Source organism: Lytechinus pictus, chromosome 11 (genome assembly GCF_037042905.1).
Source record: "Lytechinus pictus isolate F3 Inbred chromosome 11, Lp3.0, whole genome shotgun sequence".
NCBI classification, from domain to species: domain Eukaryota; kingdom Metazoa; phylum Echinodermata; class Echinoidea; order Temnopleuroida; family Toxopneustidae; genus Lytechinus; species Lytechinus pictus.
Window position 1 is genome coordinate 20,536,144 of NC_087255.1, and position 69,121 is coordinate 20,605,264.

Genomic DNA, 69,121 nt, shown 5'->3' on the forward strand with positions numbered 1-69,121 from the left:
TGATGTTGACATATGCCTATGGTGATGATGATAATGATGACGGTGATGATGATGATGATGATATAATTGTCAGGAAAATGTTTGGACGCCAACAAGGTAATGACCGAATCAAATAGATTAAGTTTCGACTCCGTTCATTATTAGAGTGATCATGACTAAATGGGTAAACCCATTTTCAAATTACATTTGATATCCACAAAAGATCACATAGCAAGATATCGCGGTATATATATAAAACATGGACACGCTGGTTTGACATCAAAAGGGGTGGCGTAAAGACACTAGCATATGGAACTTCGTCAAACATCTTAGAAAACCCGATCGACCATAATGTGAATGAGAGCAGAAGCAAGATCAGAAAATGAAGCAGGGACAGAAGCAAAGTCCACACTGGAATCAGAAACAGAGGCAACAACAAAACTGGAACCAGAGACAGAGTCATCAAACCTGGAATCAAAGAAAGAGTTCCGAATATAATTTGAACCGTAGGCAAGGAGTTGGTCACAAATGGAGCGAGACGAGGAGTGACCTTAGGAGTCAGAAGAGTCCGGACCAGAATCAGAGGTGGCCTAAACAGAACTGGCACATTATCCAAAGTGACGATCAGAATTCGAACCAGATGATGAGTGACCTGAGCCAGAGGTGAGTGATGAGTCCGGACCGGAATCAGATATGTCCTGAACAGAACTGGCACGATATCCAAAGTGATGATCAGAACTGGGACCAGATAAGGGGCCTGTTGCATAAAACTTTTTACCCGAGAAAACTATGGTTAAAACTGAAAACTATAGTTAGTCTGATTTCTGCCATTGACTTTAACACAGGGCAAAAACTCCGGTAAAAACAACCTGAGTTTTTTCAGGTAAAAAGTTTTATGCAACGGGCCCAAGGAGTGACTTGACCCAGAGGCGAGTGATGAGTCCGGACCGGAATCAGATATGGCCTGAACAGAACTGGCACACTATCCAAAGTGACGATCAGAACTGGAACCAGATGAGGTAGTCGGGTAGATATGATCAAAATTATTGCATGACTGTCAAGTTGGGTATGACTGCAATTTTTTTGCTGGAAGTCGTAGAATGGGGTGTCTAATTCAAGAATCCGACGGGTGCCACCTGGGCACCCTTGGGCATTTTTTTTTTTGACGTCATAGGCCACGCCCACTTTTTCATATACATCTTAAATATGAATTTCATATTTTAAGGAATAAACATGTCATGTTTGGTGTCAAATTAAAGCTAATGAAAAATCAAATGTAAATTTATGGATCGCTGGACATTTAAATCACGCATATATAGGTCAGTTAAAAGTCATTTAAGGTCATAGAAACTCAAATTGACTTGCAAATGTAAGACATACATATAATGTGGAACATATCATGTTTTAAATACAAACAAGTGGGATATTATGTGAATTTATTGGCAAAGGTTAAGCTGAGGATGTGCATATCATGAATCCGACCGGTTCTACTTTGGCATCTTGAGGAATTTCATTTTTGTGACGTCATAAACCACACCAGCTTTCTTACATTCCTCTTAAATATTTAGCGGAATAAACATATCATGTTTGATATCGAATTAAATCAAATTCAAAATAAGATCCACACAATATGACTCACTAGGCATTTAAAACCTTTCCAGGACAATTAAAGGTCATTTTAAGGTTATAAAAGGTTAAACTGGACCACAAATGTATTTAATGCAACATATAATGAGGAATATCTCAAGTTTGGTTAAGGGTGTGTATATTAAGGATGTGACGGGTTATACCTCCTCACCCTTTGGCAATTTCTATTTTCTGACGTCACGAACCACGCCCATTTTTCACATATATATGGCCTATAAGTATGACAGAATGTGACACTTTATAGAATAAACCTATCGTGTTTGGTAACTAATTTAAGCTTGTGGCAAGTAAAATGCGATTATAAAAGTTGTAACAAGACTTTAATCAAAACATAAGCTTGGTATCATATCACCCATTTTCCCACATGAAATATAAGTGCACAGTGTTTTTTTTTTCTTTTAGTTTAGTTTTCTGTAAAAACTTTTAAAAAATATATAAACTATAATCAAGGATAGAGTCATACACAGTAAATAATGTATTACACACAATTTCAGGTTTAATATCAATCATGTTGGAGCCACCTAAGAAAATGCTTTCTACAACACAAGACAAGTATCCAATTAGACAAATTTGACATTTTACATCGTCCTAACTCCACTACATTTTGTTCTCTCATTCATCTTCCAGACTGATTTAGCCCTCTTTAGTCTCAACTGCATGTTCAGTTTTCCTTGTATTTAGAATGACACAATGTTATTTACATACAATACACGATAAGTGGCAAATGCTTAAATCCTAGAGCGTGGTGGCCTCGATTTTAATCCACATGGAACAAGTTCTGATAATTATTCCTTGGGAGTAACTAATATGCTATGAACAGGTACAATACTTCCCATCCATACATGGGAGGCAAGTTGCAGGGGAGTCATTTTGATCAGTTGCTCTCCAGATCAAGCTCCTGAGGAAGAGCACCTTTGATAATCATGCTCTTTTGCTGACTTGTTAGTTGGGGTAGGCTCATGATATTTGAAGAAGTTGTCTTCTTGCTAAATAATGTGAAGTACACTGTAGTACTAAGTAATTTTAGAGAGACCATTATATTGGTTATATTAGTTAAGAAAGATGAAAAATATAAATAGTACAACTTTAATTGATCCAGTCCACTTCTTCAGCACCGGACTCTATATATTACGATCTTATTCGAAGCTACCATTTTTCTTTCAACTTCAATGCCATACCTTTAATGTCAATTACTTTTCCATTAGTATGCAAAGGACTTGTAAACCCAAAATGAGAACACTGGTAGTACAGAAATGTTAGTGTCGTCAGAGAAAAAAATAAACATTCATCTACTGCCATTACATCTTCAGAAGATAGCTGATAGTATATGGAACAGGACATTGGGCATACCCGTACTAGTTCATGACACAGTGGTTGTTCCCAAGGAATTAAAAGAACTTCCTTGTCGATACAAGTCAGCGTCACCCTGTTCTATAACGTTTAAGGATTAATGCAGTTGCTGGTTAATACTGCAAGTGTGAATCGACTGAAGTAACACGGATCTGGCAGAGGCATGTAGTTGAGATTGCTGGTGAAGGGGAATCCTATGAGCATCTGGTCGAAGAGGTATGGTATAGAGGGTAGTTGTGAGAGGAATGTAACATGACATGGTGTAAAATTAAAAATTAAATTGGTGTAGATTATTTGGAATCCCATGAAATGATTTCATACAAAATGATTAAACGTTTTATATAAAATCCTGCGAAACTCGAGTGATCATCAACCTTTCATGCGTGTAAATGACCTAAAGGTCAGCTTTGCATGTGCTTCATTTTTTTCTAACCTTTAAATGTACATTCCATTTTTTCATAAGCTTTAATTTGATACCAAACATGATAAATTTATTTTGTACACTAGATAAGTCATAATTAAGAGGTTGACCAGGTGTGGCTTATAAGATCAGACAAGTGGAGCTCCTCTGGCAGTCTCACCTGCATCACACGATTTAATATAGCAGCAGTGCTGACATTGAAAACTACTGTAAAATAATTATTCACAAAAAAAACATTCATTATTATAATGATACAATACTATGTTCATTGACAATAAATGACATTTGACCTTTATAATGCGACCTACGACTTGTCGGTGATACTTGATTACCCCTATATCAAATTTTTTATAAACTATATCTATAAACTTTGAAAGTAATGACATCAATCTAATAATTACCTCCAAAATGGCAAAAGTTCATTGACCTTAAATGACTTTTGACTTTGGTCATGTGACCTGAAACTCGCATGAGATGTTCAGTGATACTTGATTACTCTATGTTCAAGTTTTATGAACTAGCTCCATACACTTTCAGAGATATGATAGTTATTCAACAACAAAAAACCAACATGGCCAAAGTTTATTGACCTTTGACCTTGGTCATGTGACCTGAAACTCGCACAGAATTTTCAGTGATATAATGTGCACATCCTCGACATAACTTTCAGCCAAAATAGACCTACATAAATAATGCCCAACTTGTTTGTATTCCAAACAGGATATATTCCAAATTATTTGTTGCATTACTTACATTTGTGACAAAATTTGACCTTTTATGACCTTAAATGACCTTTAATTGCCCTGGACGCGTTTTAAATGCGTAGCGATTCATATTATGTGGATTTTATTTTGCATTTTATTTAATGTGATTTCAAACATGATATGTGTATTCCGCTTAATAGAAAAGTCATATTTAAGAGGCATGTGAAAAAGTGGGCTAGGCCTATGACGTCAATAAAAAAATGCCCAAGGGTGCCTAGGTGGCACTTGTCGGATTCTTGGAGTAGACACCCTATACTACAACTTCCAGCAAAAAATTGCAGTCATACCCAACTTGACGGTTATGTTGTGGTTCTACTTGACTAAGGAGTGACCTGAGTCAGCCAGAGGCGTGTGAAGAGACGGACCGGGTTCAGATGTGGCCTGAACAGAACTGGATCTACATCCAAAGTCAAAGTGACGACCAGAACTGGGACCAGAGAGAGAATGATGATCAATCACGAATCCGAGGCAGGGGTCGTGACTATAAGAACTGGTGCCGGAGCCGGGGTCAGGATCAGGAATGGAGAAAGGAACAAATGCAACATTTTTGTATGAATCGCATCCAAACACCCAAAGACAGAAAGTGAACTTAATAAAATTTAGGACGTAGATACCATGCATGAGTCACTTTTGCAATATTGAGGGCTTCAAAATCTTCCAGTTGTATATTCAGAGTCTAAGACATAAACTAGATCTTTTGAAAATGTTTCTATCTGGGGAAAAAAGATCAATATAATTTCGATAACGGAAACATGGTTGCATAAAGATACTAGAGACACGGAAATAGTCATTCCTGGGTATTCTCTCACTCGTATGGACCGACCTGGACTAAAAAGCCATGGCGGTACAGCTTTATACTTTATTAATAATATCTCATTCAAGAATATTCGCAATGTCACAACAAAAACTTTTGAATCGTGCCGGGTTGAAATAGACATACATAGTGAGTTAATCTAATAGAGTAAAAACAACAATGACAGTTGTACGTTTTAGACGAACAACTGAAGATAAAACATAAAGTATATGAATGGGATGTGAGGGAGTAACAAAAAGCCATTGGCCTTTCTAGGCTTCTCCCTTTTTACATTCATTACTGATAATAAAACAAAACAGTATATTCCAATCAACTTTTGAGATTGGAAAACAAAGATCTCAAGATCAAACCTATTCAGTAGACTGGTAGAACAAAAGAACAGCAATTAATAGCAAAAAAATAAAGAAATCAAAATCAAAACAAAGACAAAAAAAAAACATAGAACATAACTGACAAGCTTATTCAATGAGTAGTACAGTTATTTAACAGGTAAGATTTACATTTTCTTTTGAACGAGTTTAAAGAAGGACATTGTTTCATTTCAGGGGGCAACTTAATTGTTCCATACGATCGGTCCGCTATAACTTATGACTGTTCTTAAGAAATTATTACGGTAAAAAGGAATATATAGTTTATCAGATATTCTTGTATTATATTTATTTATACTTCGGTTCGTTGTGAAATCTATGTCAAAAAGTTAGAACTTTACCGATACAACATAATGATAATTTTTTGGCAGATGAGTTACTTTGGTCATATTGGAAAGAAACTTGCGGCCGGATTTAACGATGACGAAATCGATCATTCGATATTTGATGACGATCCTGAAAATCTAGGGGATAATTTTACTTTTGAACCAGTAAGCATGGCGTTTGTGCAAAAAGGAAATAAAAGCTATGAAATCTGATAAAGCCACAGGAATCGATGGAATATCTCCCATGCTTCCATAATTAAGAAACGTGATATGGATCATTTTATATGCAGATGACTCCCAGTTACATACGATGTTCCTTGGTTCAATTATCCCTAAAATAGAGTCGTGTGTAGATGGAACTGTATGAAACGGTTAATTTGGAATAGTTTGAAGTTAAATTCTGAGAAAACTGAAACTTTGCATATGACAACTCGTCACAGAAACTCAGATAATGTTTCAAATCTAAATGCTGCTTGATCATTCAGCCAGTCCCATGCAGGGACGAAATCTAATTGTTGAGAATGAATTAAGAATGAAGTCCCACGTTAAAGGTCAAATCCACCCAAGCAAAATGTTGATTTGAATAAATAGAGAAAAATCAAACTGAAAATCACTGAAAATTTTATCAAAATCGGATGTAAAATAAGAAAGTTATGGCATTTTAAAGTTTTGCTTATTTTTCACAAAACAGTGATATGCACAACTCAGTGACATGCAGTCGGTGATGTCCATCACTCACTATTTGTTTTGTTTTTTATTGTTTGAATTAAACAAGATTGTATTTTTTACAGATTTGACCATAGGGACCGACTTGAATGAATCATGTAGTATTAAACAATGCTAATTTCACATGTTCAGGGAGGAATTAATCACTGTTTCACTTGATAATGAGGAGAAAATTAGAATATTTCATATTTCATATAATAAAATACAAAAGAAATAGTGAGTGGATGACGTCATCAGTCTCCTCATTTGCATACCAACCAGGATGTGCATATAACTGTTTTGTGAAATTAAGCGAAACTTTAAAATGTCATAACTTTCTTATTTTACATCCGATTTTGATGAAATTTTCAGTGTTATGCTTGTTGGATTTTTCTCTTTTTATTCAAATCAATTTTTTTGGGGGTGGACTTGTCCTTTAACAATATTTGTAGGGCCGCAGCAATAGGCTTTCACAAAATTTGAAGAAAAAAAAAGAGGGAAAAAAATTGATAGGAAAACAACAGAAAAGTTGGTACATGCCTTCATATTAATTCAATTAGATAATAATAATAGTTTGCTATTCGGAATCCAGGAATCGCTTCTCTATTGATTACTATTAACATATCCAAAATTCTGCTGCAAGACTTATAAATCAAAAGGAAAGTTTGAACACATCACCTCTATCTTATCTGACCTTCACTGGCTACCCATTCGATCTAGGATCAAATATAAACTTCTCACATTAACATTCAAATGTATAAAGTGGTGCTAAAAAGTTAGTGAACCCCACCACAAAACGCACTCCTTCATGCTGGGTGTTGAACGTAGACGACTAAAGTTACAATATCCGACGAGCCCCAAAAAGAAACTATATTGAATGTAATAAATTATCACCTGACTAACCTGACTTCACAATTAAATATCTTGAAGATGGCAATTAAATATCTTAAAGATGGCAGAATTTGAACACTTTTAAATACATGTATGTTCATTTTCTATCTGGTGGGGTTCACTAATTTTTTAGCACCACTGTACATGGTATTGCCCCTGCTTATCTTCAAGAACTTGTCCAAATTCATAAACCCAAGCCTGATCTCCGTTCTGGTTCACAAATTTTTCTCTCTGAAATTACTGTCAAGACCAAATTATAATTATGGGGATCCGGCTTTCCAGAAAGCTCCTCCAGCACAATGGAATTCTCTCCCACCGACTTTACGAAATATTATCCAGCTTAAGAAATTCAAAGTACAATTAAAAACCCACTTCTTTCAGAATATTTAACTATAAGTTTTAATCTATGTTTTAATCTTCATTGATGTTTATGATGTATATTTAATATTTGATTTTTAATTTTTAATTCTACAATTCTAACTATTTTCCCGCTTTCCTCACGCATAGGACCTTTATGTATTGTCAGTCTATTAAGAACTGTACTAGATAATTTATACCAAACCACCTGCAGTGGCTCCGATTTTCTGTTTGATTGTTTGTTTCATTTCAATATATACGGTTAAAAAAACTGGCTATCAGCCGACAAGGCTGTTTGTCAGCAAGTCTGTAAAAACAAACGTTACAAGATAAAAAAAAAACAGATTTATACATTTTTAATAATAGCATTAACAAAAATAATCATTCATTACACGCACATATATACATAAACACACACACACACCCTTTCTGTGACAAAGGATATTCTTGTTTTTTCTGATATTAACACAAGGGAGCCTAATGAATAATCAAACATAAAGACACCTATATTATTATCATTTTACTGTTCTAACCAGCTCAGAGGCTAAGGTGATTGGATGGGAGCTAATTAGCCTTAACAAGCGTTGATAAGCCTCTTTGTCAAGAAGGGTCAGCCAGATATTGTTATTATGTTTTTGTTCAATAACGCTGTTTGAAAATTATTTTGCTTGTGGGATGATAATTGCTCAGTAACGACTGGAATCTTGTTCGTGTAAATATACCGATCGCACATTTTCATTATGATTATTTGCATTTTTTCCCCTGAAGATGATACTGTACTTAAATTGTAACACAGTGACTACAGGTTACTCATAACTTTGTAGATTTTCATGGCGGAAACCGCAAATTTCCCGCCAATTTGTTTCGTGGGATGATCCTGGTTGAGTAATGATTAGGTTTTGATCGCATGTTTTCACTGAAATTAAGAAAAAACAGTTTTAAAAGATTCTGCTTATTTTAGCAGTCATGGATTACAACGTTACTTCTTTGACTTCTGTAGATTTGACACCGGTCCATCCTGCTTGGTATATTACCGCTGCGTCATTTCTAATCTTGATAGTAGTTACTGGCCTGGTGGGGAATAGCTTGACAGTCATCTCGGTATTCCTGTCGACTAAACTAAGAACTAAAACCAATGTCTTCGTGGTAAACTTGGCATTTTGTGACGTGTTGACCTGCTTGGTTATTCCTATCCAAGTTGAAGCACTATTGTCACCAAGTGAACCGTCACTATCAAATACTTATGTAATTTTGTTAGGATATTATGTCCAATCTGTTACACTCTATGCCACAATGTGGAACTTGGTTATGATCGCGTGTATACGTTGTATCAAGATCACACAACCGTCGGCTACCTTCAACAAACTTTTCTCCATGGCCAAACTAACACTCTACATTTTTGGTTCATGGGCCTTCTCCGTTTTACTTAACATGTTCGTTTGGTTCACGTTCGTAAAAGGATCCACGTACCCAAAATTTGATGCAACGGTGAAGTTTTATGTATACAATCTCCCGAACAGTATTCAGATTTATTATTACATAATCGATGGAACATTCGTCGTCGCCTCGAATTTAATAATTTTAATTTCCTATATCAAGATAATTCTGTACGTTAGAGGAAGCTCGAAAAGGTTAGCTGCAGCTGCTGTAGGAGATGTAGTTCCACCAATTCAAGCACGAGAGCGAGATGAGCCCCCACCAATCCGCCAACAAGCAGAGAACCAGGCTGTTCTCACTCAGTTCCTTAAACTAGTTTAGTGGAAACTAGTTTAGTGGAAACTAGTTTAACGCTAAGTGAGAACGGTCGAAGCGCTCTTGGAAGCGCTCTTCCAAACCAGTTTGGAAGACCACCTCGCGATGTAGTTTTCAAGATCGCTTCGCATCGGAAAAGTGGTTTTAGCGTAAGTGAGGACACAACCGTTCTTCGGGAAGCGATCTTCGCACATTTTGAGCGCGCTATTCCACACGACAGGTGTAGAATGCCTATGCTGCGGTTTCGAATTTCGCGCGAAACGTGTCTCCCCACTGAGAGCGTTTCCATAGCAACAAGAGCGCTATACGTGAAGTGATTTTGAAAACCACTTTCGTGTGATCAAGTGAGAACGCTAGCAAAGCGATCTTCCAAACTGGCTTTCTGAACCGGTTCCCAGTAAACTAGTTTTAGGAACGTAGTGAGAACAGCCTCAAGTAGGCCTACCACCTCATCAAATTGCAAACAACCGATTCCGGGCTCGTGAAATAAAGGTCACAGCGAATCTGGCTCTGGTAACCATTGCATTTGCTCTCTGTTTTCTTCCCTTGCCCATCTTGATTAACAGTTCAAACCCGTTTCATCTCGCCGTTGGATTGTGTGTTATGTGGAGCAACTCTGCAATGAACCCTATTATCTTCAGCTTCAAAAACCCCGATTTCCGAAAGGTGTTCCTCTGCATACTAACCTGGTCTTTTAATAAGATCCCATTCCCATCCCGACAATTGCGAGCAATGTTACAAGATCAGTGATCGGACTCAGGATCGGACCAAAGATGCTGTGAAGTTTTTCGAAGGTTATAAGCAAATGTCAATGTCAATTTGCAGGAAGGGGGAGTCATTAAAAAAATGAAACCAAAAGAAAGGAAACGATGGTTTGTTGTTTGTTGTATTTTTAAGGCATGGGGTAAAATAAAATTAAGGTCGAGGGTGACAGAATATTCAGTTAAATTGAATTGAAGAGCTTACAAAGTAAACAAATTCATATGAAGGAGCCAAGACCTCCGGAAAAGGAAGGCTGTGCTTATATTTGAGGCCCTAAATAATACTTAAGAAATACAATAAAATGCAAAAAAATATCAACATTAAATTAACTTTGTTTAAAAACATTAGCATTAGCTAAGCGCCTACACACCATACGTATAAAAACCACATACCCGCAATCACACATTGCAACAAAAAAATAAGGAAAGTGATAGAAAAAGAAAATCAGATAAGGGAGGAATGATAGAATCATAGTGAGAGTGAGAGCGAGAACAGAAAATGAAATGAAGAAAAAAAAATGAAAAAGAGGAGTGTATACTCAGCGGCCAAGGATGACAGTTTTTCGAAAATTAATCGTTTCAAATAAAATGATGGAAAACGTTATCACTCATGCGTCTTTTTCCACCCTTTGTGTTTTATAATGCGTCGATCATTTCTCAGAATTGTCCATTATGCCTTTCCTAAAAACGAAATTGGCTGTACATAATGTAAAAGTGTGATTTTATAATTCCTAGCGTTCCACATTGTCTGTAGGTTACTCAACTAGGCTACTCGATCGATGTAGAAATGGCAGAGGTATTGAAAGAGTGGGATCGAGTCTGTTCAAATACAGACTTGCCAATCACTTCAAGTGAAATGTACAAAGACTAACTTTTATAATTGATCACATCATGGAGATTCTAATCTCCAGGACCAAAGCAATTATGGCGTCAATTAATAACACACTGCAATATTTCCCGGATCTTTGCCATTTTATAGGACTTAAAACAACAACCTAAAATAATATTTATCAACATTACAATCTAAGTTTGTTTTTTTAACGCACTTGTCTTGAAAATGATGAATGTTGCATAATATCTGTATTTTTACAAATAAATATTCAAAATGTTTCATTTCTGCATTTTTTCTGCTAGTTCCATGATTTGGGAAGTTTATATAGATTTCTGTGATGCCCTAATGCACCCTTATTCATATAGTTATTATGACTCTGGCACTCTTTTCTCATATCTAACCCATGAGGAATAAGTTTTCACTGAACAAGTCTTGACTGATTAATCCTCATTTGCTCGTTTCAATTTTTTTTCTTCTGATCCTTCATATGGCTACTTTTATGCGCACATTCCTTGAAACGACACTCGATCGCTCGCAATATTAGACTAATTAATATTTGAAGGTTTTCTATTCCTCACGTAATAACACACCCCATGAAGAGGGTTTTCTAAGACACCAATCATTACTGGTGTACAGTGCAAGTTCATCCCAGTAAAAAGTGTTTTGAATGAAAAGAGAAAAATCCAACACTTATATAACACTATAAATTTCATCAAAATCAGAAATGTATAATAAGGAAGTGGTGAAATTTCAAAGCTGCGCTTAATGTCACAAAACAGTTATATTCACATCCATGCAAACATGGCAAATGAAGGAACTGATGCGATCACCCACTCACTGTTTTCTTTTTTATAGTCTTGAGGCTAGGATGAGTTGTGTTTCACATGTAAAGCCATTTTGAGTGCTTATATATTTTTAGAATTATCTACTTGGCAAATGGTATACAAGTATTTGCTTGATGTGATAAAATAGATATTGAAGGTATTTAAAGTATAGGTTTGGACCGACCTATCTAACTAGTGATTGGAATGTTAGTATTTATGAATGTATATTTTCAGAACTGTCTTATTAATTGGTATATGAATATTTGCTTGACGTAATATAGAAGATGTTGAAGATATAATTATGAGTGTATATTTTCAGATTATCTAATTGGCAATTTACTTGGTGTAATAAGGTAGATCGAATAATCGTGTGAAAGTATATTTTTAGACTTGTCTAACTTGATTGGGAACGTAAATACTTGCAAGTATTTGCTCGAGTTGTACGAGTGAATATTTTCAAAATCGTCTAATTGGTAAGTGGTAAGTACTTGCTTGATGTAATGTAGAAGATATCAAAGATATAATTCATGAGTGTTTATTTTTAGAATCGTCTATTCGGTAATTGTATATAACAAGTAGTTGCTTAATGTAATAAAATAGATTATGAAAGGATTATTTTATATCATGTGTAAATTTAAGGTCTATCTGGCAATTGGAATTTGAGCATTCAATATGAGTGTATATTTTTGGACTTGTCTGATAAATGGAATTTTCATCGATGATATAAAGTAGATATCGAATTTGTCTTAAGAGTGTATATTTTTGAGCTTGTCTAACTGGGAATTGGAATGCAACTATTTGCTTGTTGTAATGACGTAGATTTTGAAACGATAATAACATACAAATTTGTGATGAACTGGAAGGTTAAGAAATTATCTAATAGGTATTTGGAATAATGTAAGAATATATCTATGTATAAATATATATATATATATATATATATCATTATATATATATATATAATGGTGTCAGGGTATGTGTGTGCGTTGAAGGTATAAGTAATATGAGTGTATAATTTTAGACTTGTCTAAATAGTCATTAGGATATTATATTAGTTGATGTTGTAATGTAGAAATTGAATTTATTATAAAATTATTCATATGGGTGTAAAATTTCAACTTTTCTAACTCGTATTTGTAATGTAAGCATCTTCTTGATGTGATAAAATAATAGATAATAATATATGATTGTACAGCGCACGTATCCACTTTGCTGGGTGCTCAAGGCGCTCCTACATTACCCCGGCTGAGTCGGCCGATTCCAGTGCTCACAGCTTTTGAGGAGTTACTTCCTGCTGGTACCCTTTCACCTCACCTGGGTTGAGTGCAGCTCAATGTGGTTAATTTCTTGCTGAAGGAAAACACGACATGGCTGGGAAGCGAACCTACGTCCCTCAGATTGAAAGACGAGTGTCTTAACCACTAGACCACGACGCCCCACAAAGTTGATGTTCAATGTATAAGTGATATACAGAGGTGCTAAGAAGTTAGTGAACCCCACCAGAACATGCACTCCTTCACACTGAATGTTAAACGTAGACAACAATGCTACAATGTCCGGTGAGCCCACAGAAAAACTAAATTGAATGTGATAACCTTTCACTTGACTTCACAATTAAATATCTAAAAGATGGTAGAATTTGAACACTTTTAAATGTGTTAATTTTTTTGGTGGGGTTCACTAACTTTTTAGCACCACTGTAAGTGTATAGTTTCAGACTAGTCTAACTGGTAATTGGAATGAAAGTATTTTGCTTCGTGTGATTAAATGTACAAGTAATATGAGTGTATATTTCGAGACTTGTCTAACACGGAACTGTCATATGACATATAAGTATTTGCCTGATGTAATAGACTAGATGTTAAATGTATACGTAATATGAATGTACAGCTTTAGACTTGTCTAACTGGTTATTTGAATGTAAGTAGTTTGCTTGATATAATAAAGTAAGCCTAGATGTTAAATGTACAAGTAACATGAGTGTATATGTTCATACTTGTCTAACTAGTAATTGGAATATAAGCAATGCTTGATGTAATATGTTTAATGTATAAGTAATATGAATGTATAGTTTCAAGCTTGTCTAACTGGTTAATGTAATGTATTTTGCTTGATATAATAAAGTAGGCCTAGATGTTAAATGTACAAGTCATATGAGCGTATAATTTTCGACTTTTGTAACTGGTTATTGGAATATAAGTACATACTTGATGTAATATGTTTAATGTATATATGAACTGGTTATTTGAATGTAAGTATTTTGCTTGATATAATAAAGTAAGCCTAGATGTTACATGTACAAGTAATATGAGTGTATATTTTCATACTTGTCTAACTAGTAATTGGAATATAAGCATATGCTTGATGTAATATGTTTATTGTATAAGTACTATGAATTTATAGTTTTAAGCTTGTCTAACTAGTTAATAGAATGTATTTTGCTTGATATAATAAAGTAGGCCTAGATTCTAAATGTATATGTCATATGAGTGTATAGTTTTCGACTTCTGTAACTGGTAATTTGAATGTATCTTCTTGATGTAATAAAATAGATGTTAAATTTATAAGTCATGAGTTTATAGTTTAAGTCTTGTCTAACTGATAAATGGAACACAAGTATATACTTGAGGTAAGGATGTGGATGTTGAATATTTGACAAAGAAGTCTACACTGAATATTTCATAATTATTGGGAGTAAAAAAAAATCATTTACAAAAATTAAAATAAGGTATTTTCAAGTTAAACTTATTTTCACAAAATGGTTCGGTGGCAAGATTGGTGACAGGCGAATATTACAGAACCAATAATCTGACACACACACACACACTATTCTTTATTAGTTTTTAGAAAATATTGAATGTTTCAGCATTTGGATTTAATATAAGGAAGTTCTTGATCGAATAAGAATGGTTTACGTCATTGTTACTATCACATTTTTAATGTGATATGAATAATGGGAAATGAAACCATGTATCACTCCATGATAAAATGCTGAAATATTTCGTATTTCAAAAAATAAAATACAAAAACAAATAGTGAATGACATCTCTTGTTTGCTTACTACTGGGGTTGTACAACTAAATTGTGAATTTAACTTTGAAATGTCATACCTTTCTTACTTTACATCCGATTGTAATGAAATACCACTGTTTTGCTTGCTTGATCTTTCTCCATATATCAATTTGTTTCGGTCGACTTAATCATAAATAATATGATAAAAGTAATAATTTGCTTGAAGCTGAAAGTTAATATAAATAATTACTTCTGATACAATACTCAATCTAAATGGGTGATTAAGTATAGATTCTGTTGCGGGCAATATATCGTCGGCCTTGTGCCAAATGGTCCCTTGCCGTTTTTTGCCCTTCCAAGATAAAGGTCTTTAAGTTTTTCTCTTTCTTGTAAGTTTGTGTCCATTTCTGCATTTTTTTTAAATTCAATGTTGACACATAAATTTAATGACTGTTTCACATCGAATATTTTGATGAAAGTTCAGAATATTAATTTTAATGATGCATATTTCCGCCAAAAAAGGCCATAACCGGAGCGCATTTATGGCGAAATTTCCATGACCGAAGCATATTTATGGTATGCAAAGCGAATTGCCTCATACCAAAAGAGCCATTACACAGTGTGTGCACAAAAGCGACCTTTGGGCATAAAGAAGTATGTAGAAGGCGCCATGAATATTATTGTGACAAAAGGTCGGTTGTAATGCATAAATGTATTGTAGTTGACGATACTACGCTTTGGCATAACGCCACTCCATTTTAGGCCCTTTAGCAGATGGAAAATCAGAGAAACATGTTAGGGGCATTTGGAATTCATATTTATCTTAATGAATTAGCTTGTTTTGACAAATAAAGGAACTCATTTTAAAGAGAATGTCGATATATACATGATGATTTTTAAAAAATCAGAACCCTCAAAATTTTGGTTAAGGCCCTTTTTGATGTTTGATGTTCCTCTAAAGGCCAATATGATACAAATATTTAATATGAATCAATAATTCAGATAAAACCACATAACACTACTAATATGGAATAGGAATTTATTGCAAAATATACATGAACATGCAAATTATCACAATGAAAAAAAAAGAAAAAGAAAAAAGTCCATTAAATGGACTGAGAACTTTATTCACACTATGCTTATAATTAGTAAAATGAAACTTGTTTTTTACTTCTTTTTCGTCAGGAAATAAGCTTGGGCATAATCTTAAAATGAACATCAATAAATAGATTCACCAAGACATTAAATTTGATAATTTTATTATTAATGTGTAGTACCTTTCAATAAAGCTCCTAAGGATTTCCACAGGCAATATTTTATTCTCCATACACTATCACCTGCTTCTCTGCCAGAGAAGCATTCACTAATCTAATCTGATAAATTGATTTCTATCTTTCTATTAATGACCGACAACTCAGAGCTAAGTTGGTCCTTTAAATATTCAAGTAGAGAGTGTAAAGTTGCTAGGATATCAATTCATACAGCTCATTTGTGTTTAATATCTAAAGGCTATGTCACGTCATTCCGTGCAAGCCTTGCGGGTAAGTTGCAGGTGATTGCCCGCAACTCACCCGCAAAAATATTTTGCGCATGTTCAAAACTTTTCTGCGTGCAAATCAGACTTGCATGCGCTTCTGCCGGCAACTGCGTGTGAGATACGTGAGAGATACTCTCAATGCAGGCGACCTGCGGGTGACAAAAATAGTTACCTGCAAGTCATACGCAAGGCTTGCACAAAACAATGTGACATATATATAAATGGAAAATGTGACCAGTCAAAAAGGGACAATATAATCGGTTGTCTCTTTGCAATTAAAATCCATCACAGCATGCATCAATATCATTCCAATCTTGAACTTGGGTTCTTGGGCTAATTTCATTTCAAGAGAAACTAGCAAGTATCTTATTATTCATTGTGTAATATCTAAGGGATGTACGTAAATATATCACATGTTTACAAAATTTTCATGCTTGTCAATACTTTGTGCAGGGCTGGATCATAATTGGAATCAACATCATACCGCCTCATTCAAAGTCTATCTTCAGTTTTGGTAAATCCCCCAAAAGTGGAATGAGAGACGGGAGAGAAAAGAAAGAAGGATCATGAAGGATGATGATGATGATGCACAGCATTTGTATAGCACCATATATCTGTCAAAGACATTCAAAGGTGCTTTTTTGGAGCCAGGCAATCTGGGTCGCCTAGAAGGGCGCGCACACAGAACTGTGACCCGAAGGTCTCTCCTTCCGATATAACTGTTTGGGGGAATGCAGGTGGACCACTACACCGGGGTTTCCCCCTACACTTATTCGAATAGTGCAGTGGGTTCTTAACGTGCAAAGGTGGCGACTCTCCTCTCCATGGGGCCTCCATTAACGTCCTATCCGAGGGACGGAGTGTTTTCCACTGTAACATAGCCTGCATCTACAAAACAGGGGAGAGACGTTTACACACAACGTACTGGCTTCAGTCATCCGCCCGGGGTGGACTCGAACCCACGATCTCTGGTTCGAAAGGCAGACACTTTACCGACTGAGCCAACTTCGCTCTCTGAAGGGAGGGGCATTCCATTCCATGAGATTATATGCACCCCAAAACAGGAGTGGTGTGAAGGATATAAACTTAAAGTGTTTTCATGGATACATTTACCAATTTTACATCAAATTTTCATTTTATCAGAGCAGGTGCTGGAAGGCAGCACAAGCTAAAGCCCAGTTAAAATAATGATAAATAATGCCCTTCAGAATAGATTATTTCTAGATAGATGGCGCTATACAAATGCTTATTACTATTATTATTACGGCTATGTAAAGCTGTTTGTAATTCAAGCACAATTTTAAGAAGAATTCTTAATCAACAACCAGCTGTATCTAAAGTTCACAATTCAAAATTTCATAAGGGTAACAGGAACTCACTCCCACTACAAAATGGGTATCTCATCTAGCACAAGAATTGGTCAACACTTGTGCATAAAGTCGAGTGTAACTTGCAGTTAAAATACCATCCACCTATTGCAAGAAAAAATTAGCCCACTTAGAGGCGGATGCACAATATGCTTAACTGGTTGGAGACTGGAGATTTTCCGTACACACAAATTTGCATATATATGTACAGGCTCAGGCTGTAACGGGCTAATTCTTTATTATCTAAATTTAATAGAAAAAAGTTTGCTGAGGAAAACTACTCATAATAATAATAATCTGCTTTTATAGAACGCTTAGTACATCACGGTAGGATTATAAGGCGAGTCAGAGCCACCATAACACTCCTAAATACTGGCATCATCACCTTTCATTATGATAGTTGAAAATATATCTAAATAAATAAGAGTAAATTCACCAAGCAAAATCCTGAAAATTTCATCAAAATCTGATAACGAATCACAAAGTTATTGAATTTTAAAGTTTAGCAATATTTTGTGAAAACAGACATATGCACGTCATCATGAATATTCATTAGATAGGCTGCTGATATCACATCCCCACTTTCCTTTTTCTTTGATGTTATTACATGAAATCATAATTATTTCATTTTTTCCTGCATGTGTGAAGGATTTGTCTCTTATGATAAAATGAGTTGCAGCAATGAATACCTAATCCAGTAAATCAGTTGTAAATCCAGTTATTGGAGGAAAAAAATTGAAAAAACATAATTTCATGTAATAAAATACCCAAGAACAAGACGAGATATGACATCAGTTTGCTCATTGAATATTCATGAAGACATGCATAGAACTGTTTCATCCGAATAATGCAAATCTTTAAAATGTCAACTTTAATTATTCTTTGTCCGATTTTTATCAAATTTTCATTGTTTTGATTGTCTGATTTTTCTTTATCTGATCAAATAATTACTTTCAGCCTGGAGTATCCCTTTAAAGCTGTTTTGATGAATTCAAAGTTTCAACTACTCATGTCTTTACAAATTACTGTCATACGAAGTGATAAATGGAGTACACCAAGTTATAACCTGGGGGCCGTTTCATAAAGATGTTCGTAAGTGAAGAGCGACTTTAAGAACGACTGGTTAACCTTTCTTACATGCTAAACCATAGCCAATGAAAATACAATTTACCAATAGATAGGATCACCAGTCGTTCTTAAAGTCGCTCTTAAGTTACGAACAGCTTTATGAAACACCCATCTGGAATATCGAGACTTACTGGTCAAGGAAATTTGATATTGAAGATTCAAATTCCTGGCTTTCCCCAAGCAAATATCATGGTATACTTGATAAAATAGGTCTGACTTAATTTTCAGATCGAGTATACATTTCCTTATTCTGACTCATTTTTCAGATCGAGTATAAAATCTTTTTTTACTGGGTGCAGGACATATATCTTCAAGTTCTAACCTGTCAACTATAAAACATATTCACTAGTTCCCATGAGCTTTATACAGGGAGCATCATACAGCAGTAAACACTCGATTAATTACAGTGTCAATCAAGCTGAGCCAAAATAACTTTCAATTAAGGAGGAATATTCCAAATTTAAGACACTTTGCAACTTTGTCCAGGAGGGTGTTTCACAATCGTTAAGTGTGACTAACTACAGCGTATTAATCATTAAGATTGCCTGTTGAATATCAAGTACTGTTCGTATTTAAGTATGACTCTAAATAAGTCACACATATCCCTGTGTGAAACACCCCCCGAGATCCCACATCAAAGTCACCATTCCAGCTACTGTTGTAATTGCATCCTTTAAGGTCACAGAAGAAATGCCTCAATTTTACACTGCCGTACTTTGGCAAAAGGAAGCGAGTTACAAAAGTAACATTTGTTGTAAATGAGCAATGTGTGTTCGTCATTTACCTAGGTGTCAATGCAATTTAACAGCATTTTTTCTTCAATATCTTTCCATAGAACGATCATTTCTTCCCCAAATGTTGCCTGAACGTGCAACATACAAAGGGTGTTTCAGAAACAACAATAACTCAAATTTGACTGATGTGTCACTTGCTTCCTTTTTCCAATGTTGGGGCGTACAGACTAAGCAGTCAATTATATATCAAATATATAACAAAGGTATCCATATAAAGTTCATGTAAGAACAAGGTACAAACATACCAATATGACAGGCATAATGTATGTGTGTGGCAGGTCAGCTGCTCCAGGGCCCCGTCTTACAGAGAGTTACAAATGATCCAATCAATCTCAACTTTATGGAAATCCATCTATACCATAATTTTTTTAATAGGAAATTTGCGCAATCTCCATAGTAAACAAAGAGAATCACACTGAATCTTCAAGGAACGATAAATGTATGAATATACATAATATCTAGAAAATATTTTGAACAAAAATGCATTTTAGATGCTGACATTGCTGGCCGTCCATGGTTGTGGTTGATCAGATCAATCGCAACTCTTTGTAAGACGGGGCCCTGACGTGCATCGATTCGGCCCGGTTGAATGCTCTCGGGGACATTACATGGCAAACCTCAATCATTTGTCATTTTTTTACCTTTAGAAAAACAATGACTTATAATTTGTCTGAAACTGTCAGATTTTTTACACAAGATATAGTTAAACCCTTGCTTTGCAGCAAGCGAATTTCTTCTCAGTCAATCTTCATATTTCAACTTTTGCAAATGCGTTCAATACGGAATAAAGGACCCTATCTGGAGCGCTACCAGCATTGTTGAATGATTTGTATTTGAGAAAGTGAAACTTCAGAATGACAAAAGTTTCAGAGAAATCAGAAAACTTGTGGCTGTTTTAGATAGCTAAGACTACATCATACTGGCAATTTTGGTTAGTAGGGACAAATCTTACATTTGATATTATTATACATTATTCCATCTTTAACATTTATAGTAATTCTTTTTTATATAATCGCTATCATTTGAAATTACACAATAGATAGCGCATTGTAACATTTCCTCCAAAAAAAATGTACAATTACTTGATAAAACCTATAAAAAAGATTTTTTAATCTACTTGTGTATTGGAGCTATACAGAGAAATGATCTCTACATCATATTCAGTGACATTACAAATTAGATATGAATCCCCATAGGATGAGTAATGAAATAAAATACAAATTTTTGAATTTTTTTTTTTTTTATGTTTGTTCAAACTTGTATGCACTTGCTTCTCTGCTGTATCTTTTCAACTGGATTCCCCTTTACAGGCATAATAATATAGGTTATTTGTATAGCGCACATATAGGTGCTCAAGGCGCTCCTATATTATCGCGACTAAGCCTGGCTACCGATGCCGCTGCTCACAGCTTTTTGAGGAACTACTTCCTGCTGGCAACCATAAACCTCACCTGGGTTGAGTGTGGCGCATTGTGGATTAATTTCTTGCCGAAAGAAATAACGCCGTGGCTGGGATTCGAACCCACGACCGTCTCAGGGTCCGGAGACTCATCCACTTAGCCACAGCGTTCCGCGTGCATTGCATAAGCTTAGAAAGAATCCTATGAAACGGCCCCAGCTATAATCAAAGGTTCATGTCAGTGATGGAAAAGAAAATAGTATATATTTACCTGGATAATTCAAAAACAAAAAATCAGATATTGGATTGAGAGCAAAAAAAATATTGCGGGATGCACAGTTCAAAGAATTTAAAGGTACACATCACTGCAGTAATTGTTTGATGAGTCTGGCACAATCACCAACCTTCTGAGGATCTGAGATACCTAATAGTCCTTTAACTGTGACAGATGCGTCCAAAGAATTAGCTATCGCTTGTGAGTTCTCATCACCTGCCAGCAATGTCCCAAGGCACACCAGGAGCCGGAACTGCGCTTCCGGTTCCTTCTCCTGACCTAGCTGCGTGATTGCCATGGCAACGCACTGTGATTTGGCTTCCACGTCGTTCCCACCATGCAAGAGGACAGCATAGTTCAGCACGAGGGTCGCAACGGCGATGCGTAGGTTCTTGTTTGCTATGGTCAAGCTCCCCATGGCAGAGGCACCTACAGTTTCCTGCTGAGCTACGAGAAGGGATTTCCCCTCCGACTGGGAGAAGCAATTGCATAAAGTTCTGTAAAGAAGCATATGATTGGCTGGAGGGCTGGAGTTCACCGCAAGGCTGAAGAGGTGGGATAAGAAACCAGGACCATCCTTGGGGTTGCAGAAATGCTGGTTGACGGCTGGGTTACGGATGGCCAGTCGGAGCAGGTCTAAACCAGGAAACACTTGATCTTTACAAATAAAACAACATGAAAATGCCATTTAGGTAATTTCAATATTATTCATATTGTAATTTTACATCTTTAAGCCCATATATGGATAAAAAGTTCATCAGTAGAAATAAAACTTACATTCTTGATATAATCAAATTGATACCTGAGCAACTACCAGGGGCCTGTAACACAAAGCTTTAGCAATCATCGTGAACTTTTTTACAATTGATTACATTGAATACAGTGTACAATTAATTATGAAAATCAAGCGTAAGATTAATTGCTAACCGTTGTGCAACAGGACCCAGATCTGTAAATTATTGTTATGCTCAACATAACTTCCAACATTTTCAAATACTGCATTAATGTCCAAATGCAATTCTTAAAAGTGGGAAGGGGCCTTTAGGGGCTGAAATTCCCCCCTCCCAAAGAAAAAAAAACAAGCCTCCTTGAAATATTTGATGACAATGTGCAATTTATATTGGTTTATAATGCGCATTACAATTCAATTCAATTAAATTTCATTTTATTGTCCACTCTGTGGAAATTCGATTAGCTCACAGTTTACAATAAACATTTTTGTACATCGACTTCCCAAAAATTAGATAATAGAGTATGTGTATATACTGTACGTCATCATACAGAATGACGTATACAGACAGTGATAAAAGAAATTCTACAGGATCCCGCTTACAACAAATATAAAAATACAGTGGTCTCAACTGTCACATATAAATTTCAAGTATTAAGAAATTATTGCAATCTTTGTTCATCAATAGCAGTCACATTGTCTCACTCTCAAGTTGTTCTCAGTATTCAATTTTCTGGGTCCATATTCGATTATCTGCATATAATTTTCTTTTGAACTGACCACACGAAACATACCTTGCGGCCATTGAAGTAAAGACCACATGGCGGCCAGTTGCTGACCAGTTGGAGTGGTTCCCTGCCCATTGGACACACACGCTGTGAGGCTTTCTAGATGTGACAGAGCTGTATCATCTAGACGACATGACTCATCTACGGTCGAGTTCAGCTGGGTGATTTTACCTGCGCACACAAGATACAAAGGGAGAATTTTCTGGGAATGACAGCTGTGATCGATTCTTTGAAATGAAAGATCAGAAAAGAATTCAGACCTGCCAACCTCTGGGAATGAAAAACTGTATTCTGTGATAAAAAAAACTGTATTTTCCCCAAAAAAGTGTATATCATAATAAAATGCTTGGCGCACTCGCTCATCGCGGCGCTCAAGCTGCATGCAAGCTAAAATGCGCACTGCTCTTGCAGATGAAAAAAAAACATTAAAACATGTGCATATCTTCACCCTGGTTTTAACAAAATGATTGAAAAAAAAAGTTACATGAAATTACATTGATCTAATAACCATATTAGTGTACGTTTTATGAAATAGAGACATATAGAGATTATTTTTCTCAATAAATTACGATTTAGTATAAAAAAAACGTACTGCCGTATTTTGGTTGCAAAAACGTACTAAATACGGCTAAAACGTACTGGTTGGCAGGTCTGAGAATTGCATCCATATCCATTCAATTGTAAAAATCCTGGTATTTCATCATAATCGCTTCATGAATGGGCGCGTCGTGGTCTAGTGGTTCTGACTCGCCTTTCAAACAGAGGGTCCTGGGTTCGAATCCTAGCCGTGGCATATTTTCCTTCAGCAAGAAATTTATCCACACTGTGCTGCACTCAACCCAGGTGAGGTAAATGGGTACCGGCAGGAAATAATTCCTCAAAAAGATGTGTGCGCCTGAATCGGTAGCCTAGCTTAGCTGGGTAATAATAATAGCAGGGCCAGCTGGGAGAACAGTTTTCGGAACTGAAGTGGCAACCCTGGGTAAATATACCGTTATTATTATTATTATTATGAATAACATTGCGCCATTTACACGAAGGGAACACCTTTCAAAGATTAGGATGTTTATTCCACTGAAATATGGCAAGCTACTAAGAGGGACTATCTTTCAAGATGATAGCAGATAGTGGCTACAACTCAATAAAACATTTTAAACTATTTTGATTTGCTGAAACACCCCTCCATCCCTCTCCAAAAAATAAATTTGATCCAATCCAGTACTTTATTGTCCGAAATGAAATCTTAAATAAACTACTCTGAAAATTCTTTTTGCCCAATTGCTCTATCCCTTGAATTGTTGAAAGCCAAGCAGGGTAGCAGCAACTCCCATCTATTAACGTATTTTGGTCTGACGCGGCCAGGGCTTGAACTCCCGACCTCCCGGTTTGTGAGATGGACGCTCTACCAACTGAGCCAACAAACCAGTTGACTTTGTAATATCAATGGCCAACAAGAGTTAAGTTATGTGTTTGTCAGTATTATTCCTTACATCCCCCCCTCCCTGTGTTGGAGGAAAACATGTTGAATCATTAATCTTTTAAATTGAAAACAAATTCCCATTATGGTAACAACCATCAAATAAGTTAGAACAAAATTTATCCAAAAAAAACACACCCCAGTGTTTGTATGTGCTTGAATAAGTTCCAAAATATATACATCAAATGATTCCAGTTGGAAAAATTTGTACTTGCTGAGAAATAGGCCAAAAAATATCTTGGGTGGATAGATCTTCTTCCAAGCAAATGATAATACACAGTGCCCATGTGTGTTGGATCTCCATATTGAAATTTATCAGCTCTTTCATATCATAACTAAAAAATATACAACTTTAAAAATGGACTAACCAACCCATTTTTTCCATTCATTACAGCAAACACATTCTGTTAAGCCTTACCTAAGATGGCCTGTGTGTTGGCAGAGTCAAAGGTGACATAATCTTTCTTGGGGAAGTACTGGTTGGTTGACATCATAGCAGCCGGTTGAGGCTTGGCAGCAGCTCCAGATCCACCCGGTTTATAACTGGAAGCGCCTGGCATTTTCAAAGGTTACAGTCAGGTTATTACTACACCACGTGCAATAATGATACACACTTTCCAAACATTTATAAGATAAGTGTTCAATTAAGCTTGATGTTCTGTTTTGAAAATAATAATTATAATTCACCACCATTTTTAAACACAAATTCATCTACAGTTATGCTCATAATTTTGTGAACTCCATGACAAGTTGCATTCCTTCATTCTGAGTGTTGAATGTAGACAACAACACTATAATGTATGGCAAGCCAAGAGAAGCAAACTCTATTGAATTAAATATCTTATCACCTGAACTCACAATTAAATTTCTAAAACATGGCAGAGTTTGAACACTTTAAATATACTAATTTTCTGGTGGGGTTCACTAACTTTTGAGCACCACTGTACATACAACAGGTCTCATTCATCATTTATTGGTAGTTGTTAATTTAACACAAAATCTAAAAACAAATAGATATTCATGAAAGAATCTTTAGTTGTTCTCTCGCTAATACATACCTTTGCACAAAGTTATTTCAACAGTATACCATATGTTACATGAACAAGGTCCATATACTTTCGAAGTTATGATGACATTTCGAAAACTTAACCTTAGGTTAAGATTTCGATATTGATTCCCCCAACATGGTCTATTAGTTCATTGACCCTAAATGACCTTTGATCATGGTCATGTAACCTGAAACCAAGGTAGGATGTTCAGTAATACTTGATTACCCTTATGTCCAAGTTTCATGAACTAGGTCCATATACTTTCTAAGTTATGATGTCATTTAAAAAAAATAACCTTAGGTTAAGATTTGATGTTGACGATGCCGCCACCACCGCCATCGGAAATGCTGCGCCTATAGTCTCGCTCTACAGTGCAGGCGAGACAAAAATGCAATTTAGCTCTCACCAGTAAATGGGTCATGTCCCCCTGCTGCTGCTGCTCCTCCTCCTCCTCCTCCTACACTTGGTAGGGCGGGGTTACCCTGGCTACCAGGAACATAGCGAGATCCACCTGATAGACAAAGCACATGATGAGTCATGTTAAAAATCAATGCCAGTTGTAGTAACAATAAAAACATGAGATCGACCAGAATCCGATAAAATGACCACAAAGTGTTTGTAGTGATCATAAATAATAAGAGCTCAAAAAAAAAATCTGAAGAGTGTTGACAAAATTTGAGATTGAAGGAGCTACCACACTTTTTGTTGTACAGAAGAAAGCTAGAAAAGCTCAAATCATGCAGAAAATCAAAAGCAAAAGTAGCAGAAATCGGCTAAAAAAGCTGAACACACACACCTCTGGGCCCAATCTTACAAAGAGTTATGATTGATCCGATCAATCGCAACTATGGACGGCCAGCAACGTCAACATGTACCGGTATTATGCATGTTTGTTCAAAATATTTTCCAACTATGATGCATATTCATGCATTAGTTTTTTTTTTTTTAATTCACTGTGCTTCTCTATGTTTACAAAGGACATTGGGCCAATTTCCTATAGAAAAAATTATGACACTGATGGATTTCCATAGAGTTACGATTGATTGGATCAATCATAACTCTTCGTATGATGGGGCCCAGTTTAAAGAGAAAATATGAGTAAAATGAATCTGGTTGAAAATGTGTGATTACTGAGAAATGGACAAATTGAGTATCGCATTCCAGCCAGGTATTTGGTCTTTTTCCAAGCAATATTAATACATGAAAGTCCCATTTGTCTGACACCCCAATTTGGTCCACTACCATTTGGTCCAATGATCTTTCAGTTTCAATTCTGACTTGGGCTAATTATCTTTCATAAAATCATCACACTGTCTCCTTGCCACTTTATATATTTAGTTTCCCTTTATTTTTTCGTCTCATGATCATATATGTGATAACCAAGCTCAAAAAACACAATATATCAATGAGCAAGATAATACTAATACTACATGTAATAGGTAACCATTGTTTTGTGCTTAATACAAATGTTCTAAGAGTTGCACATCATTACAACTGCTTTAGCATAGCTAAAATGATCAGGCACTCAAACATTCAATGAATTTTTTCCTGCCAGGGACCCATTTCCTTCACCTGGGTGGAGAGTGGCAAATGTAAATAAACATTCACCCTGACGCAAGTTGGTTTTAATGAAAGCGGGCAAATTCAAGAAAAAAATTGGTGAAGGTTTCATGAAAATCTGTTAACAAATAACGTAGTTCTGGAGGTTTTGTGACATCATAGACGAGCTGCTCCTCCATTCTGTTGTGTAATATAAATTCTATGTTTTTAAATGCCATAATGTCAAAATTGAAAGTTCTATTATTTGTGTGGTGGAAATACATGTATCATCAGACACATCATTTCATATTCCCTCTCTTAAGAATGCTATTTTCATTCATCATGTTTCAGAATTATGGGGTAGCTGCTTGATTATGATGTCAGAAATGATTTTTTTTTTTTATTCCTAACTCCTTTGATTGATTTTTAAACGGCCCTTCACCAGTATTTTTTCTCTAATTTTTTCTGCCTTCATCAAAATCAACTTATCATCAGGGTAAGCTTCCCTTTTATTGGATATAAGACCAAATATATTAGACAAACTGGCAATTCCACTGATATGGGGGAGGGGTTACAGGAACCTTTCAATCAACTTACCTGTGAATGGATCCACAAAGTCTGGCCTAGGTGCCGACCCAAGGGTCACTCCTTTGGTGTTCTGGATGATGAAATTAGCAACTTGCTCGAGGTAGTACTGGCTGAGGTCATTGTCATGGATGAACTTTTGGGCTGCAAGCCAAGGGTCATCCGAGGCATTGTAAGGTAGCTTTAAATTAGGACGTCCTTCTTCAAGGTCCACATCAAAGACATAGTCATATTCCTTAAATAGAAAATGTTTAGGGGAAGGGAGATAACACGTTGATTGCAAAATTCTGTAATTCCTACAATACTGACTTATACGAGAACTGTCTGGTCCTGGAAGAGGTCCTGGGGCCCGTAACACTAATCTTAGCAGTGATTGTAGAACATTTTGGCCCGAATTCACAAAGGTGGTTTTGAAAACCCACGGTTGAGTCCATGGTTGTTTGCAGATTTCCTGTATAAATTACGCTTATTTTACCGCATATATTAAAAAATTTCCAATGCTGATGCGCGCTTTTGTCAGAGTGCGCAAAATTGACGCCTGTTGCCGTGGTTATCCACGCTATTTTATTCATGAGTCCACTCTTCAAACAGTGGACTCATGAATAAATTAGCGTATCTAACCATGGTAACAGACGTCAATTTGGCGCACTGTGACAAAAGCGAGCATCAGCATTGGACATTTTTTATACACGCGCCCGATACGCGCTAAATTAAGCGTAATTTATAGAGGAAATCTGCATAAACCATGGATTCAATCGTGGGTTTTCAAAACCACCTTTGTAAATTGGGGCATTTACGATTGATTGCATTGACTACAATTAATCATGAAAATCAAGCGTATGACTAATCACTAACCTTTGCGTTACAGGACCTTGTTGAGATAAAGATTGATGGGAAAAGATAGAGATGAGGATAGGCAAGTGAATTTTTGTTTAAAGGTCAAGTCCACTCCAGAAAAATGTTGATTTGAATAAATAGAAAAAATCAAACAAGCATAGTGCTGAAAATTTGATCAAAATCGGATGTAAAATAAGATAGTTATGAAATTTTAAAGTTTTGCTTATTTTTCACAAAACAGTTATATGCACAACTCAGTGGTATGCAAATGAGAGTCGATGATGTCCATCACTATCTATTTCTTTTGTTTTTTATTGTTTGAATTATACAATATTTCAATATTAACGAATTTGACATCAAGGATCAACTTAACTGAACCATAAAATGTTATAACAGTGGTAATGCCACATGTTCAGGGAGGAATAAAACTTTGTTTCACAGGACAATGAGAAAATTAGAATATTTCATATAATAAAATACAAAAGAAATAGTGAGTGAGTGATGTCATCAGTCATTTGCATACTGACCAGGATGTGCATATAACTGTTTTGTGAAATTAAATGAAACTTTAAAATGTCATAACTTTCTTATTTTACATCCGATTTTGATGATTTTGATTATACTTGTTGGATTTTTCTCTTTTTATTCAAATCAACTTTTTGTTGGGGTGGACTTGTCCTTTAAATGCCCACCGTAAGAGGACTATTCAAAAGGCTGCAATGTAGCATTACGTTTGCATTGTCTCTGATTTCAATATACCATTTCAAGACGTGGCTTCGATGTTTTCTGTACAAGATGAAATGGTTGTATGTTTTATGTAGACATTGTCTATTACATGTATGCAATGATAACAGTGACATTAAAATTAACCATGAATGTATGCAAAAAATTGCTAAACATGTGACCCCTGAACCAAATCTACCAAGAAATAAGAGCCTTCAATTTCCAGTTTACATGACCTTAACCTAAAATCTTTTTAATAAGACCCTTGAGTTTCCCTTCCACAATACCTTAACAATTTCTTAATAAGATCCTTGGTTTGCTCTTAACATGAATCTCGACCTAAAGGCCTAGACCCCTAATTGACATTTTATTCATTTGACCCTTGAACAACATTTTTCCAATATATAACCCAGGATCAAACTTGCCCGTTACATGACCCTTGACATAAAACCCGTGATCTGACTTGTCCTTCACAAGACCCAACTTTTCCTTCATACGACCTTTGACCTAACATACCCTCTGCATGACCCTTGACCTCACCTTTCCTTCATAATGAACCTTGCCTGATGATGGGGTCACATCATCTCCTTCTGTCCCAACGACATCCCCTATCTTGGACCACTTGCTCTCAGCTGAGCTCCATTGGTAGGCCTCCACCGTCTTACCCGTTCGGATCAGTTTGGTCTGGCCCTCTTTGGTTCCTGCACAATGATTCGACACACAAAGACATCAATTGCAAAAGGAGATAAGTCCTTTTCTATGATATCAGAGAAAATCCATTTTGTTTTTCCAGAGTTTGTGCAAGTGAAAAATGGAGAGCGATATGAGTCCTGTGCAATTTTTTTCATGATTTCTTTTTCATATTCAAATACAGGTACTTACGAAAAAAATTTACCAACCATAAGTGATTTTTAGGGCCCTTTGGAATAAAACTCTGCAAAAAAAGATACATGAATAAATTTCCAGAAATTTGAATCAATTTAACAGCAATCAAGAGAATTAAACCAGGCAGTTATTGAAAATGCATGTATGCAATGATAATAAACAGGTCTGAACACATTGATCTTTATTATTCAAATCTATATATTACACTGACAAAGAACGTATCAATCGTAAAACTTGTGCATTTATTTCTGGCGATGGCATCTAATTTTGATATCTTTGAAGTTTGATTGACTATTTCATTCCTATATTCATTTTTACATCTTGTTCATACATTCTTACATCTTCACAACTGTTCAATAATGAGTTGCAATCTCTTATATTATGAAATAATGATTTTCTAAGAATTATGTAGAAGATTTCCGCAATAAATCAAATAAAAAAATGGGATTTACACTCCACAAAATACACAGTGAACACAAAGTAAAACAAGGCAAACGCCAAGCGTTGTCTCGCCTGCATATTGCAGTCATGAAGAGACTGCATGTCAAAACAACATGTATGCTATATGACTTAGATGGACCTCTGTTACGAGTTTGGCAATCCTAACTCGAAGATATAGAAAGTTATTGTGTGTACAGCACAGCAGTGCCAGTCATGGAAAGTTAATTGACCTTTGACCTTAATCAAATTCAACTCACGTTTGAACTTGACCTGCACCTTCAAAAGATGGACGTCTGTTATGAATTTGGCGATCTCACCTCGAAGCTATAGAAAGTTATTGTGTGTACAACACAGCACAGTGCCAGTCATGGAAAGTTCATTGACCTTTGACCTTATTCAAATTCGACTCATATTCAAACTTGACCTGTGCCTTCAGGAGATGGACCTCTGGTATGAATTTGGTGATCCCACCTTGAAGCTATAGAAAGTTATTGGGTGTACAAAGTTATTATGTGTACAACACAGCACAGTGCCAGTCATGGTAAGTTCATTGACCTTTGACCTTATTCAAATTCGACTCATATTCGAACTTGACCTGTGCCTTCAGGAGATGGACCTCTGGTATGAATTTGGTGATCCCACCTCGAAGCTATAGAAAGTTATTGGGTGTACAAAGTTATTATGTGTACAACACAGCACAGTGCCAGTCATGGAAAGTTCATTGACCTTTGACCTTATCAAATTCGACTCATATTCGAATTTGACCTGTGCCTTCAGGAGATGGACCTCTGGTATGAATTTGGTGATCCCACCTCGAAGCTATAGAGAGTTATTGGGTGTACAAAGTTATTATGTGTACAACACAGCACAGTGCCAGTCATGGAAAGTTCATTGACCTTTGACCTTATTCAAATTCGACTCATATTCGAACTTGACCTGTGCCTTCAGGAGATGGACCTCTGGTATTGTGTACAGCACAATTGTTGACGACGACGACGACGCCGACACCGGAATAGTGATACCTATGTCTCGCTCCGCTACGCAGGCGAGACAAAAATTACACTATGAATCTCATTTGAAATAGAAGTCACTGTTTAGCTTCTACAAGATTACACTAAAGTGCAGTCTAAGGAAACACAAAGCATCTTATCAGGGATACTTCATGAAAATTTTTATTTCAGCCAATCAGATGCAAGGATTTCAGTAGCTTATAACAACTGTCAGAGAAATCTCTAAAGAACTGCTTCATGAAACCTTCCCTGTACCTGGTTTGTTGAGGTCTGATTTGTCAGGGAGATCCTCCATTTTGATACCACCAAAGGTCTGTGTCTTGGCGGGCATGGCAAAGGCTCCTACTTGCTTCTCGAAAGCCTGCTGGGCCTCGGCCGGAGCAAAGCGGGACTCCTCCTGGGTGAAGATCCTTGCCATACCATCACTGTAAGATGAAAGATAATCAATTAAGCAATAGTGGTATCATCCTTAACCCTATATAGCCTGGGCTATTTAGAAATTGTACAGCCCAGATGGTGGTGGAAGGGGGGCTTATTTATTGTTCCCCCCCCTCATCAGATCTCAGTCGTTGATCGCATGATCGCGATGAAAAACCACTCCACCTTTCTTCCTGGCAACACCTGTTTCTCAGTAAAATAACTACCATCACCATTACTAACACTTTGCTAACACCAACACCATTATCATTACCAACATCTGTCTCTTTACATCAGCTACCATCACCGTAACTAACACCTTACAGGCAACACTTTTACCAATACCTTTCTTACGGATAACATCTGGTTTCTTTTGGTGTCATGGAATCATTATTTTTAGTACATCAACTACCACTACCATTACCATCACCTTACCAACATAAAATACATAACCATTATGAATACTATTACCAATACCTTTCTTACTGGCAACACCAGTTCTCTGGTACTTCAACTACAGTACCATTACCACCTTACCAACACCAACACTATTCAACACCTTACCAACACCAACACTATTCAGCATCTTTAATACCAACATCAATACTATTCAGCACCTTACCAACACAAACACTATTAAGCACCTTACCAACACCGACACTATTCAGCACCTTACCAACACTATTCAACACCTTACCAACACTATTCAACACCTTACCAAAACCAACACTATTCAGCACCTTACCAACACCAACACTATTCAGCACCTTACCAACACTATTCAACACCTTACCAACACTATTCAACACCTTACCAACACTATTCAACACCTTACCAACACAAACGTCCTATCAACAACAGCACTCACCATTAAAGGGCAAGTTCACTCGAAGAAAATTTTGTTGTAAAAATTACAGAAAAAATGATACAAAATATTGGTGAAGGTTTCAGGAAAATCCATAAAAGATTAAGGAAGTTATTTCGAATTTGTAGTTTAGGATTTCTGATGTCATAAACGAGCAGTTGCCCCATATGTTATATAATATAAAATGCACAAACTTAACTTCTTTAATGGTTCGTGATGACTTATTTTTGTTTTCTTACAAGGAACGGTTGTAAAATGATTTGTCTATTGATATACTGACAGTACAGTCAAAAACATATTTTTAGTTTTCTGAGAAAATGGCATTTCGTTGATATTTTACCATACGATATGTAGGAAAGCTACATGTACTCTCATATGACGTCATGAATCAAATAATTGAACTTCTAGTAAGTTTTTAATTCTCTGATGGATTTTTCTCAAACCTTTGGCAATATTTTTTGTTATTTTTTCTACTATTTTTACGATAAACTTTTTATCAAAGTGAACTTCCCCTTTAATCTCTACCCTTCCGTTCCTGCAAGCTCACCTAGATCCTACAAGAATGTCTCCATTAGGTAAGCAAGCCACACTCCATATGGACTGAGCAGGCATGGTGATGGTCTGACTGCACTGCCCATCGGTCCACACCCTCATCGTCCTGTCTTCGCTCGACGTCACAAAGTCCTGTCCATTGCCTAGCAACGAGATGCTGTAGATGAAGCCCACATGGCCGTCGTACTGGTGGACGCAGTCGCCGGTGGTCAACCACCTTCGGACAGAGCCGTCGTTGCTGGCCGAGAGGAACTCCACTTCAGAGAGGACGGCCAGCGCTCGAACACAGTCGGTATGACCTTCATGTATGGGCAATGACATGAGCAATTAATATCCAATTCCGAACTCAAGTATTGCAATGCTGCTGAACAGTTAAACCTTGCTTGGTAAAAATCTCTCTGCCTCAAGTTCATTTTTATGCATTCTCTGATCATTTTTTTAATTCTTCAAAGTGGCAAAGTATTATTTGCCTAGTACAAACATAATACATTGATTTCATTAGGGCTGATTATGTATTCAAGAGGTCATATCTTAGGCCCCCATTGACTGATTCCCACTGGATTTGGGTTGTGGAGGTATTTCATCATGCTTTACCGAAATATGGTATCAACAATGCTGAAATCCAAAAATGGAAAATTTACTAAAAGCCAAATTTCGGTACTCTATACAAGATTTGCTCACTTTATATTTAGTGTCGAGAGGCCATATTATCTGTTCATTTCAAATATGAATGCATTAAAGCATTGCTTCAAGGAAATCATTCCACACAGATCACCTTCCAAAGAAGACGTTCTTGTTACTCTTAGTCTTACTCAGTAGTCCAAGGGGCCCATAACATAATGCTAAGCTTAGTTTTCTACAATTGATTGCTTTGACTACAATGTACAAGTAATCATCAAAATCCAGCGTACGATTAATCGCTAACCTTTGTTACAGGACCTAGTTTCACTACATGATAATTTATCTATCATCTTCAACCTTCAATGCAACCTTCAGGGTAACATCAGGTAATAAAGAGTTTTCTTACCAGTGAAAGTGCGTTCACAGCGGCCAGCCCTCCACATCTTGATAGTCTTGTCCGCAGACCCGGTCAGCATCAAACCCTGGGTGGGCAGGAGGGCTACTGCCCACACGGTAGCTTCATGACCTTGTAAGGTCATCACATTCTTTTCATTCAACCAAACTTTGGCCGTCATATCCCAGGAGCCACTAAGGAGGGTGCCAAATTTTCCTGCTGCAAGGGCACAAACTGAAACAAAAAATGTTATAAAAGTTGACAGATTTACAAGCCATCTTCAACAGATACAGTGGCAACACCATGGAAGTCTACATGTGGGACTACAATATTTACCGAGTGTAAGTTCAAATCAGAGTCGGGAAAGAGGTGAATATTCTTCATTTTTGTGATAGTTTTCAACTGAATCAAAACAATTTCAAGGAATTATGGAAAATAGATGGCCATTTCATGGATTTAAAGATGTAAAATGTGAAATTTTAGCCATTTTTTAAATTTTCTTTTTAGGAGCGCGATTTTTTGTTCTCCTTATTTTTTTAGGAGCGCGGTAGGAGCGCCGGCGCGATCGCGCTCCTCAAAAATGAAGGTCTGCTATTTCCCACCTCATTGACCAATAAATACAACTTTAGCCAGGAAATATGCCACTCCCGAAATCATCAAAGTTCTAAGCCTAAGTATAGATGTTCATGTATCATGGAATCATCTTTAAGGGGGGAGAACAAAAGGCATTTTGTTGATTTTACAGAAAAGAATGTGAACAAAAATCAGAAATAAAAGCATCTTTGTATTTCAAGACAAGTGCGCAATGGTCCTTCGATGCAAATTAATGCAACTTTGCTCAGCTGAGACTTACGACAGATGGTAATGAGCAATAACATTAAATCATAAAATACATTTTTCAAGGGGGAGGCCAAGGGGGTTAAACAAAATAAAGTACAAACTACAATTTCCAACCAACATTTCATTTCTTGGATTTCTTTTCTTGTTTGTTTTCTTTATTTATTCTTGTATATTTCCTTTTTTATCTTTCTTATTTCTATTTTAGTTTATTTTTTGCAGGCAACACACATGTAATCATTGATATCTCTAGTCTCAGCTGATGAAAACAAAATACCTGTAGGCCAAGGTGTAAAAAAGGGCCGTCATTATTTTTCAAATAGCCCTGATAGTTTTTGCCATTAATGTAATTTGAAATGGATAGAATTAGAAGACAGACATGTACATGTAGCCCCCATACACTCTAAATCAAGGGAATTCTTTTTTCTTTTTAATTTTCAGGGGCTATTTTTCACAACTTACTCTCTAAATCTGCAACATTCGATAAGCCTTTAACAATGAGATGGATGTAGATTTCCATGGCTCCTTGTTTATGGTTTCCAGGGCTCTTTTGAGCTTTTTGGGGGCTAAATTGCCCCCAGCCCCTGTGCAATTTAATATTCCCTACAGTGCACTCTTGGGAAACTCACCAGCATTCTTGTGTCCCGTGAGAACATACACGGGCAGAGGACTCTCAAGGGTGTATGCATGGATCTTGTTATCATTGCTTCCAGTGACTACGAGACCTTGAGCGTAGTTCTCATTTGGTGGTAGCACACATACACACGAGACAAAGTTCTGATGGCCGCTCATGCAGTGCGCCTCGTCATAGCCAGGTACGGAGTCACTGCAGGGGGGGTTATATAATAAAAACATGAAAATGTGAAAATATAAGAAAAGTTATGGATTATTGTATGGGATATGTATTCATATTCATACATAAATAACTTTTTGCTTTTTTTGCATTTTTGTGGTAATTAGATTTGACATTAAATGTCCAATCTTATTTTTTATCATTTCAATGTCTGCCAGGCATCAACATTTGCGCAAATATAATAAGTATGAAATTTATATGATTCAATGATTGCATTTTTTGTTTTGCTCCAAACAATGGTTAAGTGCTCTATATTTTGGGCACATTACTCTAAACTAAGCACAAGGTGGTTGTTGCAGCATTGCAAGATGTTGCACTGAACTACATTTATCTCCCAGTGTTGCACTGCATGACATTCATATATATTTTCGCAATCACTGCAGAGATGCTTTCTACAATGCACCAATTCCTTTGAAAATTTAATTCAAATCACAGACAGCTGAGAGGTATTTTTGTCAAAAGTTGGTGGACCGGGTGGCCGTTTCATAAAGCTGTTCGAAAGTTAAGAGCGACTTTAAGAACAACTGGTGAACCTTTCTTATGCGCTGAATAATCACCCATGATCATTTATGGTGAATATCATTACCACAAGAAAGGATCACCAGTCGTCCTTAAAGTCGCTCTTAACTTACGAACAGCTTTATGAAACGGCCCCCGGGACAGCAGATCTTCCCAAGAACAAAACGGGACAAAAAATTGCAAACAGATCTAGATATTAACTTAAGTTAGGGTCTTTGTGGTTTGTCCAGATTGAAGGGCCCCGTTGCGTAAAAGATTGGTAAGTTTGCAATCCAATGGTAACTACTATGGTAACAATGATCAACAACCAATCAATATCAAGGATTCCATGCAAGTTACCATTCATTGGATGGCAAAGTTATCACAATGGTGACTTTTATTCAACCGGGCCCAGGACGACACTGCTGTATTCCGTACGATTCACAGATTTTCAACAAAGGCCGTTTTGTCTTTGAAGGGCTTTGGACTAACGATTCTCTGTGTTATAGAAAGTGTCTGCATAGTGATTGTGAAAATGCCCTGGCTGGGGTCATTTCAGAAAGCTGTTTGTAATGTAAGTTAAAGGAGAATGAAACCTTTGGATCCTTTGGACTTGTGCGGAAACAGAAAAATCAAAGAATATGAACAAAGAAAATTTGAGAAACATCAGAAAAATAACGAGAAAGTTATGAGCATATGAATATTGCGATCACTAATGCGAAAAAGATGTGTGATGTCAACTTCCCCTTTGGTAGACTATAAAATTCCCCCCAAATGTCCCTTTAATTTGCTCTTTCTTATGGTGATATAAACTGAATAATCACCAATTATCATTTATGGTGAATATCATTACCACAAGAAAGGATCACCAGTCGTCCTTAAAGTCGCTCTTAACTTACGAACAGCTTTATGAAACGGCCCCCGGGACAGCAGATCTTCCCAAGATCCGGACGGGACAAAAAAATTGCAAACAGATCTAGATTTTAACTTAAGTTAGGGTCTATGTGGTTTGTCCAGATTGAAGGGCCCCGTTGCGTAAAAGATTGGTAAGTTTGCAATCCAATGGTAACTACTATGGTAACAATGATCAACAACCAATCAATATCAAGGATTCCATGCAAGTTACCATTGGATGGCAAAGTTACCATAATGGTGACTTTTATTCAACCGGGCCCAGGACGACACTGCTGTATTCCATACGATTCACAGATTTTCAACAAAGGCCGTTTTGTCTTTGAAGGGCTTTGGACTAACGATTCTCTGTGTTATAGAAAGTGTCTGCATAGTGATTGTGAAAATGCCCTGGCTGGGGTCATTTCAGAAAGCTGTTTGTAATGTAAGTTAAAGGAGAATGAAACCTTTGGATCCTTTGGACTTGTGCGGAAACAGAAAAATCAAAGAATATGAACAAAGAAAATTTGAGAAACATCAGAAAAATAACGAGAAAGTTATGAGCATATGAATATTGCGATCACTAATGCGAAAAAGATGTGTGATGTCAACTTCCCCTTTTAGACTATAAAATTCCCCCCAAACGTCTCTTTAATTTGCTCTTTCTTATGGTGATAATTGATATAAACTCTTTATCCATAAGCACTGATCGTTATGGACGCAACGTTGGCAAAGAACAATAAGAAACAAGATGGCGGCGTAAACATCGGGCAAGTCTCCCTCGTCTTTTCATAATATTTTTTCTCATTTTTTTTATGTATGTAGAAATGACGGAAATTAAGTTGTATCCCATTTACATGATTTAGGGCTAGATCTTTTAGAAGGAAAGTAGAAATCTCAAAGGCGAAAGTTTCAGGTTTTTGGGCGATACACGCAGATGAATGGGATGGAATCCCTGGCTCCGTGGAGAGAAAGCATACGTTAGTAAATGATTTTTACTCTCTAGGAGCCTCCTGGCTACATACACAGCACCTCAACATTTGATAGGCCCATATTTCCATCAGAAAATATTTCAATTGTTAATGCAAAACTATGTTAGATCTATGTGATATTTTAAGCATTTTCTGTCATTTTTTAGAGATATATAAGGTAAAAGTTGATTTTTTCGCCTTGTTTTTGCAATCTTGTTCTATGTATTGCTATGTGAAATTGAATTACGGAAGTCTCACGGTACAAAAATGTATTCGTACTCAGTAATATGCGCGTCCGGAATCATGATAGTGTCCGGTAATACAATACGTGACGGTGACTATACAGTGCAAGTCAGAAAAAATGTTACACTTTTTAAATTAAGTATTTTTGAAGAAAATGTGGGATTCAGAGAGAATTTCTAGCATGCATGGATAGAGTAAATATTCCTTTGTCACTTGGTAAAATTTGTTTCAGTGTTGTTATTATGGTTGAGTGTACGATAGCCATTGTTTGAAAAAGTGTCAAAACCCATTTTTGCCAAGTTAGGTGATTACCTGTACCCGCTGAAACAGAGACAAAAGCATTCACACAAACAATGAGCATGAATTTTAAGTGTATTTTTATTAATGAAGAAAAATAAACAAGAGAACAAGTAAATCAATCTTCACTGAAAAGTTCCTTTTCATTGTCATTTTGGCCACAACTTGGATGACGCTTCCCGCCTTCAATCTTCCACATGTTGCTATGAATGATGATGCGCTGCTGCAAGTCATCCAGATCTGCAGGTAGGGTGCTGTACACTGACTTCATTCACATAAAATGCTTCTTCTTCTTTATTTATCGACTGATTTTGATTTAGACACTTCGCAGCAATGCTCCATCGAGCTCAGAAGTGCATCAAGAGAAATGGACAACATGTGGAAGATTGAAGGCGGGAAGCTTTGTCCAAGTTGTGGCCAAAATGACAAGGAACTTTTCAGTGAAGATGATTTATTGATTTACTGGTTCTCTGGTTTATTTTTCTTGATTAATAAACATACGCATAAACTTTACGCTCATTGTTTGTATGAATGCTTTTGTCTCTCTTTCAGCAGGTACCTGTAATCACCTGACTTGGTGCAAATTAGACAGGAATAACCGTCGTTTCTGAGGATTTATTTAACAATTTCTGACATTTTACTATCATCCCCATTCACCGACGGTAGTGTGTTAGTGCGAGCCTGAATGTGTAATCATTTCTACCAATTCGGGCGACCGGGTTTTGTCTAGATTTTTTTTATTTTATTCTAAATGACATTATATTATCTTGAACGAAGGCCCAATATTTTCGTTAGACTCTAATCTTTCTTTTGATACTATACAAATTCCAAGAAAATATCTAAAATGTACGTTATCGATGATTTATTCCTTATTTTTGAATTTTTCTGCCGGAGAGGAAAAAATGGCAGCCGTGTGTTGCTGCCCTCTACGTTCAATGAGTTATGCTTTTACCAAGGCTTTCCGATTAGAATTTTCAATATCCTGGCCAATCAATGCGAGAGACAAGTTCCGAACACACGCACATCTACAAGCGCAAAGCAGCGGCACAAATCGCGATATATAGCGACTGGTAAATACGTCTGTAAGAATGATGACGTCATCCAAGATGGCAACTTACGCTGACCAACGAAAGGATCGAAGATGACTATGTTTTGATCATCATTTGAAAGGAATTAGCGGTAACTGCGGTCTATAAGGTACGATATTTCTGAATTTTATATAATTTTCCGTAAATTTTGATGTAATTTCTTTTTTATAATTTTATGTACAAAAAAACGATTCAAAAATCGGGTTTCCGCCGAATGTTAGATCTAACGTTACTGCTAATACGTTGTCTGTACGTAAGGACCAACAACTCTTCAGTCTATGTATTGGTGAGTGGAGCCAACGCAGTTCAGCGGAACAACCAAAATACAGAGACTGAAGCTTTTGATCTCGGCGCAAATGGGTTTTGACACTTTATCAAACAATGGCTGTTGTGCATTCAACCATTAACAGTACTGAAACAAACTTTACCAAGTGACAAAGGAATATTTACTCCATTTGTTTGGGCCGTATCGTCATCCAAGTCACTGGGGACAAACTTGAGAAACACCTCAAATATCAGCAATCTTTCAATGGAATCCACGGTTGGAAGATTTTCAAAAGAAATATATTGTTCGCGATGCGAAATGGTGCGAAGCTTCTCACTGAACAGGGACTTCCTTCCACAACACGTTTTCCCATTGACATAAGAACAACTGACTCGGACACTTTTTCAAACGACAAAATAGTCTTTTTCTTTTCTCTCCTGACATGGCTGTATATTCTTCCAAGTTGATGAAACAATGATCAAAAACACTAAATAAAACAAAATTAATCACACTAAAAACACTATTTAACTGTCTAATTACTCCTTGTGATCCGAGTCCCCTTCCCGTGTTGAGACTACCAATTTCCCATAGGAGGGGACTTGGATAACGAGTAATATATTATACAAATAATGCATGCAGCCAAGTGCGTTAGTGGAAATGCAGAGCACGCGAGGTTTCTTTAGATAGGAGTCGCACTGTGCACGAGCCGCTTGCGGCGAGTGTCCAGTGTGCTCCATCTGAAGAAACCGAGCTTTCTCTGCATTTACTTTTACGCACGACAGAGCAAGTGCATTATTTGTTTTATAAAATAGCAACACAGAAACAATTTTTTTAAAGTTACAGTACAGTTTTGTTGGACTTCTACCGCACTGGTTTGCCTGAGCGTGCAATGTCAATTTTTGTTGCACACCTTTTGCACTACCGTGCGGTGCACAAATAAAGTTGGATGTCATGTGATGCGTATTGACCAATCGCGATGCTTGAAATAATACAGCTATTTTATAATACTCGTTATCCGAGTCCCCTCCTATGGGAAATTGTCTAAAAGTGGCAGAGTGGTTTTGAAGAGGAGGGAAATGAGGGGTAGATGAATATCAACAGGTTAATTGCCGTTTTGTATTTTTAGGAGAGGGGACTTGGATCACGACTAATACTACTCCTCGTTATCCAAGTCCCCTCCTATGAGAAATTGGACAGACTCAACACAGGAAGGGGACTCGGATCACGAGGAGTAATAAGACAGTTAAATAGTGTTTTTAATGTGATTTTCATTAATTTCAATGATTGTTATTATCGAAAATATTCATTTATCATCTCTAGGAAACTGTCTAAAAGTGGCAAAGTGGTTTTGAAGAGGAGGGAAATGAGGGGTAGATGAATATCAACGGGTTAATTGCTGTTTTGTATTTTTAGGAGAGGGGACTTGGATCACGAGTAATAGTACCCCTAGTTATCCAAGTCCCCTCCTATTGGAAATTTGACGTTTTTAACACGGGGAGGGGACTCGGATCACGAGGAGTAATTAGATAATTAAATAGTGTTTTTAATGTGATTTTCATTCATTTTAATGATTGTTATTATCAAAAATATTCATTTATCATGTCAAGGAAACTGTCTAAAAGTGGCAGAGTGGTTTTGAAGAGGGAAATGAGGGGTAGATGAATATCAACGGGTAAATTGCCGTTTTGTATTTTTAGGAGAGGGGACTTGGATCACGAGTAATAGTACTTCTAGTTATCCAAGTCCCCTCCTATGGGAAATTTGACATTTTTAACAAGGGGAGGGGACTTGGATCACGAGGAGTAATTAGACAGTTAAATAGTGTTTTTAATGTGATTTTCATTAATTTTAATGATTGTTATTATTGAAAATATTCATTTATCATCTCTAGGAAACTGTCTAAAAGTGGCAGAGTGGTTTTGAAGAGGAGGGAAATGAGGGGTAGATGAATATCAACGGGTTAATTGTCGTTTTATTTTAGAGGGGGACTTGGATCACGAGGAGTAGTTTTATAGAGTTTTAATTCAATTCTATTGATTCTAATAATTCATATTATCGAAAATAGGAAACTGTCTAAAGTGACACAGTGATTTAATTCGGATGAAGGGGGACTTGAATCACGAGAAGTAATTATACAGACATTCTTTTTACCTGACGAAATAAAGCAATGGAGACTGTTAAGAGGGAGATGCAATTTGATTTATTTAGTAAAACGTGATAGATGAAATAAAGCATAATCATAAGAAACATATATGAAAAGATTTATTTAGCATAAAGAATACGACGAAATAAAGCTATAAGGACTGAAGAGGGATAGGGCCTATTGATTTATTTAGTAAAAACATAAAGACGAAATAAAGCAAATTTTATATTGTATGAAACATAAAAAGATGAATATAATCCTGGTTTATTTAGGAAAAGTACTAGCTTACGAAATAAAGCAATAGAGATTGAAAAGAAGTAGATGCAATTCTGATTTATTTATAAAGCAATGGAGACTGAAGAGGGATAGGGCCTATTGATTTATTTAGTAAAAACGTAGACGAAATAAAGCAAATTTTATATTGTGAGAAACATAAGATTAATATAATCCTGGTTTATTTATGAAAAGTACTAGCTTACGAAATAAAGCAATAGAGATTGAAAAGAAGTAGATGCAATTCTGATTTATTTCGTAAATTAGGAATCTACGAAATAAAGCAACGGAGACTGAAGAGGGATAGGGCCTATTGATTTATTTAGTAAAAACATAGACGAAATAAAGGAAATTTTATATTGTGAGAAACATAAAAAGATGAATATAATCCTGATTTATTTATATGAAAATTACTAGTTTACGAACTAAAGCAAGAGATTGAAAAGAAGAAGATGCAATTCTGGTTTATTACGCCAATAAAGTGGAGACTGAAAAGAGACAAGTGACACACAACTACGAGGTTGGTAGAGACAGGTAAGACATGTTTTACGTTGTGAAAAATTGTCCGTGTATCCGAGTCACCAGGGACTTGGATCACGATAATGACGTTTGAGCATGTATTTTCAGCCCGAGTCATATTAATTATTTTGAAAACCGGTGTTCGACAGCTTTAATTCGATCGAACATCGACGCATCAAATTTTGAGGGCGGGGAAAATCGAGTAATTTTTTTTGCTCCGGTCGATGCACTGCATGCACTGACTGACGGCGGGAAGCGCTGGCCGCGCCGCCGGGTGAGCGTTGCACAAGCAGATGACAGAGCAAAGTTCGTTTGTATTTTCCATGATCACAAAACACAAAAAAGGCCGGGGACCAATGCAGAATTCTTCCCAAAATATCTTCAACAATGATATTTGCAGATGACAACATATAAGTTTAAAATGAAACAATATTAAAGACATGAATCACGCAGAGTCGATCCGAATGATTTTCGGTCAACTAGCATTCGCAGTCCATACTCGCACACACCAGCCCCGTCCGCAGCCTGAGATTGTGTAGTTGGATCCAAAATGAGCTCCAAATAAATTGATGGGAATAAATATGTAATTTTCTCTGGATGGTCATTTGAATTGGTATTCAATGTTGATATAACGATTGTGAGGAAAGATTGTAGAATATGAGTTATGACGATGTTAAAGAATTAATCCTGATAATGATAACCCATTTTTTTATTTTAGACACAAAAGCATGCGATCGAAATTAAGGGATGTCTCGGATCGAGCTCTAAATTCATACAAATTATTATTGGATGTTAAATAATTACGATTTAATAAAATTTTATGGCCATACTAAAAATATTGACGATGTCAGCAAAGTATGTTATGTTCATATGGAAGAATTGATAGTATTATACTGGCATTATTTTTATTCTATCTCTGGACGTCTCCGAGCTCCGAGAAAAGAAGCACAATGCGCATGCGCGCTCGATGACGTATGACATATTTTCCATTCATGAAATCAGAGCCCAAAGTTGGGCACAAACTAGACAGCTGGCAGCCGTCTGTTTCGAGGAGTTTTTTAACATGTTTTTATTTTTTAAATTTCTCCTCATACACAGACGGCTCGCTATCGTGCAGCCACCATTATGGGACTTACAATGCAAAATCCCCCTGTCGGGGCTCTTCAATTTTTGTCTTTAATGAATCAAACTTTTGAAAATTAACGTGACCGAAATGCAAATTAATATTCCCTCTTGGCATTAATTGCCAAAAAACGGGGAAAATCAAGTTAAAAGGAACAAAAACAGTGACTTACCTCGGCTGTCGCGCAACTTCACTGCCCTGTTTTATCCAAACTTAATACACATAAACATATGGCCATTGAGTCCCCTGTACAGATCACGCTAGAACTTCGGTCTCTGTATTTGGTGAGTGAAGCCAACGGAGTTCAGCTAAACAACCAACATAACAGAGACCGAAGCTTTTGGTCTAGGCACAAACTAGCTTCAAATTGATGGGAAAAAATATCAAACGCAATTTTCTCTGTTTTGTCATGTTAAATGTTATTAGGGCCTATATGGTGATATTACGATCTTGAAAAGAGTTTCTGCATGTTGACAATGTTCGAGAATCAATCCTGACGTGATAATTATTTTTTTAGACAAGTGCACTCACTCAAGTCGATCGTCATGTGATGTCCGTCATTGAAAATTGAAACGAAATACAAACGTTTCACATCAAGATCTAAATTCATATTAATGATTATCATATGCAGATTATAATATTGTTAAATATTACGATTAAATCATGTTCTATGGTAATAATTGATATTAATATTGTTCATGAAAGCAAGATTTATTTTACGTTGATCGCGTCAATTTTCCGGCCATTTTCTGGTTTATAATAAAGCACAGTACTGCGCATGCACGATCGATGGCGACTTCCATTCATGAATTCATCGTGCATAAATTATCTCGGCACGAGCAGACAAGAACTAAGTATGATCGAAATAAACTTCAAATGGTGAATAGGCATCATATTCATAATTACACAATCGGTTTCATTTTGGGGGCAATATAAATCAAGTAGTAGTAAAGTTAGACATTACTGTTTATTTTGATGATTGATTGTGTGAACCAAACGAATCGGCCGGCCGACGTATTTCTTTTAATTTTTTTTTGATGCACCGATTTTGCAAAATCTGCATCGGCGGTCGATGACGATGACATCGATCGAACACTGATTTTAAAATCGATTCGACTCAGGCTTAATGTATTTCTCTCTGAAACCCACATTTTCTTTGAAATAAAAAGTGTAACATTTTTTCTGACTCGCACTGTACTGTACATATTGCCCTAGGCTTAGCAGTGCGACTGCGAGTGGCGCAACTGTGTCTGTGTCTAGTTTTGTGCAGTGCAGAAGAAGTTTAAGTCTGTAAGTTACGTTACTTTGTCTTGACTGCGGCGCGGTGTCTGTTATTTTTGTGTGTCTGGGTTTTTTTTGCCTGTTAATTTACCTTAAAGAAGGAACCCATAATCTAGTTGTTCTATCCCTGGATGCAGTTATGATTGATCCTTCCGGGAATAAACCAGCAGCAACGGCTCGTACATCAGATTCGTGGCCAGCAAGAGTGCATGAAAGCTTGAAAGGCAGAGCCATGTTGAATTTTGCTTTATTGACGACTCATTCATTCATTCCAAATAAGCCACAGGTGTATGCCGTGTATGTACGTACGTGTGCGTATGGGTGTTACGACCGGCGACTATAGCGTGCGACCAATAAGGATTATAAAGCTGGAAGACGAAAAATGATACCTATACCTACCTATTTTTTAGCACAGTGTTTACAAAAGCACAAACTGAAATTAAACTACACGACGGTGGTAATAACTCTATATAATATCGGGTAAAAAAACGTTTAGATCCTACATTTAACAAAAACAGTTACATGTATGTGCTGCTCCAAGATCAGACCCGTAGATAAGCGGGGGGGGGGGGGGGGGGTATCTTGGTTCGCTGAACCCTATTCCAGCGTTGTCCAACATGGAAGAAGACTGCATATACAGTGCGTATTAAAAAAAACGGGACAGATTTGAAAAGTCTATAAAATTTTTGTTTCAAATTATGATGTCCATATATTTTGGTGTTAATATGTGCTCTGAAGTCTTATCGTTCAAATGCCATTTTAAAAATCAAATTTTGTTCATGCTTGAGCAAACACGGAATGTTTTTGTCTGGGGTTATAAAGGAGGCTTGCGCCAAACTGGCATAAAATGAGAAATATGATGATCGGACTTATTGCTAATCAGTATAGATTTCCCCTTAACCTTTTCATTATCTTTGCCATAATTTTCAAATTATGCGGTCAAAAATCATTTTCAAATCTATTTATTTGCTTGAATTGTCCTGTTGTTGTTTCTTTTTAATATGTTCTCTAGCTTTGAATATTCCTTCTAGCAAAAACAATTCTTTACTAACCGAAGTATGGGAGAGCGTGTATTTTTTTTTCAAATCCTTTCATTATGTGCTACAAAAGTTATGGTGCCTTTTGAACAGTGCCATACAGATGGGCGGGGGCTCTGGGATGCTCCCCTCCCACTCAATTGAAAAAATAATGACCAAGAAAAAAAAGTGGAAAGCAAAAATTCCAACAAAAAGTCCTTGAAATGTTCCCTTTTAAAGGTCAGTATATAGGCCTATATCAAATATTTTCAGCGCTTTTCATTCGTATCAGTTCTTTAGTTAGAAATTGATCCTGTTCATGGTAGGAGCAGGGCTCAATGTCCCGCTTGTTTAAATCGGCCCACAAAAAAAAAATCAGCTCTCGCTTCTGGTTCGCATAATGTAAATGCCCTCTTTATAGCCTAATGTTCATACATGTTAAAGCGTCATTAATATGTTCCCTTGATCGGGGGATCGGGTCAGTGTGCCAATTTTACCTCGTGCTTCACGCTCACAATAATTTGTTTATTGGATACATGCACTTACATACGTGTTTAAAATGTCCAGTTTTCAGAATTTATCAAATATTATTTTTAATAACTATCCATTTCTTGTCAGATAATTAAAATATCAATAATGTTCGGCTCCCAGTTTAGTGAGATGAGTGAGGATACTGAAAGTACTGAAATTACGGCAGGCGCGTAGCCAGGGGGCGGTGGGGGCGGTCGCCCCCCAAAAAAAAACGTCCCCAAAAAGAAAAAAAGAAGGGAAAAAAGAGAGGAGAAAAGGAAAAGGGATCGAGAGAGGAAAGGGAAGAAAGGTAGCTTTGGGTTTTTTTTCTTTTTATTCTTTTTTTCTCAAAAGAGAAACTCCTTCACTCTGAATTGCTCTCTAAAGATATGAATTTTGCTTCCGCGCTGTGCGCGGTTAAATGACAATATTGAAGTTCTCCATTGTTTCCCCTACCCTTTCTCTAACCCTGTTTTTTCACCTCAGCTATGTTTCTTGCCAGTTAAAGTTCAAATGTATACATTAGGGCATGGAATTAGAGTAAGGTTGGGCCGAAGTATATATGAAGTTATCTTTTTTCTAATTGATCGCGCAACTTCTGGTCGGGTCGGCTCCGGGCGGGTAAAATCTTTATATCAATTTCTGCCGTAGCCTCCATAAAGTCAACTTCTCCCGCTTTTCAGCTCATTACTAAACAACCATAATTTTGGGGCAAACGGGTTCCTGATTTAAAAAGAGGAAGGTATAAAATGTGTGTCGTATTAAATAAAAAGGTACAATATTTTTTATCAAATGCTATTAAACTTCATGTCATTTCCCTGTGCATTCATCTCCTGTCCTGTTTTGCACCCTCAGTTTGAAATTTTGAATGACACTTAAGTTTCTTTTTATATATGTTTTCAGATCGCCGACACACAGCTCTCAAATACATGTAGGTCAGTATATTCGAAATTTCGATCAGCTCGTGCTTCACGCTCTCATTAATAATTAGATAGGCATCTTGTTCATGACTACGAAAAATGCTCAATGTTTATTTTAGTCTAAAAAGTCTAAATTAATACATGAAATATCCCAAATTCTCAGCTCACGATTGGCGCTGGAATCGTTTATTTATTATAGGCCATTTAAAGCTAAGATGTATTTTAAAATTAAGTCAGTACTTTTGTAAAGACCACCCGCACCCAAAAAAAAAACATTTTTTAGAGGCCAAAAGAGGAAAAGTGTGAATATCCCCCGGTTTGACAAAACTTGATCCGCCCCCTTAAGTACGATGGCGAATAGCGGCTTGGTGAAATTAATTGTAAATTTCAATTTGTGAGAAAATGTCCGAGTTTGGCTAAGAATTTGCTCAAATTTGCTTTAAAATAACACTTTAATTTAGGGGCAAGTTCACCCGGATAAATATTGTTTAAAAAAAAGAGCAGAAAAATAATAGTAATAAGGTACATTGGTGAAGATTTGACGAGTATCCATCAAATATTAGGAAGGTTAATAGATATATATTTTTTTAATACGAGAGTAGGCCCGTTGCAGAAAGAGTTTCGATCAAACGCAACTCAAAAAATATTGCGCAACTTGATTTTCAGCCAATATGACGAGGCACCCATATTTGTGACTTACGCTTGATATTTTGAATTGAGTTTAAACGCAACTCTTTCTGCAAGAGGCCCTATAGCTTCCCCATATATCATGCCATAAAATGAAATTTCAGGGTTTTTTTTTTTAAATAAAGATTACTTTTATTGTACCTTCGGCATATGAAAAACAATAAAATTGTCATTTGTATTTTTAACGACCTAGAAATACAAGCCCTGCTTTTAATATAGGTTTTCGCACCACTTTTTATGCCCCCGCAGAAACCTCTTTTTAAACTTAATTGTACTCAGACCATGATTTTTAAAGTTTTTATTACTTTTTTAGACGTGTTTACTTTATACCAATTATTACTTGTTTATTATGTATTTTTTGTTACGAATTATAATTGTTTGTTTATATACGTATCTATATTATGAATTGTAAACGAAAACAAGAGTGGAAAAAATAAATTTAAATCAAATCAAATCATGCAGACAAATTATATTTCACACGTACCGCTCCTGAAAGAAAAAAAAGACATGAGCCATAAAAAAAAAGAAATTTATACATTTCAGAGTGTAGTAGGTTTCACGGTACACCATGTATCTTCCTTGGGCAAACGTTCTCCTGAAGACGACAAGAACATATACTTGTCGAAACGTCGAGTTTGAATGGTCCTTTACAGGAGCAGCTACACTTAATTGACCAAGAAAGATACAGCTGTACTTGTGAAACCTTCTTCAATATTTTTCTTCACCATAGAAAACTTTCATTGCATAACATATGTTCATGGGACAGCTGCTCGCATGTGACGTCACAAATAATGAAATCATAATAATTTTCTTATTTTTACTTGATTTTCCTCAAACCTTCAACATTATTTTTAATTATTTTTTCTTTTATTTTCAAAACTTCGTGCAATGCAATAGCAAAGGAACTGGTATATATTAAAATTGATTTTTTTTTTAAAAATAGACAGTCGACGTCCCAAACTTTCATCCGGGGGAGGGGTGCTTATAATTGACAAGTGGATACCATTTCGAAAAGCACCCTGTACCGCCCCACACACCTCGCTCAAATGGGACCCTTAACACGTAATGTTGGGGCAAAAAGTACATCCTTTATAAAGTATTTTAGTCTTTTTATACCCTCGCAAATCGGAACGTACAACGTAGTCGTTTTCCTAGCGAAACTTCATTATTTTAGTGTTTTGTGACTTTTGTCACCCTTATTACGTTACGTACGTAACGTGCCTTATCTTGAACAAGAGTCCTTTTTACGTGTTTTTGGGGTCGCGCATGGTATCCACTCGTGAATGGAAGTGCTCCCCCCCCCCCCCTGGGACTTTCATACGTTCGGTTTATGCCGGGTTTATGAATATGAGGGCAACATTTATGGGGAAGAATTTCTTTTATTGTGTACTTTTTAGAGACACAGATACAAGCTTTCTTTCGGTCGCTATCCTCAGGTCGTGCTCTAATGGTCGCCTGTTTCGTTTGATCGCTGCCGAAATGCTTCGCAAACTCGGCGACTCAATCCGCTAGCCGCGGCGCTCGCGCTAGATATGTCTACGGTATATACGCGGACTTCTACTTACTTATACTTTGAACATCTCGACTCTGAGTCTGAGGAGGAGGTTAACGAGACAAAAATTGCTAATATTTTAAACCAGACATAAAACGCTACTCCCGGTATGTTGACTAAAATCTTAATTGCTTATTTCATAATTTACTCATGCCATTTATTCAATGATCGTACCGGTACCGTAATTTCGTAAATCGTAATTGTTTCTGTGTGAGTTGTCATTTGTGAGGTTATGTTTCCCTGTCTGAGCTGTGCTGTTTTTGTTGGAGAGCGAGATCGCGAGAGTGGGTGCTGAGCTGAAGAGCCGGGTCCCGGTCGGTATGGTCAGTAACGGCAGCCAGTGCCAGCTAGCCGTATGGCATCGGGCCGGGCTAGGTGACGTGTGAAGGAGTTCGGGGGGGGGGGGGGGGTTATGGGAGTGGAACACTTAATTCAATCATAAGTTAACAAAAAGTATTTTCTGAAATAGAATTTCAGCTTTATATAAGTTATAACTGTCTATAAGAACATAATAAACACAATAGACCATAGAGAGTAACATGCCAGGGCCAACTGAAAAGGGGAATGAAACCTTTGCCATTTTGGACTTTTTTTGAAAGAGAAAAATCCAAGAATAAGAACAAAGAAAATTTGAGAACGGTCAAATAATGAGAAAGTTATGAGCATCTGAATATGTGATAAAACTTAAAAGAGTCATTCTAAACTAAAGTTAAACATATACAAAAGTACTGGGTCTGGGAAAGTTGTTCACAAGTGCAGGAAGTGACATCACACGTCTTTGTCGCGTTGCCAATTGGATCTCCAAAGCATTGATTGGTGATCGCAATATTCAAATGCTCATAACTTTCTTATTATTTTTCAGATTTTTTTCAAACTTTCTGTTTCTTTGATTTTTCTGTTTTCACACAAGTTATCTTGATCCAAAGGTTTCATTTTCCTTTAACTTCTGAAGATTTGATTAGGCCTAACGTTATGCTTTTCTGCATTCCTGGCAATATTTTTTGTTAGAGGTCTAAAATTTGTTTTCAGCACAAAATGATATTTGCACCAATGTTTGTTAAATAAACTATATTTTTTTATTTTTAATTGCAATTTTCATTTTTCAAATTTCATCTCAATAATTCTTAAAATCTTGTAATGTTTCGTTATGTTTCACAGCCGAGATTTGGCATTCCCTGCGCTTCATTCGACATAGCGCATTATGGGTTCGTTCAAAAGTCAATGCATGCTGAATAATTGGGCACCGCATGCGATGGGCAACGCGGAAGTTGCAGCGGTCATTCGCTCCCGCATTGCGATCGGGGCCCCTGTCGAATGAAGGCGACCTGCAAACATGCCTTGACTTGATTTCTGTGCAAATTCAATGTCGTTGAATATTTCTTTTCTGATTGAAAATTTTGAAGATACAAACCTAAATTTGCGAGAAAGTTATCGTACTCAGAACAGAACCAAAGATTTCTTCATTTTTCGGTGACTCCACTTAAATCTGAGCTAAGCCGCCAAGTGCTCTCTGGATATATGGCGCTTATTCCGCATTTTTGAGGGAAAATTTTGACTTGTTAATGGAGATTTTTTTAAAGATAAAATCAGGACTTTCTGGTGTAAGTGCGTTTGTTAATAAAAATGTGTTTGGTGTGTGCTTTGGTGTTTGACTGTGCTGACGTGTGAAATAGGTTTGCCATGTCGAATCTCGGCACATGTCGAATTTAGGGCGTGTTACTCTAACTACAAAAATTAAAGATTTAGATCTAGACTAGATCTAAATGTAACGTTAAAAGTTTTGGTGAGATAATTTTGTTTTTCATATTTTACATTTACGATATCGTTAAGTTATCGCCGGCTTACGATTGACATTGCCATAGGAGTGGTTGCACTCTAACTTGGTTGCACCCCTCTCTTAGCATTAATGTTTTGGTCAGTGGTGGGACTTTTTTTCAGATTAAAACAGCATCTTTTCCTCGAGATTTTCTCAAAATTTGTGCAATATTTAGCAAAAGTAAAATATTTGATGATTTGTGCTTTAACTCTGTAATTGTAATGATTGCAAAGTTCCTGATATTGCTGTCTTTGTCTGGACAAACAACCTGGGTATCGTATTTCCGAACATGTGTTTTCTTTGGGAAAAAGTGGAAAATTAACTAATTTTTATAAAATAGAGAGAAAATGTGTTTTGGACCTTTCTCATCAACTCTCCATTTGAATTCCATTTTGGAAGGATTTAAGCACAATCTAGACTATGCGTATGAGAGCTCTCCTTTCTTTCTATTACTTTCATAGCCTACATAAGTACTTATATCGAACATAAACATCCAATGTACAGGTATAAAATGGACTGTAACTGCGGTCATTGAAAGATTAGGAAGAGATTTAGAATTTAGAGCATTTCATCTTGTAAGCTCTGTAGATTTATCCTTGAATTGGTTATTTTCTTCTTCAGAACAGTACAGGCCACCATCTGGTGTATTATACCGGATAAAGGTTTATTCAAGCATGGCAAAGCAAAGCAAAAAAGCCATTTTAGAAAACATTTTAATCCTATCTAAAGCTTAACATTTCCTTTTTGCAGCTCATTGAATATCTTGTCTTTTCATGTTTATATATATAGGCCTATCCTATACTGTATAGACATACCGTGTGCGAGCCTGATACTATATTTACTTGGTAAATTGCCAATTCATCTACTCACCACATGGTCTACATGTACCTTCAATAGTCTAATGCTATTCTGTCCATCAACATTTTGACTAAAACCATTTGGTCCAATAACCATTTGGTCCAAACCATCCAATCATCATTTTGTCTAATCACCATTTCGTCTTTGTCCATTGCGTCTAATAACCAGTTGCACTAATTTCCTTTTTCTTTTCATTCATTTCGCCCAGTTACACTTCCAATAAGACCAAATAGTTTATGGACTAAATGGCTATTGGACCAACTGGTTATTAGACGAAATGGTGAGTGGCCGAAATGGCAATTAGACCATGTGGATAATGGTCGAATTGATGATAGACCAAATGATAGTAGACGAGTTAGTGATTAGATGAATTGGCATTAGATGAATTGGAAATAAACCATTTACTGGTATGTCCATATTGTCTAGGTCAGAGTCCTTACATTTTGGGGCAGGATTAAAAGTTGCTGAAATTTTACATTTTGGTCTATAAAAAGCTAATCTTTTGTCCATTTTTCCTTGAAAACATTGTGATTTATAAACTTGGAAACTACTACTAAGAAAATGGAATAATTCCTTCTCTTTTATTTTTCGGGGGGGGTGGGGCCTGGTTTAAGTTGGAGAGGTGAGAGAGGCTTGAGTAGATGAGAGAAAGCTGGCTTGAGTTGGTTTCAGGACAGTCAACCACTCAAGTCTTCTCATCTATTCCCATTCTTCAACTCCACTCATTAGGTGGTTTCAGACCGCCTCGAAGTTCGTCAGTTCCAGGTATTCTCTGATCGGGAAATTTACCCTGATCAGAAAATACCAGGTATTTTGGTATTGTGAAAGCAAACTACGCCTAATTTCCCCGAAAGAAAATACCCGCTTAATAGTAGGTACTTGGCGAAATTACGAGAACTTTCGCGGGGATTTTTCCAAGGTTGCAGGTATTTTGGCAATGTGAAAGCAATTAAAGGGAACTTTTAGCCCAGCGTGTCGTTGGGCGCGGGCGCCGTGGGTGGCTGCTGGGCTAGTGGTTTTGAATCTCGCGCCTTGCCTGCTTATTAGACCATACTGCGCATGCTCCTAACTTCAGGAATTTATCCCGAAGGGTATGTTTCGGGGCGGTGTGAATGCAGGAATAATTAATGGGTATTTTTTAGCCTAAAAATGTTCGCGTAATTTAACGGGGATTCTTGTGATCGAGGCGGTTTGAAACCACCTATTGACTCCTCTCATCTCTCCGACTCAAGCCAGCTCTCTCTCATCTGCAATGTACAGTACTCAAGTCTCTCTCACCTCTCAAACTCGAACCTCTACCCATGCGTACTACTCAAGTTTTTCTGCTCTTTCTGGTTTACAGTCTTTTTAAGGACTAAACTCATTTCCGAAACAGACACTCTACTTTCTAACCTCCACTTTATACTTTCACTCGCCTATAGATCCAGTCCTCTTTCCCTTAGTCCTTTCCAGAGCCTTACACATGGTGTACCGTAAACCATTTTCATGATCGTTCATACTTGGTAGTGAGAGGGACCCTGATATCATCTATGTTTCAGTGCATTTTGGCAGTATGTAATTGGGTACATGTTATAAATTTGCATATCTGTACAGTGTACATGTACATGTAGATGTAATGCTTTATTTAAATTAACTTCAAACACCTGTTATTTATTATGCTCATGTGCATGTACCTGTTGGGGCAAGATGGTCAAAAAAAGCAACACTAATAATACTCCGATAAACACAGTGCACAAGAATGCCAATATTTGCTCATCCAAAACACAGCCAGGGGGCTGGCTGGCTGGCAGGCAGGCATTCTACAGCAAGGATTCTCAAAGCTTTTGTGTTGGCTGTGCCTCAGGCAGGGTTCAGTCTTTGCATGGCATAGAAATATTAAGTGCGGATGAATTGAGTATTGTTAGTCAGTTATCTCCAGTCAACCTGTTTTGAAAGGAGACCTTTTGAGGAGGGACTTTGATCCAAATGAACAATTCAAGTGATTTCCTGATTTCCCCGTGAGGAGTGATGATTTTTACTTCTACAGTATTTACCATATATGCCTGTGATTTATTGTTCTGGGAAAAGTTAGGGGAAAGGGTAAATGTACATTATATTCTACAAAGTGCATGTTTGTAGCCTTTGTTTGAATCTGAACACATTTCAGCACTAGAATACATAATATAAGATTTTGCCATACAATATTTATGGTCAGGAACTCAATAGTTATTCCACTGTACATGTATTGTTGAAATTGTTAAATCTGCTGTTTTGGAGGAGTTTTTCAACATTTTCTTATTTTTTTGGTCCTCCTACACTGACGGATGATATGCTGGAAAATAGCGAATTTTGATGACAAACATGTCAGGATCAGCCAGGTTCTTCTTTGATCACTCGATCGTCATCAGCTAGAGCTGAGCGTACGGACGCGCCAGCAGATTGGCTGGCACATTTGAACGCTCAGCTGTAGTTGCGCTGACGGCGGTCGATCAAGCGATCGAAGAAGAACCTGGCTGATCCTGATCTGTTTGTCATCAGAATTTGCTATTTTCCAGCATATTTTTGCAGAAAGGTAGTAAGCTGAATGTTAATTTATCTATATTATTTCTTCCCTTTACCCCGCCAAAAAGCAAAATTTAGGAGTAATCGAGAAGAGTGCGCCAGTGCACCCTTTTCTCCATAGATGCTGTAGTTAAAGGGGAATGAAACCTTTGAATTAGTAGGCTTGTGTCAAAACAGAAAATTCAAAGAATAAGAACAAAAAAAGTTTGAGAAAAATTGGACAAATAATTAGAAAGTTATGAGCATTTGAATATTGCAATCACTAATGCTATGGAGATCCTCCCATTGGCAATGCGGCAAGGATGTGTGATGTCACTTGTGAACAACTTTCCCTTTGATGGACTATAAAATACCCTCAAAATGTCTCTTTCTGCTTTTCCTTGTGGTGATACGAACTCTTTATCCATGATGTATTCTTTAAAAATCTGTATTACATGCCCTCCTATAGAAAGAACACATGTATGATCTACTGATAGATGTGATAAAAGAGGTAATTTTAAGTGAAATATATACTAAAGTAATGGGGAGAGATGTTCACAAGTGACATCACACATCTTTATCGCATTGCCAATTTGAGGATCTCCATAGTATTAGTGATCACAATATTCAAATGCTCATAACTTTCTCATTATTTGTCCGATTTTTCTCAAACTTTCGTTTATCTGTTTCTTTGATTTTTCTGTTTTCACACAAGCTATCTTGTTCCAAAGTTTTCATTCTCCTTTAAGGCGTTGGTGGAGCTCCACCACTACGAGCCCAATGGCCATCATCGGTCTATTGACAGAGGGGATGCCACGGAGCCAGACAAAGTCTCAGCGGTGCATATCCCTGACAGAAATAGACCTATTTATCGGTCTAAATGTACATTAGACCTACATTTTGTAGTACATGTAATATACAGTGCGTCCCAAAAAAAACTATACACTTTTGAAATGGCTGCCAAATAAAAAATAAAGCACTTTGGGGGAAATAACTTATAGATATGGAAAGCCAATAAAGTCAACTTTCAAGTGACACCAACAAGTTGGAAAACTATTCATGCTTGAGCGAGCACTGCCCACTGAAACAAAGGGTATGAAAATTAGGGTGGGCCGGAATTAGCCTTCCAATTTCTTTCGGGTTTTTTGTTTGGTACTTGCAAAGTTGAGGGTTATTTGGTGAATTAAAGATCAAAATGATCAGTTTGTTGTTTGTGAAAATTTAATGCGTTATTAAATTGATTTTATTACATTGAAATTTAATGCATGAGTGATCGTGAATTGCAATTTTTAGTGCAGCATTTTGTCTTTATCATGTGAATCTCAACAATGTGTTTATAAAAGTCAGAAGAGGGGGTAATATGACTTAAGTAGGTGAAGTACGTTGATGGGATAAAGGTCAACAGAACATTTAGCAACCCCTCCCTCCATCTCAACCCCCCCCCCCCCCCCCCCCCCCGCTTCTCTCCTCCTCAGACACTAAGCTCGGCTAGGCTGGGCAGGAATTAGCCTTACAGTTTTTTTGAGTGGTTAGTCCTTTGGAACTTGCTAAGCTAAATTAATGAGTGAGATAAGTTTTGGTTTCTTAGGCAAATTTCATGAGTTACTAAATTGAAATTTAATGCATGAGTGAACAGGAATTGAAATTTTAGTGTAGCATATTCATCTTGTGGACCTCAGAAGTGTGTTCGTGAGAGTCAGAGTAATGTGATGGTACCTGTTACAAGCAAGAGGGCGAGATATGCTAAGACTTGGTTAAAAGGGCATTCCTCTTCTTTTTGTCCTTTTACAAATTAAAAATCATATGTACCCTCCCCTCTCCACCCCCATTTCCCAGCCCCCCTCTCTGTCTCACTTCCTGGATTGTAGCCTATTCAAAACTTAGCTGCCAAGTGACCGGTGGCTGATGATCACTTTTTTATTGAATTATTACCAAGAAATGTAATGATTATGATGACTAATGAAATAATTTATTGAAAAAAAAAACTGAACGTTTGATCACATTGCACATTGAATGATTTGATTTACTGATAAATTGTTGATGAAATGATTGATAGGAAAAAGTTGATGCCCCAATTCAGAATTAATCATTAAATCAACATTCCGCTCTGGACTTCACGCGTACGTGACAATAGCCATCAGTCTCTCAACAGGAGGGGAGGGCGAGGAAAGAGGGAGGGGGCGGGGGCTGAATGTTCTGTTGACCCTTATTCCATCAACCTACTTCTCCCACTTAAGTCCTATCTCACCCCCTATTCTCCCGACTCCCATGAACACATTGCTGAGATCCACATGATAAAGTTGAAATGCTGCCCAAAAAGTGTAATTTGTGTTCACTCATGCATTAAAGTTCAATTTAATAATTTATAAAATTTGCATAAGCAACCAAAACTGGTCACGGTTGATCATTAATTTATCACAACGCCCGTAACTTTGCAAGTTCGAAAGGATTTGCCTCTTTAAAACTGACATAAATTGGAAGGCTAATTCCAGCCCACCCTAATTTTCATACCCTTTGTTTCAGTGGGCAGTGCTCGCTCAAGCATGAACAGTTTTCCAACTTTTTGGTGTCATTTGAAAGTTGACTTTATTGGCTTTCCATATATGTAAGTTATTTCCCCCAAAATGCTATATTTTTTATTTGGCAGCCATTTCAAAAGTGTATAGTTTTTTTTGGGACGCACTGTATAAGCCTGTAGGTACATGTATAGTTCTAAAAATAACCACATCAAGTACTCATGCACCCACAGTCCCACCTTATCCTGAAAATCATCAGGGAGGGGTCCATTTCATAAAAAATATTTTATAATAACAAATTTACAATGAGAGTTTCAAGCTACTGAAATCATTCAATTTGATTGGCTGATAGTAATTTTTTAAAAACAAATTGTGCATTTGTTATCAAAAGTAACAAATCTTTATGAAACAGGACCCAGATACATTGGTCAATTGATGTGTAGGCAAAGAGTGCACAAGAATTGCAAAAAGAAAGAAATATATACATGTAGATGTATATATGCCTATTGAAAATAACCACAAAGGAGTACATGTAGAAAGAGTGTATTAAAATCAGTCCACCTTTCTCACCGTTTTGTCTTTAATACAATAGGTCACTGGCATATTTACAGTGTAAAAGCAAATTAGAACTTGCTGTAAGGCAAGAAAAGCACATTTTGCCACATTTACACATACATGTATACTGCATGAGTTCATGCATAAGAACTTTTTTTCAGACAGGTGCGAATGAAACATGAAATATTCTCAGGTTTGTCAAGATCAGAGCAAGAAACTTTCTCAAAATTCAGTTTTTCCTGATTGGGCGGATGTGAAATGTGCCTTCATTGTAACAAATTTTCCAATACATTTTTGCATGCTCCTTTTGTGGAAATGTTTTTATATCCTTGATCTTGATATTGAATAGATGTACCATACAATTTATGCTATTGACAAATACTTACTGTTACTTTTAGTGTCAATATTGTGGTTTATTGTACAATGTGGACACGTTGAGTCATGGTGAAAGGACATGGATATTAATCCTGTTCAATTTATAGCATTCTTCAAAATATACCTTCATGTCATCAGCTAGGCTTAATACATGTACATGTATGCACATGCAGCATATCTTATTGTGAAAGTTGTGAAGTTGTGAAAATCTAAGTTTTTAATTCAACCCAACACACTCAACTTAAGTAAACATAACTGTATTTTAGTTGATGATTTTCTCAATCAATGTGACTAGATTGTGGCCCGAACAAAACACTTTTAAATAAGCTCACAACCCTCCCCCACCCCCTTCTGGTTTTCTGGATAAGAGAAGTAGATTCAGGGGATTTCAAAAGGAAATCTCTACTCTAATATACCCACAAAGGCCACAAGCTCTCGATATTACTTGAAAAGATTCTTGTGATCCTATATTCTGCTAAAGACTAATACAATGTATCATCTCCTCAAAGAAGGGACCTTCTTCCAGACTGCAGAACATTTTCTAACAAAGACCAGTCAATTAGGTTCTTTTATCCTCATGCCCTTTGCAACAAATTGAGACTTTTTGTGACCTTCCCTCCCACAGTTTACAGCCTAATTATTTATTCATAGTCTCTTGTATTTCTTTCCATTTTTCCCCTCACATTGTAGGAAATTGACCAATTCATACAAGTGGCAATCCTTTAAAGCTGAGGTGGGGGAGGGGGAGCGAACAGACCAACATTGTTTACGGTCTCATATGAACTGTGGTATACATGAAACTACATGTAGTCTTAATATACCTTTTGAAGATGAGTTAGTGCTATCCAAGGCCGCTGGTACATATTGGCTTTAACACTAATAAGACTGGGGGGCTGATTCAGCCCCCCCCCCCCCCCAACATTTTTTGTGATAAAATCAATTTTTTTACTGCGTCGCTTACTGACTTTACTTTCAAGTCTTGTGCAATTCTTGAGACCAAAATTGCGACCCCGAGGTACACGGTTCCAAAATTACGCAGCATTTCGTATTTAAGTGCATGCAGACCCCAAAACAAACATGAATTTGTGTACCAATTCAATGCAAATGGTGTTTTTAGCCAAAATTCATTAATGTATTAAAATCAATATTGGTTAAAATGAAGTCCTTGACAATTTCCATTGAAAAAACAATAAAAAGCAAAAAGTCAAAAAACAAAGAAATTTAATAGGAAACAATACAATACATACTGTAAAGAAAATAAATATGATGTTGAAATTTTTTAAAAATACATTTGATAAGATTCCTGTAAAGAGTCTTCGAACCAAAAATTAGCATTTAAGGGGCATTATTTAATTATTTAGAGAAAAAAAATAATTTTACACATAAATTAGCATAATTAGCAGTGAGATTTTTTCGCAGAATTTGATCTTATAGTTTTGTAGATTACTCAATGGGTAAGGCACGCACCAATTTTCGCCGCGATCGACAGCCGAGATCATAAGGGGGAGCTGATTTTTGCCCCCCCCCCCCATCTTCTTAGGAGTCGAAATAGCCCAGTCTATTTAGGGTTAAATGATAACTACATGTAATTTGTCCATAGGCCTCCATATACATGTGCTCTATCTAGAGATGCATTTTGAAAATTGATTACATGAAACCGCAAGCTTGCGTGCAGTGAAGCAGCAAGCTTGATTTGGTCATGAATTCACCCCCAATGTCATTTCTTCTTCGGTCAATATGGAGTTGAGTTATTGATTGCGTCTGAGACTCAGAGCGTGCCTGTATTGACATAATGATCACTGCAAAATGAGCTGAAGGGTCCTCAAGAGGTGGTTTCAAACCGCCTCGATCACAAGAATCCCCGTTAAATTACGAGAACCTTTTTAGGCTGAAAAATACCCATTAATTATTCCTGCATTCACACCGCCCTGAAACATACCCTTCGGGATAAGTTCCTGAAGTTACGAGCATGCGCAGTATGGTCTGATAAGCAGCAAGGCGCGAAATTCAAAATCACTAACCCAGCAGCAACCCATGCACGGCGCCGCACCCAACGACACGCTGGGCTAAAAGTTCCCGTAATTTGCTTTCAGACCGCCAAAATACCCACGACCTTGGAAAAATCCCCGCGAAAGTTCTCGTAATTTCGCCAAGTACCTACTATTTATCGGGTATTTTCTTTCGGGGATATTACGCGTAGTTTGCTTTCAGACCGCCAAAATACCTGGTATTTTCTGATCGGGGTAAATTTCCCGATCAGAGAATACCTGGAACTGGCGAACTTCGAGGCGGTCTGAAACCACCTAAGGATGACCATTAAAACATGTTTACTATAATTGATGGGCAGTATGAGAGCAAGGAGATATCATCATCTCCTTGATGAGATTGAGGGGTATGAACCGTGATATGGCAGACAATATACTTGAATCTCAACTTATACCCCTTTCATAAACCTATCCTCCAATTAGCCGCCTAATAGTAATGCGGATAATTCAATAAAAATTGCGTTCACAAACTCCGAAAGGGTGACCTTGTGACCGCACCATGGCAATTATCCGCATTATTTGGAAATACGTTCATAAACTCAAAATCTTGTCCCGGTGCCGCTATTATGCGGATAATAGCAGCATCAGAATAATGCTGATAACTCTTGTCCTCTGATTTTACGACCAAATTATGCTGCTATTAGCCGCATAATTGGGTTTATGAAAGGGGTATTATTCATGACTCTTGACTTATATTCTAATCTAATAACAAAAGTGTAATCATAGTTTATCAATAAAACACATTCTTCATATGAACTGTTTTGGGCTTGCATACAGCATACATGTATCTAGTAATGACAGTCACTTTTTTTGTGAGGAGGGGAGGGGATCACCCAAACATGCCAGCTTTAATTTTGCAAACTGGTAAAACCAAGCAATGAAAAATCTCCTGTATTTGTGTCTTTAATTTTGATAATCAAAACATTGATTCAATAACCTATATTTAAATTATCATTGATGCAGTTCCATGTAATTTTGGCTTGAAAAAAAGACTGGTGATTCATTTGTTGGTCAACTTTGGGGATATTGAATTTATTTTGGCTTGACTTCCAATATAAATTGCCCAGTGGTGAATATTCAACACATAGTTTTTGTTATAAATTGGTTGCCAATTATTGAGTGCACAGGCATGCAATATATGTATGTATGAAGTGCATGCATGAAATATAATACTGCATGGAAATGGCTAGATATTGTATTCCCCGACTTCCACTTCTCATTTCTTCAAGGTCTCATGCATGAGCATGCATTTCATTAGGCAGAGAGTATTCTGCAAGGGTACAGAAAAGCAGGCCTGCAGAGAAATCACTGGACCCATCCAGCCTCGAAAAAATGTATTGTTGTACCACTGTCTTGAACTTCACAGGGGTCGGGGAACTGCAGCTGCGAGTCTTTCAGTGTCCTTTCACTATTAAAATGGAGCCTCTTTTGTTTACTTGTCAGTGAAACCTTAACTTTCTGCTTTTTTCTTGACAACATGCAGTTTACATAGTTCTTTCAGTTCACGTATAGGTATCCTTTGATATCCTTTTAGTTGCAGGCCTGCAAAGAATAACCAGGCAACTGTAAAGTTACAATGTAGTGTCTATGGAAGTGTTCACATTTGATGGATTACATGTATATGAATTTTGTAAATTGTTTTTTTTTTCCACTTCTTTTTTTGTACTGATCGCTATTTTGTGTAAATCATTGGGCATTCCATATGTACATGCAGGTTTATACATGTATGTAGGTACATTGAATACAATCTAATTTTAGATTAAAACAAAACTGCCAATTATATTTTGATAATCATGACAAAAAGATTTCATCTTCTTGTCCATGGGTGAAAAGTGAATTTGTGCCGCTGGAGGGGGGGGGGGGAGAAAATCCTGGAGAACCATAAGTGTTTTAAAAATGTATGCTTTGGGCAATTTGTAGGTCTACATTGTTTATCAGGTACATGTGTATTGTTCCGTGGGGATTTCAATCTTCTAGTTTGTTGATGTAGGTGCTGGAAGCACAATTCTAGCTCATATAAAGGGAATTATTTAAAAAAATAAAATGACAGTACATGTACATTTACAGACATGTAATTGGTAGGCCAACATTGATATTTATCATGGGACAAATTTTCCTGCCATTCATGCTGATGTAAAAATTGTCCCAACACAAACACCAAAAGGGACACAACGTCGAACTTGAAAATCCCCCCCCCCAAAAAAAAAAAATGGGAACTACAGTGTACACTGTAGTCTTCAGATACATGTATACAGAGTAAATTTTGCTGCACCCTTTTGCAACCATGTGTAACAGTGTATCCGAGACATCATAATGGAACTTAAAATGCTTTGAATACAGTGTACATGGAGATAACGACTTCTTTTACAAGTCTTCAGAGCCCAATCATATCCCAGTCCAGCTTTGATTGTGGAGCTCCATTCAGAGTACGAAAGCACGTCGTTGGTTCCTATACATTCTCTGAACTCCCAGTAGGTGGTTTCAAACCGCCTCGATCACAAGAATCCCTGTTAAATTACGAGAACTTTTTTAGGCTGAAAAATACCCATTAATTATTCCTGCATTCACACCGCCCTGAAACATACCCTTCGGGATAAGTTCCTGAAGTTACGAGCATGCGCATTATGGTCTGATAAGCAGGCAAGGCGCGAGATTCAAAATCACTAGCCCAGCAGCCACCCACGGCGCCGCACCCAACGACACGCTGGGCTAAAAGTTCCCGTAATTTGCTTTCACATCGCCAAAATACCTGCGACCTTGGAAAAATCCCCGCGAAAGTTCTCGTAATTTCGCCAAGTACCTACTTTTTAGCGGGTATTTTCTTTCGGGGAAATTACGCGTAGTTTGCTTTCACATTACCAAAATACCTGGTATTTTCTGATCGGGGTAAATTTCCCGATCAGAGAATACCTGGAACTGACGAACTTCGAGGCGGTCTGAAACCACCTATTGTATAGTCCATTGTACAGGCCTTTGATCAGGTGGGGATTGTTAGTAAACAGGTAGTATCCATGAATCGGGAGGTGGAGGGAAACAAATCGAAATGTGGAGTGAATGAAAGGAGTTGTAATGGTGATGGATAGAGATTGAGTCACGAGACAAATAGGCCTCGTACTGAGTGCAACTGACTTTGTATTATCTTGGGATAGTGTTTGGAATGGATTTGGTTACTGGAGCAATGTAGACTGTCTCCAGGGTTGCTCAGTTTTCTCTTTATTTATATACTGGTGATTGTTAGTTGACATTATGAATACAATCATGAAGCAGTATTGGTTTTCCCTGCTTTATTGCCAGTCATTTTTTCATTGGTAAATGCTCCCAAAACAGGCCAAAAGTATCGAACATTCATTATCCCAGTTTAATGTATCTGCTGTATTGATGTGTGGATGATATTCCATGAAATTACATGTACATGTATGTAAGGGCCTGCAGTGTATATTTTTATTTTTGTTAATCTACCCAATGAAAAAGAAAATAGGTATTTTCCCCCTCTTCTCTATGGTATAAAGACCAATATGTTGAGCATTAGAATGTACTGAAATATTCAGGATATTATAGGATAGTCTGTGTTTGAAGCTTTCCGATATGTACAGTATAGGCTTACAAGATTTGTTAAATAATTGTCCAAAGGGCCCTTTTGATTAATGATGAAAATATTATTGAAAAGGGCATCGCATACAAGTATATATTTTTGTGTGAAATCAATGAAAGTGAAAAAAGTCAGTTGTCCACATCATTCAAATATTTATCATATATGACCTTATTTTTCCCATTCACAGTAATCATTCACATCGACATGTACATATACATTTTGTCTTCTACCATGGCTATTTGTTTATAAATTAATTTACATATATTTTCATGCTTCTATACATGTTCTTCCTTTTTCCTGGCTTCCCCATTGTACTGCTGTTAAAAGGTTGATTCCACATTGAGCAAATTCATTCATTTTTTCCTTGGGTGTTTTCTCATTTGATTTTGGGTGCATAGTTCTATGCCTCAAAACACAAAGCATAAAAATATTTAATTCAAAACTGTGGTTTGTTTATAAACAAAACTATAGTCTTCTTTTGTTTGCAGACAAATATGTTCTACTGGTATGAATATGCCTTGAAAACATTTATTTAAATAAATAAAATCGCACTATGGAACTCCTAATTATTACTCATCCCTTTATAGCTGGCTACATGTTCATGTAGAACCCACATGTAAACTCAAATATTATTCATACCCAGGGCTATTACAGAAAGACTTGTCAAGGTAAATTTGTTCAATTCCTCAGCAGTTTGTGATGAAAGGTGTGTGCCCTTCACACCACCCTCTCTTTGTTTAGACAGTGGCTGAATACCTACGCATTTCACGCCCCGTCAACCGTGTCCCACTCAAACTTTACATTCAAACTATCAATAAATTGAGAATAAATGCAAGTATAGATTAAAACTATTTGAGGGAAAGTAATTGCAGGAAAGTTAAGAATGGACACAATTTAATGTTGAGACAAAAGATTGTATGAATACTATTTTCAAAGTTTACCCCACCCCACCAATTAAAAAAAAGAGATAATATTGATATTAATAATAATTATTATTATAATAATAATAATATTAAAAAGTAAAGAGTAGATTAATATAAAAAAATGAAAGAAAATAGGGCCTATAAAGTTGTCTTTATCTTTAAACTGATAGCCATTTTCTAAAAAAATTGTTAAGTTAAATAGAATACTATTGATTAAAAATCAAAGAATTCAAAATAGATTAATATTGAAATATTCATTAATATTGCAGAACAGGTAGATTTTGGCTGAATAAAATGAAAAGTTAATCAAACCAAATACAGAAATACAAAGAAAAGTGCTATGAAAATCTCAGTTTATATTCTGATTTTATGCATTCATACTCTGTCTTGTAAGAAAGAAAATACTAGCAAAAGCCAGTGAAGTCACGTAGATTCAACTGCAAGTCAATTCAAATCACGATCCATGTGTTTACGAAGGATTGAGTCCTGGAAAGCCGAGGATTTTCTCTTGGATTAACCTCAGACCCCTGAAGTTGTCCTACTGGTGCGTGAAACGAGAATTCTTTTGTTGAAAGTCTAGCGAGATGGAGAGGTATTAGGCCATAGCCCATAACAACTGCTTTTCATTTTGGGTGCATGATACAGTAGAAAAAGTTCAAAAGTGCAATGTGGACGTGAAACATGGCTAATGGGTTATTGCAAGAAACTTGCAAATGATCGCAATCTTAGGTCCCAAAATCATTCATAAGTCTTGCAATTAAATGAAAGGTCGAGGACCAGAGTGTGATTCATTTGAATACTACAGTTCTCATGTTAACCGTAATGTGCAAAGTTTAATTATCGAGAGCCTTTATTAGTATTGTTTTGAAAAATAAATCTAGAGAAGTATGCATCAATATTATACCCCTTTCATAAACCCAATAAAACACAATTATGCGGCTAATAGCAGCATAATTTGGTCGTAAAATCAGAGGAGGACAAGAGTTATCCGCATTATTCTGATGCTGCTATTATCCGCATAATAGCGGCATCGGGACAAGATTTTGAGTTTATGAACGTATTTCCAAATAATGCGGATAATTGCCATGGTGCGGTCACAAGGTCACCCTTTTCCAACACAACCGCATTGGAGGGGGCGTGTCCAGTTGTCATGACGATTATCCGCCTTTTTCAGGACGGGCGCTCGTAAAAATAATTTATAGAGTTTGTGAACGCAATTTTTATTGAATTATCCGCATTACTCTTAGGCGGCTAATTGGAGGATATGTTTTATTGGGTTTATGAAAGGGGTATTAGACTACATTTTTTCTTGTGTGGTAAACAGAGACAATTATTGTACTGGGCTCTTTCAACAACAAATTAAAATAGACCAGCAGATTCAGATTCAGATATTTTTATTGTCCAATTGCAATCAAGTACAAATGGAAATTCAATTTGTTCGCATAAAATAATTTAGAATATTACATGATACACACAGAAGATTACACGATACATATATTAAACATTATACAAATCAACAAGAAAAGATAAGAGAAAGTAAGATAAAGGCAGTGGGGTAACATAATTTTAAGTACCGGTATGGCTATTAAATGCACGAATTGAAACTGGAACAAAAGAATTTACGAAGCGTGAGGTTCTGCCGGGAAGGGATCTCAGACGTTTGCCTGACCTCATCAAATTATAATATTTATGAAGGGCATGGTTCTCATTGGTCAGGATCTCTTTGCCTTTTTCAAGGACTCTACCTTCATTCTCGTCTACAATTGATTAGGTTCACTTATCCTATTCTCTGCTTTTATATTGTGAGTTATCAAAAGAAATATGAATTGTAATATAGCCCAAATTATCATAGGGTTCAATAAAATATTGATTCATTTTGACTATTCAGTTTTGAAATAGATTTAATTTCGGTCTATTACATACCAACAATGCAGTAGTCCGAAGGCTAATATGCAAAGTTAACATAATTTAAACAAATGATATACATCATGATTTACATACAGGCCTATATGCATTTAAAAGATATTTAAAAAATGGTTGATGGTGAGATTGATGAATTTGATGAAGTAAACATGATTAATACCACTTGATATTGTAATTAGAGGATCTCTAAAAGATTTTGTGTAGCATTGAAAAATATATATATTTGAAATTGCATGTATTTGTGTTTCTTCAATATTATAAAGAGTTGTAATCATGTTTAAATTCAAACAGAGTTATGTTCAGAGGCAACCTATTGTCTTGTGAACTTTACAGGCAACAGGATCAATGGATTGATTGAAGTAGTTCTGTTCCCTGTATATCTCCAGAAGAAGTCGGGAAAGGTATTTGATCTGTTGTGGCCGGAGGGGGAAAAAGGGGTACAGTAGCATTCCATCACATACTCGGATCATGCTTTACCATGGAAACCATAAGCCTGCTTGTCAACCAGTCTCCTGACTTTAAATGGTTGTTTTCATTTCAATTATTGTTGATATATTATGTAGCACTTACATGTATATATATATAAAGGGGAAACCAAACTGACGGAAATACTTGTCAAGAATAGATTTGTAACTTATTTTCATCACTTTGTTTCAGTACCCCCTGCAAAGTCTCATTAAAGAGAGACAAAGCAGAATATTATTATTATTTTTTTAAGTTATGATTACATTGTAAGGTAACTTTACTTTGCCATATATTCTGAAAAAATCCTTTTACAACATGTGGTAGGCCTACGTAATAACAAATTGCTATAAAAGTATGACGGAGATCTTGATGAGACAGGCCACAGGCACAATTAAAGGGGTACTCCGGGCTGAAAATAATTATATCTAAATAAATGGAATAAAATTCACTGAGCAAAATGTTGAAATTTTCTCCCAAATCTGATAACAAATAACAAAGTTTTTTTTTTTTTAAGTTTAGCAATATTTTGTGAAAACAGTCAGACCCCCACTTTCCTTTTTCTATATATATGTTATTACGATATAACACTTATTTTATATTTCCATGCGTCTTCTCATGAAATAAGTTACAGCAATGAATATCTAATGCAATGGATCAGTTTCAATCCAAAATTTTTAATTCTTGAAGGACAAAATTTGAATTAGCATAATTTTATTCTATAATAAATACAAGAGAACAAATGGGGATATGACATCATCAATTTGTTCATTGAATATTCATGAAGACATGCATATAACTGTTTCACCAAAATAATGCAAACCTTAAAAATATCAGAACTTTGCTGTACCTTGTCTGACTTCGATCAAATTTTCAATGTTTTGGTTGATTTTTTTTTATCTGTACAAACCATAATATTTTGAGACTTGAGTACCCCTTTAAGTTATTTTTGGCATGGTTGGTCTTGCTTGACAAGTGTAATTTGGGGGTCAGTCACCTGTGATCGGGTCGATGAAGTAACCATTATCTTGCTAGCTTTCTATACAAGTTTTTTGGACATTGACTGGCCCACTCAAATTTATCATACCAATAAGGCAGGAGTTCAAGTTGGCTATTCATCTTCAGCTTCAATTTTGTAACTTTTTTCACTTTCTGTGATTACTTTTTTCCATAAGTGTTCTTAAAACCTTTCTATTTTACCTATTAATTCCTTTAATACAAGTATGCACCTTGAGCAGTCTACAGAGTGGATTCGCTGCTTGAATTATAAATCACATTACTATATTATTATTATTATGAATTAATAATAATACATTAATTGTAAATCACATTACTAATTATTAAATTATTATTA

The 69,121-nt window shown here is 36.5% G+C and overlaps 1 protein-coding gene across 1 annotated transcript; it reads right to left on the reverse strand.

Annotated features, from left to right (window-relative positions):
* Positions 1–19,657: 19,657 nt before the first annotated feature.
* On the reverse strand, positions 19,658–45,796 carry LOC129270961 (phospholipase A-2-activating protein-like). Its single transcript, XM_054908304.2, has 11 exons — positions 45,589–45,796; positions 35,682–35,878; positions 34,228–34,449; positions 33,196–33,499; positions 31,622–31,791; positions 29,571–29,731; positions 27,483–27,705; positions 25,753–25,857; positions 24,716–24,850; positions 22,827–22,991; positions 19,658–21,959 (listed from the first exon to the last, which is right to left on the reverse strand). Exons 1-11 carry the CDS (start codon positions 45,729–45,731, stop codon positions 21,391–21,393), a joined length of 2,394 nt encoding a protein of 797 aa, XP_054764279.2. The 5' UTR covers positions 45,732–45,796; the 3' UTR covers positions 19,658–21,390.
* Between the last annotated feature and the right edge of the window lie 23,325 nt (positions 45,797–69,121).

Excerpts from the sequence above, each read along its gene's own strand:
- LOC129270961 (XM_054908304.2), bottom strand. The coding sequence starts at position 45,731 with ATGGCTCTGCCTTTCAAGCTTTCATGCACTCTTGCTGGCCACGAATCT. Across the intron at positions 34,450-35,681 it reads CACGGGACACAAGAATGCTG|TTTGTGCCCTTGCAGCAGGA; the intron begins GTGAGTTTCCCA and ends TTTTTGTTTCAG. Across the intron at positions 21,960-22,826 it reads TTTACTTCAATGGCCGCAAG|ATCAAGTGTTTCCTGGTTTA; the intron begins GTATGTTTCGTG and ends TTATTTGTAAAG.